Source organism: Helianthus annuus, chromosome 16 (assembly GCF_002127325.2).
Source record: "Helianthus annuus cultivar XRQ/B chromosome 16, HanXRQr2.0-SUNRISE, whole genome shotgun sequence".
Lineage (NCBI taxonomy): Eukaryota > Viridiplantae > Streptophyta > Magnoliopsida > Asterales > Asteraceae > Helianthus > Helianthus annuus.
The window spans coordinates 204202829-204274917 of NC_035448.2; the positions used below are offsets into that span (position 1 = coordinate 204202829).

General features: G+C 36.4%; 4 protein-coding genes across 9 annotated transcripts; 3 read left to right on the forward strand and 1 right to left on the reverse strand.

Moving 5' to 3' along the window:
• The first annotated feature begins 25077 nt into the window (after positions 1–25077).
• On the forward strand, positions 25078–33069 carry LOC110915659 (probable metal-nicotianamine transporter YSL7). The gene is made up of 7 exons (XM_022160389.2): positions 25078–25601; positions 25685–25768; positions 29293–29456; positions 29545–29642; positions 30505–30639; positions 30724–30913; positions 31845–33069. Exons 1-7 carry the CDS (start codon positions 25274–25276, stop codon positions 32949–32951), a joined length of 2106 nt encoding a protein of 701 aa, XP_022016081.1. The 5' UTR covers positions 25078–25273; the 3' UTR covers positions 32952–33069.
• A 2492-nt stretch (positions 33070–35561) lies between these two features.
• LOC110918336 lies at positions 35562–37199 on the forward strand. The gene is made up of 2 exons (XM_022162673.2): positions 35562–35831; positions 36866–37199. The coding sequence occupies exons 1-2, from the start codon at positions 35669–35671 to the stop codon at positions 37042–37044; spliced, it is 342 nt and encodes a 113-aa protein (XP_022018365.1). The 5' UTR covers positions 35562–35668; the 3' UTR covers positions 37045–37199.
• Positions 37200–39505: 2306 nt separating this feature from the next.
• On the reverse strand, positions 39506–54837 carry LOC110915660 (general transcription and DNA repair factor IIH subunit TFB4). Of its 3 annotated transcripts, XM_035985118.1 has the most exons (13): positions 54674–54836; positions 52982–53063; positions 52779–52873; positions 52454–52700; positions 52316–52362; positions 52196–52233; positions 41840–41885; positions 41712–41765; positions 41559–41627; positions 41405–41481; positions 41235–41330; positions 41051–41158; positions 39506–40908 (listed from the first exon to the last, which is right to left on the reverse strand). In XM_035985118.1, exons 2-12 carry the CDS (start codon positions 53010–53012, stop codon positions 41095–41097), a joined length of 864 nt encoding a protein of 287 aa, XP_035841011.1. In that variant the 5' UTR covers positions 53013–53063; positions 54674–54836; the 3' UTR covers positions 39506–40908; positions 41051–41094. The 3 variants fall into 3 exon arrangements, with proteins under 3 accessions (XP_035841011.1, XP_022016083.1, XP_022016082.1); XM_022160391.2 differs by lacking the exon at positions 39506–40908 and having other exon boundaries at positions 40955–41173; positions 54674–54837; XM_022160390.2 differs by lacking the exon at positions 39506–40908 and having other exon boundaries at positions 40955–41158; positions 54674–54835.
• A 4607-nt stretch (positions 54838–59444) lies between these two features.
• Positions 59445–66734, forward strand: LOC110915662 (nijmegen breakage syndrome 1 protein). 4 transcript variants are annotated; one of them, XM_022160393.2, is made up of 13 exons: positions 59445–59598; positions 60108–60161; positions 61048–61300; positions 61398–61483; positions 61991–62121; positions 62362–62408; positions 62704–62812; positions 63563–63649; positions 64197–64359; positions 64460–64869; positions 65579–65640; positions 66204–66306; positions 66537–66734. In XM_022160393.2, exons 1-13 carry the CDS (start codon positions 59562–59564, stop codon positions 66588–66590), a joined length of 1596 nt encoding a protein of 531 aa, XP_022016085.1. In that variant the 5' UTR covers positions 59445–59561; the 3' UTR covers positions 66591–66734. The 4 variants fall into 4 exon arrangements, 3 of the variants coding, with proteins under 3 accessions (XP_022016085.1, XP_022016086.1, XP_022016087.1); XM_022160394.2 differs by having other exon boundaries at positions 64463–64869; XM_022160395.2 differs by lacking the exon at positions 59445–59598 and adding an exon at positions 59628–59735.
• The last annotated feature ends 5355 nt before the right edge of the window (positions 66735–72089 follow it).

Below are 72089 nucleotides of genomic sequence, written 5' to 3' on the forward strand. Positions count from 1 at the left end.
GCTTTGCATATTTCTATGCAATTCCTGCACTTGTTCTCTTTTTCATCAACCATTTCAATGTTTGATAGATCAGAAGATTTTCTTACCTCAGTCTCATTCAGCACCGGTTCTTCTGTCTCAGCTTTCTGATCTTCCTCTTTTTCTTCTTTCTGAACTTCTTCAGCTCTCTGTTCCTCTCCAGCAGCAAGCTTTGCAACATTCTTCACTTCTTCAATCATCTTCTTCAATTCTTCTTCTTTTCTCTTCTTCATTTCTACCACCTTTGGTAGACTTGCTTCAAAAACTTCTTTTAACTTGTTCATCAAATTCGGCAAATAGCTTTTATCAGAAAGCCTTCTTGTGTTGAAAGTGCCCTCACTTGGAAACACATTGGTTACAACATCAAAATCCACTTTTGATGGATCAACCACTAGATTACCCTGTGGATCCATGTAACACTCTAGTTCTTCATTCCATCTCTTGGCTCTTTGTGCTTCCTGAAATGGTTCATACAACTTGCCAATCTCCCATCTCGCATTGTCTCTTCTCCACCAAGCATCATGATCGTCATTGGCAACAAATGCATATCCAACAGCATCTTCTTCAGGGCAAACTTGACTCCAGTCGTAACCTTCATCGTCATATATAACTGCAAGAGCCCTTGATCTTTCTTCAGGCTGTTTCAATCTTGGCGGTTCTGACTTATTCTAATGGTAAATCGCTTTCTTGTAATAATCTTATTTGAACGGGTTTTCAGAATCATCATCAGCATACGCATTTCTGCACTCGCGCTTAAAGTGACCTTTTTGTTTGCATTTGAAGCATGTCACCTTAGATTTGTCAAATCCCAGTTTGCTAGATGGTCCACCAATTGACTTTCTCCCCGTGATCTCCATGAACCGCTGTGCTCGACGAACCGCACTGGCCATGCACCATCTTATATCCATTAGTTCCATCTCCTCGGGGTCTAATTGATCATAATCTTCTTTTGTCAAGTTGGTGTTTCCTATCTTCCCCGCAACGAGGCTTTCATACGATTCAAGTACAGATGCCAAGAAAACCATCTGTTGTTTTGCTGACTCTTCGCTGAAATTCTACCCATTTTTCAAATCTACTGCGATATTACACTGGAATAAATTCTTTGAAGCAGATTGATCAGAAGTTGTTGAAGAAGATCCACTGTGAAAACCACTGTGAAGACTTTCATTGTTTACTGATCTTGAACTTTCTACGGAAAATGTTGTTTTTGGAGACCCAGCCTGTGGTGCATTTCCTCGGTAGTAAAGCTCTACATTCTGCTGATAGGCTAGATTGTTGACTTTAGATCTTTTTATCTCCAACTCATGGCTTTCAAGCCTTTCAATCAGCAAATCCACGTTCAAATCTTCAGGCTTGATTGTATTTTTCAACATTAGAGCGAAGTATTGCCAATCTTGATCATTTGGCAATGAATCAAACAATTTATCCACTAGCTCCTCTTCATTATATGTGATTTCATGTCTGGCCAGCTCCATTTTCAGATGTCCAAATCTCTCGATCATTTTACAAACAGATTCATTTTTCATGCAACTAAAAAGATCAAATTCTTTACGCAACAATTTCTTTTTGTTTTTAACAATTTCATTACTTCCTACACATTTTCTCTCTAATGCTTCCCACAAACTCTTTGAAGTTTTTTCGTGTTCAAGTAACGAGATAATATCTTCTCTCACTGACTGTTTGATCAAAGTAATCATTTTATATTCAGCCACAACATTTTTATATCTTTTTCTGTGAAATCTTTTTCATTTATTAACTCTCCTCCTTCTTTCACTGGTGCTATATATTCATTTTTCAGTTTCAACCAACTTTCAGGAGCGAAAGCTCTTACCCAACCCTCAAATCTGTTTTTCCACCAGTTAAAATCTTCAACCTTTATAAGCTTCGGTGGTTTTTGTTGGCTTCCATACATGTTCTCAAATTTCAAGTTCTCCGAAATTTCTCTCATCTCAGATCTTCTATCTGTCGATTCGGAAGTGAACGCGTTGTAGAATGTGTTGTAGAACTCTTCACCGTTGCTTGACATCTTCAATCACCTGAGAGCAATCAAACAAACTCAATCAGTTTAAACAATATCCAATAATCTGAAATATACTGACACTTGGTTGTCGTGAAATGATATTGACGCGAAAAAGTTCACTTTCGAGTGAAATATGAATTGCAGCTATGAGCGAAATACTAGACAGTCTTTAAAAGCAAAATCACTTGTAGGTCTTATGAGTGAAATCTGATTGGACTTATGAGCGAAATCATATTGGACTTATGAGCGAAATCTGATTGGACTTATGAGCGAAATCTGATTGGACTTATGAGCGAAATCTCAAGGAACCCTAGATGTCATTGGAGCGAAATTAGGGTTTTGGTTCACAAAAGCGAAATCAGGTTCACGTATTAGCGAAATCACATGTATCTTGGAGCGAAATCCCAAGAAATATGTCCACTGGAGCGAAATCAGGTGTCTCAAAAGCGAAATTAGATGATCATTGAAGCGAAATCACATAATGTCCGTAAAAGAGAAATCTACTCGAAGTCCAATTTTGGTCATTTTTAGTCCGAATTTGGATGTGAAACTTTCAAGGGTTTATCTATGACCAATTATCTATTATCTGTGAAATTTTGATCAGGTTTTGTCCGGTAAAACTTTCTGAAATGATGAAAGAAGGTGTAGAAGTCAGAAAAATGATCCAATTGAGCTAAACTTTTCCTCATGTGCTCTGATACCACTTGTAGGACCGTTGTTGAACCCGAATGAGTCAATCAGAAGAGTCGTTTATCCGATTCAAAGGCGGAATCAATGAAACGGACGCTCAAACTAATTATAATGCCTCTTATATTGATTTTACAGAGATTACAACCTGAGAGCAATTTGGCAGCACTTCGTTACAATTTCTGAATCCGTGCCAAATGAATGAACAGTGCACCTATTTATACTTGACCAGGTTTCGCTTATATGACCATGCCATATGAGCGAAATCTGATGTTTCTGATTTCTCTTATATGACATGTACATATGAGCGAAATCACTTCCTTAACACCTAAACATCGAATCTCGAACCTCGTGCACTGTTTATTCTAACCTATCCTATTCTATTACATGATACAAGACGAAGTCAATAGACGTAATGCACCAACACTTATATACTTTATTTTTTTATATATGAATTTTTGTATTTGTTGTTTTTGCTCTTTGAAAAACTTTTATTTATGTTTAAGAAGTAGCTGATAAGTAAGTTGTATCTTTTGATGATGACAGAGGACGTGTGTCACACTCCCAAAATCCACCATGCGGAGTATCACCGCTTGGAGATGTGACATGACCTAGGATCGAGCCACCAATCATATTGAACGACGTAATTAAGTAAATAAACCAACCACAATACAATTGGTGACCAAAAGAAAGTAACCGACTTTAAGTTAACAGCGAAAGCATAAAACGTAAGTCCAAAACATAAGTTCCATAGTTCATAAGTTTAAAGTCCAAAACGTAAGTTTAATAAGTTCACAAGGATTAAATGTTTAGCACGGGACATAACAGTCCTTATCCCACAACGACCTCCTCCTCGTGCGAGCTCCATAAGCATCTAACGACCTGTAAGGCATGTAACAACGAGTCAACAACAAAGTTGAGTGAGTTCACGGTCGGTTGTTTAGTTTTAAGTTGTTTCCGAAAGCATGGTTTGTCTTTTTGCTGGCTTACTTGCCGTAGGGGTTACCCCATAGTTGAAAATATGATTAACTAGTTCCTTCTTTATTACCCAAACCATATCCATGATTAGTGGGGGCTTCCCCATGTGAACCACTAGACCGTTACCATATCGACAACTGACGAACAATAGTTGTGCCCTACGTCAGTGTCTATCATCATTGACAGTTTGCCATAGTCCATTAGTACACGCCCGTCCGACTGGCACGGTGTGAGGTTTGTTAAACCTAATAGCACTATTAACTAATGACCCGCTCGCCATTGGCCTCGGCGATTAAGTCGATATAAAATGAGGGACTTAATGATAGAGTTTTGTCTAGTAAGTTTTAAGGTTGTTGTCCTACCCAAGGAGGACGAACGTACGTATTCTACCCAAGGAGAATACGCAGGATTAATGTTGGCATCCTACCCATGGAGGATGGCGGTACATATCCTACCCAAGGAGGATATGTAGGTTCCGTTTTAATTCTTTAACCCATTCCCAACCACCGGGAATCCCATGCCTTAGAAAGTGTGTGAACTCACCTTGGTTTGCTCGGTTAGATTAGTTACTCTAATAATCAGAAATCAAGCACGTCCTGATAAGGTACGGATAACAATCAGTTTCTCATGCATAACACGTATCCTACGTACGCTTTATTTACTCATTACTTCTATCACATACCACACAATTCAAATGTCAAGTTATATTGTTAAGTTACATTATTTTACCCTTAAATAATATAACTATCTCACAAAATAAACAAGTATCCACACAAGTTTCCTAATATTAAATATATATTCTAAATATATATTTATTCATTTTACTTGTAAAAATCAATCTCCGATACTTTGTATTTTTGTAATAAAACTCATGGCGAAGTTTATTTTAAAAGACAAAGTTAAAACATATTTGTAAACACTTGTTTAGAAGAATAATTTCTAAGTGTTGGAATTTTTAGAAAATTTCGCCAGAGTTTCCTTTGTAAATGGAGGTGTCCATGCTATTAAGCATATCATTTTCTTTTCCAAAAATCATTCAACAATCAACAACAATTTAACAAGAGCAAACTATTCTATTTTCAAACCAACATGAACTTGATGTTTCATAAAAACGCGTAGTAACTTGGTATGGCGTTTAGTGGGTTTAGTTACCCTCCAAAGTGTGTTTACTTTTGTTAAAATCTCATTCTCGGGATTTTTAGATGTTCACAACTTGTAAATATAATTTACAAAACTGTTTACTTATAACATCTTCTTGTGTTAAAAGTATTTCTACACTTATGTTGTTATTTAAAATACTGTTGGTTTAATAAAAACCATGTTCTTCTAAAAATCATCCTTTTAAACTTGGTTCTCTTTGAAAATCGTTCACAAGTTTTAGATCTACAAGATCACTAGTTCAGTTGGTTTATTATTTTTCAAGAAAAATCATTTTTCTTTCAAGTTCATGTGTAGACTAGAAGATGATTATTTCATACAAGCACATAATCACCTCTAACTTGTTAAACCATGTTTTTAATCATGCTTTAACAAGTTCCATATGATGATCAATCATCATATTACTAGTAATCACCAAGTAACATCATACATGCTCAAAATAACATCATTCTAGCATTATTTAATCTTATGTAAAGCTTATGTGCAAGTTTTATGTTTATGATCTTTAGTGTTCATATGCTTACATCAAGATATAACTATTAACCACTAAAAATATGAAGTATATAAGGATTAACAAGTGTCACACCCCAACCGATGGCGGAATCATCGGGGCATGGCACTGAGCGAAACATATTGTCCAGAAGTTTCCATAACAACTATTTATATAATCCAGTTAATGATACGTCCCATACCGTATCCCGAATAAACAAATACATTATTACAGATAACATCCAAACAAGAAATTCTATTCCGACAACCCAGATTTAAATAAAATGAATATTGTTCAAAATGCTTCTAGAGACTCGATCTACAAGATCTACAGACAACTATGCTCTAGACGCTTATTCCTAGCTCGCCTTCCTAGCAGGTAAGCATCCTAATTGCCTGTCACATACGTTAAAATAAAGTCAATACATATAATGTAAAGGTGAGCATACAAGTTTAATAATAGCATATAGAGTTCAAAATAGTTTACGCATAACCAGCACGTACACAGAGGAAAACGAAGCATGTTAATTATCGACATGGACCTATCAATACCAGTGACTGCGGGTTGAGTGTCCGAGACAGTTCGCAATACATGATTACTACGGTAATCCATGCAAGTAATTGTCCTTAACAACCCCCGTGTGAACGGGTGCTGGGTCCAAACTATAGTACTACGTCGTTAAGGCAGGTAGACAGTATTCCACGTTTAAACACAATCAACGAGCATTCATTTAGTCACGTAATACATGCAATTCGGTTAGCGTTCAAACAATTGAGTAGTGTGTTGGATAGTGGTTTTTGATAAGTAACGTATGTAACACCCAAAAGTGCTAAAAGCAAAAAGGGATCGAGTATACTCACAGCGGTTGATTGATGGATTGAAGGGAGCGCTTGAGAGTAGGGTTAGCCTGAACAGTTCGATAGTATAACGATGAATACACGTAGAATGGAAACAAGTGTAAGTGGGTCGAACAACCTGGTCGATCGAACGGCAGATTCGATCGAGTGGGTTGTTCGTTCGGCTGGACAATTCGTTCGGACAGCCTGCTCGATCGGCCGGTAGGCTCGATCGGTTGGACTGTTCGAGTGGATTGTGTCTTCCTTCTGAGTAGGATGTGTTTATGTATGATGGTTTGAACTTTTGAGGTTTTCGTTGTAGCATTTGAGAACACTGAAGTGTTCTTACCTTTTAGGTCGATCGATCGAATGGTCTGTTCGATCGGTCGGCTTAACCGATCGGTTAGGAACTTCAGTAGTAGTCCTCAGCAGGGTGTCACTCGATCGAGCAACATATTCGATCGAACAGCCTGTTCGTTCTGATAGCATGTTCGATCGGGTGGCACTCCAATGCGTCGAACGAGTTGAAAATCGAGTAAGTGTTGAAGCATAGTATCTCATGATCCGAAGAGTAATGTTTACCAATAGAACAACATGTTCGATCGGGCATCACTTCGTTCAATACCATACTTCATGAAGTTGTGAAATGTGGGACCCTGTGCTAGCCGATCGGCTGGCCCGGTCGATCGACTGGCATGTCCGATGGCTGGGCTGTTCGTTCGGACAGCCTAGCCGTTCGGCCAGCATTCTGACCTGGTCGGCCTTTCGTCTAACACTTGGCTGTTTTGATTATTTGACGTTATATCAAGGTAGTTTGACAACGAGCTGAACCATGGAACTTCCATTCTTACTTGTTTCACCTGTTCGGACAGGAATCACCCAAATCCGGCCAGTGAACGGTTCGGCATGGTAGTTTAAGGTTTAACCCGAAATCGGTGAACCTCGTAAATAGAATTCGAATCTTGAACCACTCATCCACTAGAATATTTGGTGAGTTGGCTCAAGCTCCGTTTCTACCGGTTTGAAGGCATTGAGGGTAAAAGAGTTGAAAGAAAGTTGGAATTCCTTCTTTCAATCCTTCACCTCATGGAATGTTTAGATCTTCGGTAGATCTTAGCTTGTTTATGTGGGAATCGGTTAGATCCAAGCTATTCATGGTGGATTGAAGTCAGGACACGGTGTTCTTGAAGAACACTATGATGACATCACCCAAGAATGCCTAGATCTTGGTGATTTCACAGATAGAAATCAAAAATCGAAAGATAGAAAGGTGTAGAAGCATGTTTTGATTAAGAAAGTACAAGATTTAGGTTGGAAACTTACCGAAATCGGAAGAAATCTGAGGAAAGAATAGGAGCACGAGCTGGTCGGTCAGAACTTTCCAAAAGTGGTAAAGAGTGACAATGACAGCCCTATTTATAGGCTCCAAAAGAGGAAAGGGCTGGCCGAACGGCCAGGCTTCCCCGATCGGACAGCCTGCTCGATCGAACAACCCGTTCGATCCGCTGGGCTGTTCGATCGGCTGTTAGCCTGATCGATCAACAGCCTGGTTCGAGGGTTCGAGCGACGATTTTCGATATTTCGGTTTCGAGCGAAGGCGATAGAGTTTCCTATTCAAATTACTTTCAGTCCCAACTACTATATCTAACATACAATCATCTATAATTCACCTTATCCTAACGTTACCATTTGTCGTAGTTCGATTTCGATTGTATTCGATTTGAGTTTCGAGCTTCGATTCGAGTTTCGATTGATTCGATTGATTAACACACACACAGCATAAAATAAACACGCACAGGTAACACATAAGGCACACACACACACGTATAACAACACCCGCAGTTCGCGTAATTCGAGATTCGAGTTCGATGATAGTTAGATCGGTTTGATTATAGATTAGTTGACTTTATCGCATTGTTACTTCCTACCATTCACAGTCGTAAATCGGTTCGCGTTAAAACATTCGATTACCTCGATTCTTTTTTATTACAACACTTACTCCACATAATACAAATAAAACTGAAAATAGACTATCTACAGCCAAAGAAAGTCAAAGTTGACTTGGACTTTGACTTTGACTTTGACAGTCGAAAACACGGGGTGTTACAGCCTCCCCTTGTTTAGGGAATTTCGTCCCGAAATTTGGCTCGAAGCTGTACAGCACCGTGTATTACCAATTTGACGCTTCAGATCTTCATTTAAACAATTGCGGGTACTTGGCCTTCATGTCGCTTTCGAGTTCCCAAGTGAACTCCGCGCCTCGTTTTCCTTCCCATCGGACTTTCACGATAGGGATGCGTGAGCGTCTGAGTTGCTTGGTTTGGCGATCCAGGATTTCGACAGGCTTTTCCACGAAGTGTAGCGTTTCGTTGACCTGAAGGTCGTTGAGAGGTACAATCAAATCATGGTCAGCTAGGCATTTTCTAAGGTTTGACACATGGAAAGTCGGGTGGACATTACTAAGTTCCTCCGGTAGTTCGAGTTTGTAGGCGACTTTTCCGATCCTTTCCAGAATCTTAAAAGGTCCAACGTATCGAGGCGCTAGTTTCTCTTTCTTGCCGAATCTGACTACCCCCTTCCAAGGTGATACCTTTAGGAGTACGTAGTCGCCAATGTCAAATTCGAGGGGCTTGCGTCTTCTATCGGCGTAACTTTTCTGTCTATCCCTGGCCTTTGCCAAGTTGTCGCGAATCTGGAGGATTTTGTCAGTCGTTTCTTGTAGTAACTCGGGACCGGTTAACTGCGAATGACCGATCTCGTGCCACACAATAGGCGATCGACATCTTCTTCCATATAAAGCCTCGAATGGTGCCATTTGTATGCTGGCATGATAGCTGTTGTTGTACGAGAATTCGACTAGCGGCAGATGTTTGTTCCAACTACCACCGAAATCTATAACACACGCGCGGAGCATGTCTTCAAGAGTATGGATCGTTCTTTCAGTCTGTCCGTCAGTTTGAGGATGGAATGCAGTACTCAAATTAAGCGACGTACCAAGGGGCGCTTGAAACGTTTCCCACAGTCGCGAAGTAAACCGAGCGTCACAGTCTGAAATGATGTCACGAGGCATACCATGATTACGAATGATCTCGTCGGTGTAGATTTGGGCTAGTCGTTCTACCTTGTAGTCTTCCCGTATTGGCAGAAAGTGGACTGATTTGGTCAGACGATCTACTATAACCTAAATGTTGTCGTGACCTGATGGCGTGGGTGGAAGTTTGGTTATGAAATCCATAGCTCTACTCTCCCACTTCCATATGGGAATTGGAGGTTGTTCGAGTAAGCCAGATGGTCGTTGATGTTCAGCCTTAACTCTTGCACAGGTCAGGCAACTTCCAACGTAGAGAGCGATATCCCATTTCATACCCGGCCACCAGTACTTATAACGAAGGTCCCGGTACATTTTGTCGGCACCGGGATGAATAGAGTATCGGGACTTGTGGGCTTCGTTCATGATAATCTTTCGCAAATCGGTCCGCTTAGGGATCCAAATTCGGTCTAGATAGTAGAATATCCCATCGGCTTTGCTTACAAGCTGAGCTCCATCATGGTAGATTCTCTCCTTCTTCAAAGTGCGTTCGTTAAAGCAAGCATGGTGGGCTTCGCGGATGAGAACTTCGAGGTTGTGTTGGGCTTGGGTATTGCGAATACTGAGCAAATAACTCCGTCTGCTGAGTGCGTCGGCAACAACATTTGCCTTGCCTGGGTGATAACGAATCTCGCAGTCGTAATCGTTAAGAAGTTCTACCCATCGGCATTGACGCATGTTAAGTTCTTTCTGATTAAAGATGTGTTGTAAACTCCTGTGATCGGTGAAGATTGTACACTTGGTGCCATACAGGTAGTATCGCCAAATCTTCAAGGCAAAAACAACTGCGCCTAGCTCGAGATCGTGGGTTGTATAGTTCTTCTCGTGGATTTTGAGCTGACGAGATGCGTAAGCTATAACCTTGTCTCGTTGCAAGAGGACACAGCCAAGACCAAGGTTAGAAGCATCACAGTAGACAATGAAATCGTCGTTTCCGTCCAGCAACGTGAGAATGGGAGCATTGCAGAGCTTGCGCTTAAGGGTTTGAAAAGCAGACTCTTGTTCAGTTCCCCAAACAAAAGACCTGTCTTTATGGGTAAGAGCGGTAAGCGGCACAGCGATCTTAGAGAATCCTTCGATAAATCATCGGTAGTAACCCGCTAATCCAAGAAATGATCGGACTTCAGACGGGTTCTTTGGCGTAATCCAGCTTTTAACTGCTTCAATCTTCGCGGGATCGACATGAATACCCTGACTATTCACGATGTGACCCAGAAATTGAACCTCCTCCAACCAGAATTCACACTTGGAGAACTTGGCGTAGAGTTGATTCCCCTAGAGTAACTCGAGAACCAAACGTAGATGTTGCGCGTGTTCGGCTTTCGACTTGGAATTAATCAGGACATCGTCGATGAACACGATGACGAAACGGTCGAGATAAGGCTTACACACGCGATTCATCAGATCCATAAAAACCGCGGGTGCGTTGGTTAGACGAAAAGGCATAACAACGAACTCATAGTGGCCGTATCGAGTGCGAAAGGCTGTTTTGGGTACATCTTCCTCTTGTATGCGCAACTGATGATAGCCTGAACGTAGATCGATCTTCGAGAAACACTTGGCACCTTGCAGCTGATCAAATAAATCGTCGATTCGAGGCAAAGGGTAACGGTTCTTGATGGTCAGCTTATTCAATTCCCGATAGTCGATGCACATCCTGAACGACCCATCCTTCTTTTTGACGAAAAGGACTGGTGCGCCCCAAGGAGAGGTGCTCGGGCGAATAAAGCCTTTTTCAAGTAGCTCCTGGAGTTGGTTTGAGAGTTCCCTCATTTCGGATGGTGCGAGTCGATAAGGGGCTTTGGCAACAGGGTTAGCTCCAGGAATAAGTTCGATACGAAAGTCGATATCACGACTTGGCGGTAGTCCGAGAAGATCATCAGGGAACACCTGAGGAAATTCACGAACCACTGGGACGTCTTTGACTTCGGCCTTCTTTTTCTTTTCCTTCTCCGCTACTATAATGTTGGCCAAGAAAGCGATGTATTCCTTGCGGAGATACTTGCTAGCTTGGACGCATGACATAAGTTTAAGACCTTTCGAAGCTGTTTCACCGTACACACACAATAAATCACCATTCGCGAGCGAGAATCGAATCATCTTCTCGAAGCACACAACTTCAGCATGGTTTTCGCGAAGAAAGTCCATGCCTACTATGACGTCAAAACTTCCAAGTTGCATCGGAATGAGGTCGATTGGAAAGAGGTGATTGTTGAGCTCGAGGGTACAATCACGGAGAACAGAGTTTACAGCGACGGTTCTTCCAGTAGCAACTTCGACTTCGAATGACGAGGGAAGATAAGAACGCTTACGACTAAGGAGCTTCTCGAATTCAAACGACACAAAGCAATTATCGGCTCCAGTATCAAACAAACATGATGCATAAATACCATTCACAAGGAACGTACCATTAACCACGTTGTTTTCAGCCTGGGCTTGACGAGCATTGATATTAAAGGTTCTGGCACGGGCTGCTGGCTGTTGCTGCTGAGGCTGCTGTTGTTGCTGCTGCTGCTGCTAGGGTTCTTGTTTCACTACCCGGTTCGGGCACATGTTTGCAAAGTGGTTAGGGTCACCACATGCAAAGCAGACTCGAGCATTCACCGCGGGCGCTTGAGCTGCTGGTTGGCCTTGAGGGGCTGGAAGTAGAGCTTGATGAGCGGCGACTTGGACTGGGGCTTGACGGGGACCATAGCGGCAGTTTGCCGTGAAATGCCCGTAAAGATTGCAGTGAGCGCAGAAACGACAGGCGATTCCCACCGGATGATGGTATGAGCATGTCGGGCAGAGCGGGTGGGGACCTGTGTAAGCGCGCTTAGCTGGCGGCGCATTGATCACTGGAGCTTGTCGATGGTGAGGCTGTTGCTGAGCCGGTACGGCTTGCAGAGGGGCAGCAGTTGTTGTCACAGCACAGTTCTTGTTGCTGGAGCTGTTGTTGTTGTGTTTCTTCTTTCTTCTTGATGACTTGGAGGGTTGAGCAGTGGTGGTGTCGACGGTTGAGGTGGCGGTGCTTGGTGCAGAGACTTGGTATGCTTATCCCAAAAACCAGACTTTACTCACTTGTCATTGATCTCAGCGGCAAGCAGGTAGGTCTCTTCAATCGATGCTGCCTTGGCGGCATGAACGAAATCGGCAACACAATCGGGTAGAGATCGAATGTACTTCTTGATGGCCATGTCTGACGTCTTGACCTGATCGGGACAGATGATGCTGAGCTGTTTAAAGCGTGCAGTTAAAGCAGCGTTGTCTCCATCCTTCTGCTTGATGTTCCAAAACTCGTCCTCCAGCTTTTGGCGTTCATGGGGAGGGCAAAATTCGTCCATCATAATTGCCTTTAACTCCTCCCAAGTCAGCTCATAAGCTGCATCATTTCCGCGCTTGTTTCGTTCGGCCGTCCACCAGTCTAGAGATCGGGACTGGAAGACGCCTGTAGCATTGAGGGTGCAGAGATTCTCAGGACAACCGCTTTGGCGCAAAGTGACTTCAACTGAATCGAACCGTTGAAACATGGCGGTAGGGCCATCTTCTCCGGTGAATTCCTTGGGTCCGCATGCTTTAAACTGCTTGAAACTGAAACCAGTCTTGCTGGCATCCTTAGGAGCGTCGATTCGCGACTCTTCAGATGACTTGCTGGCATTTTCAAAGACATCACTCACAGCTTTTGCCACGCTCTTGGCGATGATAGTAGCGAGACGTCTATCTCTCTTCTATTGGCGAGTGAGTGGGGTTCGGTGTCCAGATGACGACATGGTCTGCAACAGACATCGTCGTATGTCTCAGACACAACAAATCGAATCTCACCTCACACGTCTACTACTTACTAAAGCTTAGAAACATGTCGAATCACGCATCACATACACACGTGGGCACACAACCACAAATTCACGTAATCACGGAAGCACATTGGCACATAGAGCACAGAGACACATAATCACAGAGGCACATAAGCATGTAGTCACTTAATCACGGATGCAGTCATAATACAGAAACCTATTATTCAAGGCTCGCATGTCGTTCGTACATAGCGATCGCGTATAGTATATCGAATAGTAGCACATATTTGTATAACATGCCGAGTACAGCATAGTATAGTGTATATCCTAACATAGTATCGTCTAGAATTGCAGTGACTTGTTACCGTTTTGAGATAGCAGGGCAATGCGAGTCGTGTGTGTCGATCGAGGTGATAGCAAAAATCGAACGAATCATCAAAGTTAAACATAAAAACAGGCAAATACGCATAAAACACATAAAAATATCGACGAAGCATCAGAGTCGGCAGTTGCGGGCTCAGAATCGAAACACATAAAATCGAGGAAATGGACTATCTGCGGCTACTAGACATTGACTACCCAAAGCGATTCGACTATTCACGATAGACTTGTCGTCACTTTCCGACTTTCGGGATCGCGTTTCTGCCTCGACTCTTGGGTATTCAACACATATTCCCTTGGTCATACTTGTGAGTTCAGGTCGTTGGAGTCCGTCGAGGCTTTGGTGAGATGAGTAAAAGTTGGAAAAAGTTGCCAAGGTTCGGGTTCCACCCCTGGCTTAGCAATTTCTTCCTTGTTTTAGTAAAATTTGAGGAATTGAGCAGATAATTATGTCGAGAGTTTGCGGTTTCACACCTATTCTCGATGAATAATCTCCTCCCAATTGTGAATAAATTGCAGACTGAACAAATAATTTAGTCGAGAGTTCGAGGCTTTCACACCTAATCTAGACCAAATTACTTGTTCGGTGTCAGATGATTAGGCGATAGCAGTGTAGTGCAAAGTAAGAATAATAAGGCATATAAGCTTAGTCTGTTGGTTCCTAACTATTGTCTAGGTCTCTAAGACAGCGACCCGGACTAGGTCGTGTCTAGTCTAATTCCCTATAGTTATGGCTCTGGTACCAATCTGTCACACCCCAACCGATGGCGGAATCATCGGGGCATGGCACTGAGCGAAACAGATTGTCCAGAAGTTTCCATAACAACTATTTATATAATCCAGTTAATGATACGTCCCATACCGTATCCCGAATAAACAAATACATTATTACAGATAACATCAAAACAAGAAATTCTGTTCCGACAACTCAGATTTAAATAAAATGAATATTGTTCAAAATGCTTCTAGAGACTCGATCTGCAAGATCTACAGACAACTATGCTCTAGACGCTTATTCCTAGCTCGCCTTCCTAGCAGGTAAGCATCCTAATTGTCTGTCACATACGTTAAACTAAAGTCAATACATATAATGTAAAGGTGAGCATACAAGTTTAATAATAGCATATAGAGTTCGAAATAGTTTACGCATAACCGACACGTACACAGAGGAAAACGAAGCATGTTAATTATCGACATGGACCTATCAATACCAATGACTGCGGGTTGACTGTCCGAGACAGTTCGCAATACATGATTACCACCGTAATCCATGCAAATAATTGTCTTTAACAACCCCCGTGTGAACGGGTACTGAGTCCAAACTATAGTACTACGTCGTTAAGGCAGGTAGACAGTATTCCACGTGTAAACACAATCAACGAGCATTCATTTAGTAACGTAATACATGCAATTTGGTTAGTGTTCAAACAATTGAGTAGTGTGTTGGATAGTGGGTTTTGATAAGTAACGTATGTAACACCCAAAAGTGCTAAAAGCGAAAAGGGATCGAGTATACTCACAGGGGTTGATTGATGGATTGAAGGGAGCGCTTGAGAGTAGGGTTAGCCTGAACAATTCGATAGTATAACGATGAATACACGTAGAATGGAAACAAGTGTAAGTGGGTCGAACAACCTGGTCGATCGAACGACAGATTCGATCGAGTGGGTTGTTCGTTCGGCTGGACAATTCGTTCGGATAGCCTGCTCGATCGGCCGGTAGGCTCGATCGGTTGGACTGTTCGAGTGGATTGTTTCTTCCTTCTGAGTAGGATGTGTTTGTGTATGATGGTTTGAACTTTTGAGGTTTTCGTTGTAGCATTTGAGAACACTGAAGTGTTCTTACCTTTTAGGTCGATCGATCGAACGGTCTGTTCGATCGGTTGGCTTAACCGATCGGTTAGGAACTTTAGTAGTAGTCCTCAGCAGGGTGTTACTCGATCGAGCAACATATTCGATCGAACAACCTGTTCGTTCTGATAGCATGTTCGATCGGGTGGCACTCCAATGCGTCGAATGAGTTGAAAATCGATTAAGTGTTGAAGCATAGTATCTCATGATCCGAAGAGTAATGTTTACCAATCGAACAACATGCTCGATCGGGCATCACTTCGTTCAATACCATACTTCATGAAGTTGTGAAATGTGGGACCCTGTGCTAGCCGATCGGCTGGCCCGGTCGATCGACTGGCATGTCCGATCGGCTGGGCTGTTCGTTCGGACAGCCTAGCCGTTCGGCCAGCATTCTGACCTGGTCGGCCTTTCGTCTAACACTTGGCTGTTTTGATTATTTGACGTTATATCGAGGTAGTTTGACAACGAGCTGAACCATGGAACTTCCATTCTTACTTGTTTCACCTGTTCGAACAGGAATCACCCAAATCCACCCAGTGAACGGTTCGGAACGGTAGTTTAATGTTTAACCCGAAATCGGTGAACCTCGTAAATAGAATTCGAATCTTAAACCACTCATCCACTAGAATATTTGGTGAGTTGGCTCAAGCTCCGTTTCTACCAGTTTGAAGGCATTGAGGGTAAAAGAGTTGAAAGAAAGTTGGAATTCCTTCTTTCAATCCTTCACCTCATGGAATGTTTAGATCTTCAGTAGATCTTAGCTTGTTTATGTGGGAATCGGTTAGATCCAAGCTATTCATGGTGGATTGAAGTCAGGACACGGTGTTCTTGAAGAACACTATGATGACATCACCCAAGAATGCCTAGATCTTGGTGATTTCATGGTTAGAAATCAAAAATCGAAAGATAGAAAGGTGTAGAAGCATGTTTTGATTAAGAAAGTACAAGATTTATGTTGGAAACTTACCGTAATTGGAAGAAATCTGAGGAAAGAAGAGGAGCACGAGCTGGTCGGTCAGAACTTTCCAAAAGTGGTAAAGAGTGACAATGACAGCCCTATTTATAGGCTCCAAAAGAGGAAAGGGCTGGCCGATCGGCCAGGCTTCCCCGATCGGACAGCCTGCTCGATCGAAAAGCCCGTTCGATCGGCTGGGCTGTTCGATCGGCTGTTAGCCTGATCGATCAACAGCCTGGTTCGAGGGTTCGGGCGACGATTTTTGATATTTCGGTTTCGAGCGAAGGCGATAGAGTTTCATATTCAAATTACTTTCAGTCCCAACTACTATATCTAATATACAATCATCTATAATTCACCTTATCCTAACGTTACCATTTGTCGTAGTTCAATTTCGATTGTATTCGATTTGAGTTTCGAACTTCGATTCGAGTTTCGATTGATTCGATTGATTAACACACACACAGCATAAAATAAACACGCACAGGTAACACATAAGGCACACACACACGTATAACAACACCCAAAGTTCGCGTAATTCGAGATTCGAGTTCGATGATAGTTAGATCGGTTTGATTATAGATTAGTTGACTTTATCGCATTGTTACTTCCTACCATTCACAGTCGTAAATCAGTTCGCGTTAAAACATTCGATTACCTCGATTCTTTCTGATTACAACACTTACTCCACATAATACAAATAAAACTGAAAATAGACTATCTACAGTCAAAGAAAGTCAAAGTTGACTTGGAATTTGACTTTGACTTTGACTTTGACATTCGAAAACACGGGGTGTTACAACAAGGAGCTTATTACTAGCTTAAAGCTAGAGAAGAACAAGATGAAAAAGTTGAGGATAATAGCAAACGAGAGAGGTCCTTCAAGTTCCGAGAACACCGAGCTTCGTTATTCACCTTCTTACACCTTGTAGTACACTTGGAATTGCTTGAACTTGGAACAAAAATATGGTGGTGTGTGTGGGTAAGGTCGGCCGAGAGAGGGGGAAGGAAAGGAGTGAATGTTGTGAGTTGAAGATGGTGAAGAGCTCTAGTGTTCTTATATCCGATTTAGAGTTTTATCCAAAAGTTAGTGTGTCTCCACAAGTACAAGCATCATCACATCATATCTTTAAGAAGATTATGGAAGATTTAGAAGGGATTTAGAAATCTAAAAGTGGGGCCATGCTTGAGTCGTGAATAAGAGAATGTGGGGGGGGGGGGGGTTAAGTGTAATTTGTTGTGGGTAAATGGTAACTAGTAGGGTGTTAGATGTAAAAATCTAATGTTTAGTGTGTTACATGTATCATGTAGTGTGTTTAAGTGTTCGGGGACCAAGACTAGCTCAGAAAAATAAAAACAATGTTTCTTGCAATATTTTAGTGTTCCGGGTAATGTCCGGTTGTTTGGTTAGATACCGTTCCGTTAAAGTGCTAAGTTATTCCATATAGTGTCCTATATATATCTTTTTGTAACACTTTTAATTCCCATCACTTAGGAAAGCATACAGGACCATTTAGTCAATTTTCTGCACAAGACTAGTATGTTAAAAGCACATGTAAGTATGACACAGTAATCAGAAAGCAGTTAAGTCAGCACAGACATCAAGCACTTTAATTAACATTAATGAATCGTACGGATACATGAAATTATGAGGGTTGTCACAACGTGACACCAATTCCAACAGATAGCACTCGTCAAAAGAATGGGGGAAGAGGAAGGAGGCTGTGATATGTTTTTTTGTCTACAATATGTTTTTAAAGTATCTGCAATTCGGATTATGGTTTTCTTCAACTTTTGTAGGTTATTTTTATGTTCTGGTTGACATTTGGGGGTGACATTCATTTTTGTTGAACTGCTTTATATTTCTGTTTAATGATATTCTAATATTTACTTCATATATGGGTTTTTATGCTTTATTTTTGCTTAATCAGAAGTATTCTATGTGTAGTTGAGGTCAATATCAATTCGATGGTTATCAGTGTGCTTGAGATCTGAACCTTATTTCTCGAATCAATTTGAGAGTTTCAGAGTGTGTTAAAGTGTTGAAACATTTTGAGGATCTTGTCAAATCTGTCTGTTTATTTTTTATCTTAGTAGACTTCAGTTGACTTTCAATGTAAGTTGATATAGTAGAGATTTAGAATTTTACGATGAAAATGGATGTATAAAAGATCAAATTCTTTTATCTTCCTTTGATACCGTTGTTGAGGTACACAATACAAAATATACGAAACTTACATAAATTCATGTATTGAATATCAGTTGTGGTTTGTAATAGACATAATTGAATCTGATATTAGTCGGGACACCCGCTGCAACGCACGGGCCTTCCCACTAGTATTATTATAAGTGTGGATTTCTATTGCTCGCCTCGGAACGTAAACAAGACGGTCCTCCTCTTGATTTCAAAAACTCTTTTTACCTATACTTGGTTTTGGGTCAGTTTGGCTCGATGAACTATGAATAGTTGGGCTTAAAAGATAATATATATTTTAGAGTTAATTGCTCGGATGGTCCCTGTGGTTTCACGTTTTTTCACGTTTAGTCCCCACCTTTTGAAAATAGCAGGTATGCTCCCTATGGTTTGTCATTTTGTTACTCGGATAGTCACTGAGTAGATGTCAGTTAGTTTGGAAATAGCAGGTATGCTCCTTATGGTTTGTCATTTTGTTACTCGGATAGTCCCCAGAGTAAATGTTGGGGGACTATCCGAGTAACAAAATGACAAACCATAGGGAGCATATATGCTATTTTCAAAAGGTGGGGACTAAACGTGAAAAAACATGAAACCACAGGGACCATCCGGGCAATTAACTCTATATTTTATTTAGAATATAAATATAAATGTTAAAACTTGGGGCTAATTTAATGACAAGTTTGGGTCGTTTATAATGAGCCAGATTCAAGTGAACTTTTTCTCGAGCTTTGAATACTTGGTGCTAAATAATTCAAGTGCATGATGAATTCATTTCTGCATAGCATCAATAGGTACTCATCATACATTGATAGGTCAACTGGTTAAGGGGTTAGTTAGACTTAGGGTGGCCGGGTCACTCGCGGGTAAGGGGCTCACGGGTTCGATCTCGTGCCAGAACCCCGTCGCCACCCCTACGGGTTGGCTTGGCGGATAGAAAGTCCGGGTAGAGGAACCCGTTTGCTGGTTGTTGTTTGCGAGTCAAAGAGACCGTTCAACAGTTCTTTTGACCGTTGAAGGGCCTTGAGAACCCTCCCCTGCGCCATGGACAAAGGAATTTAGGGTTAGAATTTTGTGGGCTCTGTCATTCAAATAAAGGAGACGATATCTGCTATTCAATTTTACCTCTTGGGTGGAAAAATCTACTTTTACCTCTTAAAAAATATTATTTACACTAATTTTAGTCCTCAACTTTACACTTCTAAGTTTTTTTTTTTAATTTTTCTTTTGGTTTTATTAATTGTATTTTTATTAACTTTAAGCGGTGAGCAAATAAAAAATTAATAAACAATTTAACGTTGAATTTATTTAAATTAAAAAAAGAGTTTGGGGCATAGGTAGGCGTCACCACCACTTACTAGTTAATGGGTACTTTAAGCAATATTTGAAATGGCGAGTGATGGTTAGTCGGGGCTAGGGTACTTACCCTTTTATGCCCCTTCCTCCCTTAGTAGTGCAAGGGGGAGTCGTCTAGTTCACATTCGTGTGGTTGTGTACCATCTTTTCTCCTTGCATCGTGTTACCATGACGTGACACCTCGAAAATTTGCAAACCATAGGAACTGACCAGGCATTTACCTCTTATATTAACTATTAAGGTTTGATACAAATTTTAAGTGGGCTGGAGACTTAAAAATTGAAAGACTTCAACTGAATATTTCTATGTGGCCCGATCATATTGTGAAATAGATTGGGCCGATGATAATTTTTTTTAAAATAGTGGGCTGAGATTTTAGTTGGGCTTTTTTGTGTTGAAGAAATTAGTGTACTAAAATACAAACTACTAAAATATTTCGTGCGTTGCGGTGGTACGTCACGTCGTATATTTAACTCGAGTAAAACCATAGAAATGTAGATAAAAACTTTCATGACGAAATGTGGATAAAAACATTTATGACATTATATTCTAAAAGTAAATCACGAAAAAGTCACATCCTAAATAAATTAAACTTGATTAAAACAGTGGCATATCCAAATTTATTACAATTAATAAATAAATTTAACTAATAAAAATTGTAATTAGTCTAAAAGTAAAAATAATATAGAAAATATAACACACATTGTTTAACATATTTAATACATAGGAAAAAAAAATCATTTTAGTATAAAATTATTGACTATCTATGTTTCTTAGTTGGTAAAATAAATTATGCCTAAGTTTAAGTTTCATGTGTCTAAACTTAAAAAGGGAAAACTTTTGATTTCTAAAATAATAATAATAATAATAATTAGGGGTGTTACACTATTAAAGTTCCATAGGTGTCTTCTTGAGAAGGGTCGAGAGTCCTGTTCGATTTCTCAGTAGGTTTAACACTTAACGACCCAGTTCCATAATAGTTCATGCCCGGTAAAAAGATAATTGATAGCATATATGATTCCAGCCTAGGTTGTCGTTTTATCATTATCTGAGTGAAACCCAAGTTCCAAGTTGTGCCTTAGTTCGTTTGTTTTAGTTAGTATTTAATTAATTGCAATTGTAGGGTATTAGAAAACCCCCTCTCAAAATATAATAACAATTAGTCGTGTCAGTCATTAAGTCTAGTGAGTCTAGTTTACGAAATCAAAAGAGTCTCGTGGGTTCGATTTCCGGACTTACTTAGCTTTACTAGAATCGATAGATTCATTTGCCGGTTAGTAGTTTAGTCGAGTTTTAAAGAGTGTAGAGTTTAACTTAATTAGTGTCTAGATTAGGGTAATTTAGTTAATAATTAATAAACTACTTTTTGCACATCAACACTACTAACAACTAACAAACAAACTTGTAAGCTAAAAGAACTTACCTTGACCTTGCGTCTCTTGTTGCTTCGGGTCACTTGATATTTCCTCCTTCACTCCTACACTTAATGAATTCTTGTTTAGATTCATGAATTTCATTCCATTAGATAATTACAAAATCAACGTGACTCCAAAGTCACCACATACAAGGTTTTTTAATATTCTAAACATTAACGTCACAAATAGTTATCACAAATCCACATAATTAACATTACAAGGCATTTCATCAAACACTTGATGGCATTCTAAATTCGCCTTCATTCAAGTTGCGTATTTACTAGTAATTGGCCATGTTTACACTAGATATTATGTATCATATTAACATTTCACCATCATATCCTCTTATTGCTTGATTTATACCCACTATTAAACCTACAAGCTCAAATTTAAACCTACAAGCTCTAATTTCATGTTCATTCTACCCTTTTCCCTTAGATATTATTTTGTCCTACTTGGTTTTCTTAGCAATGTTTATAACGAAACAACATCACTAAGTCAATTAAGTTGATACCAAAGCAGGGGCGGATTTAAGAGTAAGCCAAGGTAGGCGGACGCACCCCGGGAAAAAAAAATTTAGTGCTAAGTTCCGTCGAAAATCCCGTCCGCACCCCTTGGAATTTTCCGTCCGCACCTCTTGGAATTTTTCGTCTGCACCCCTTAGGTAAAAAGTGTTATCAATTTATATTTTAATTTTTTTAGTAAACTCTTATTTTTTTAAATACATCTAACTTATATAACTTTTAATACCTAAATAACTAAACCCAAATACCCAATACCTTTAACTAGCCCACTACTAAGTCTTAGCTCAATAAACAAACCCAAAAAATCAACAATATTTCAAAATAAAATAAAATAAACAAGCCCAAAACCCTTACATATTTGTTAGTGATGATATTTTGCCTTTTTTTTATAGCCGCATACATCACACAGTAGATCTGATGGGTTATATTTGTTAGTGAATAATGTTTGGCTTTTTCTTTTTATGGTGTATTTGTTGTTTCGATGATTTTTAGGGTTATTTACATTATGATTTCTAGGGTTGAATAGTTGATATATTATGTAATATGTTAGAGTGAATTGCAAGCTTTGTCCTTTATATTTAGGCCATTTTGCAAGTTTTGTCCTTTATGTTTAAATTTGACGAGTTTTGTCCTTTATGTTTGAAAATCAAGCACGTTTTACCCTTTGGGGCAAAACGTGCTTGATTTTTAAGGACAAAACGTGCTTGATTTTTTAAACATAAAGGACAAAACGTGCTTGATTTTTAAACATAAAGGACAAAACGTGCTTGATTTTTAAGGCCCAAAGGGTAAAACGTGCTTGATTTTTAAAAATAAAGGACAAAACTCGTCAAATTTAAACATAAAGGACAAAACTTGCAAAATGGCCTAAAGATAAAGGACAAAACTTGCAATTCACTCAATATGTTATGGAGCCATGTTTTGGATAGATTTCAAAAAATGAAAACCCGTAGGGTGACGTTTTAATTATGTTTGTAACATGGTTTGACATATTTTTGATGATTATATAAATTTAGTTTGATGTTCTTTTGTTTTACATGACCTGACCCGACCCGATACGAACCGATTTTTTACTTATATACCTTGGGGCCTAAAATTTTTAAAAATGGTTCGCACCCCCATGGATAAAAATCCTAGGTCCGCCACTGTACCAAAGGTGTAGCATTACAAAATTAGTTAGTATGGTTGTCAATATCCTTGTACCAAATGTATAAATAGACTTTGTCACACACACACATATATATGGGTAAGGTTTAGCTACAAACTTTAACTTTCCTAAAAAGTGTAAAAAGTCATAAAACACTATAATTTCAGCCATAAAACACACCTAAACCCACATAAGAAGATTACTAAAACACTATATTCAAACCATAATAATTCATAAAAACTTCAAACATACTATTGTAGAACTATGAATATAAAACACAACATGCTAATCATCACAAAACACAATAATGCTGAATTTTTTGCATAAATAGGTGGTTTGAACCACAAAAGAGTGTTAGTAGGTGGGTAAACATTTTGTTTTCACATTTAGGTAGGTTGTGGTTCCATACAGCGACTTTCATGAAGTATTTCTGCCAAATATCAGAGTTTCTGCAAAAGCTGCACAAAATGTTGAAGGTTGCTGTTTGATACAGCGACCTTCTGAAAGTCGCTGTATCAACTTGCAATGTTATAGAAAGTCGCAGTTTCATCTTACAACCTTATTGAAGGTTGCTGTTTCATACTACAAGCTTATTGAAGGTTGCTGTTTCATACTACAAGCTTATTGAAGGTTGTTGTTTCATACTACAAGCTTATTCAAGCCTAAAATAAACAAAAAAATAGATTATCAAAGTTGCATTACTAATGTTACTCAACCTTAATTACATGAAAATAACGTGGTCAATGATTTCTGCTTTAGAATTATGTTATTTTTCTAAACGTTCTACTCATGTTATTCTACTAAAATGATTACAAAAGGATAATACTGATCAATGACTATGTTCGTTGATCCTATACTCATTGTTGGGGAGATATGATCCTTTTATCGTCATTGTTAAAAACATATTTTTACACCTCATGACCCGACCCCCACACTGAAAATAAATTTGGTCAATATTTTACGAGGCACATGCCACTATACAATCTTCAATACATAAATATAATGTCAATCAACGACTTCTATGTTAAAAATGTGGCGAGATTGCCTAGCTCATGCCTTTGTAAAGAAAAAAAAAAGATTTACCATTACCAATTGATACACAATCAATATGGACGATACACGAGTCAGTAGTCACAATCATCATGTAGATATAAAATATAAAATTCTAACTCTAATTCCTAAATTTGTGATTAAGCCTTAAAACGGTTTGTTAGTTGTAGCTAGACCTGGCAAAACAAGCCTTAAATAAACGGTTTCTTCTTCCAAAATCTAATTCATATTTATATTCATAATCTATTTTTTGTTTATTTAAGGCTTCATATTTTATTAATTTTGCAAATCCATGTAAATTAATAAAGTTGTTCCATATTCTATTTTTAAATTAGTTATATAATTATATTTGGTAAGGTTGCTGTTTCAAACAGCGACCTTTGGTAAGATTGCTGTTTCAAACAACGACCTTTGGTAAGGTTGCTGTTTCAAACAGCGACCTTTGGTAAGGTTGCTGTTTCAAACAGCGATCTTATGAAGGTTGTAAGATGAAACTGCGACTTTCTATAACATTGCAAGTTCAAACAGCGACTTTCAGAAGGTCGCTGTATCAATCTGCAACCTTCAACATCTTTGGCAGCTTTTGCAGAACTTGCCAGATTTTGCAGAAAAATTCATTGAAGGTCGCTGTATCAACTTACAACTTACCTAAAAGTGTAAACAATATGCATGAGCACCTAATAACACTCTTTTCTTGTTCAAACCACCTATTATTGCAAAAAATTCCAATAATGCTTGTCATTCAATAATCAGAGCCTTATTATCCAAAACACAAAACACGACCCACATATGTGATGTTTTAGTAATCTTCATTTTGTTATTTGTGGATTTTGGGTGTGTTTTATGGTTAACATTTTGATGTTCTATAACTTTTTATAAAGTCCAAATTTCATTAAAAGTGTAAAAAGTTTAAATTAGAGCTATAATTTGAATAGTTTCCATCCTACATATATTGCTCATTTTAATTTCATATATGATACACACTTATAAATAAAATAAACACATTCACTTCTCTTCCTATACCTCTTTCTCGTGATACTTTACATCTAAACTAGTTTAGAAAACTAAAATAAGAAAACCAATAAACAATTCTTAACCCATTTTTACATTAAATTAGATTAATCCAATATTGCATTATTAATTAAGATCTATATAGAAAGAAAAGTGTACACACAACCATGCATAATATACCACAAACAATGCAAAGATCTCCAACTCCATCTATCAATCACTCACTTCACATCACCCCCCAAACCATTTCAACACTCACATCTTCTTCTTCTTCTTCATCTCTTCTCATTCTCACTCTCCTCTCATTTCGTGCATGTAAATCACCACACAAACAACCACATGGATCGATCCTCTTCACGCAGGGACGCCGGATCAGGCCGTGCTTACGACGACATGCAGACCAGCGAAAGCGACGGCAAAGGAAACAAGACGGACACCGGAGAAATCGAAACAATCGAGCGGATCTTCGAGTGCAAAGAGGTTCCCACATGGCAGAAACAGCTGACTGTTCGAGCGTTCGTCGTTAGTTTCATTCTGGGAATCTTGTTCACGTTCATTGTCATGAAGCTTAACCTAACCACCGGAATTATTCCGTCGCTTAACGTCTCTGCTGGACTGCTAGGGTTTTTTTTCGTCAAGACGTGGACCAAGTTCTTGAATAAATCCGGTATTGTTCGATATCTGTTTTGACAGTACAATCCCTATATTACTATACAAACTGCTATAGATTTGTGAATATTAATGTAACAGGTATGTTGAAGCAGCCGTTTACGCGGCAGGAGAATACGGTCATTCAGACGTGCGTCGTTGCAACCTCCGGGATTGCGTTTTCCGGTATCTTTTCTCTCTATAATTTTCTTACTTTACGCACTTCTGTTTGACACGTCAGCTGTTGTTCGCTTACTTTTCGCAAAGGAGATCACGAGAAAATATGAAATTGGGTTGTGGAACTAACTATAATACGTATAAGGTGGTGTATTTTATCATATCATATACTAGGTTATAACCCCGTGTATTACACGGGTTAAGAAAATAAAATATCAAATCGTTAGTAACGAAGATTTAACAATTATAAAACGATATTTTAAGACACTTTTTTGATATCCGAACAAAATTTTATTTTATGTATGATCAAAACTTGTGATGTTTGTCAAGTTTATAAATATAAAAACATTTAACCATCGATTAGAAGATAAACTGTATCATCGACTTTCTCACGACGTGAACCCAAGTTTTATTTAAATAACAGTGGTCTTAATTTATTAGTTCTAAAAATATTGTTGAAATGTTTAGATTAGGCATATAGCAATTAGCCAATTAGATAAACTTATAGCTACAAAATAATATTTAAATTAATTAGATAAGTATAAATTATCGGTAATTATTAAGTTATATAACTTTAAAATTTAAACATATAGACTTGAGTTGCATCTTAAAAAGATGGTTGTTTTTAGATAAATTTATTAGTATGATAAATGTACTTATTATTCATCTTGTATTTTAAATATATTAAATAAATAAATTATTTGGTAAGCAAGTAAATCATTCCCTCCCCTCTCGTTATGAAAATGCTCGATATTTGTTTCAATTATTAAGATATAATTTCTAATATAGTAATTAATATAAAGAAGAAAATCGTTCCCCCCACCCTCGTTATGAAAATGCAATATATTTGTTTTAATTATTAAGATATTTCTAACCTAGTAATTAATATAAATAAATAATAAGATAATTTATGAAACTTTATTCGTAATTTCTTAACATCTGAGCCCCCAACGTCTTTTTTTCTAACCGTTTTAGCCCCTAACACTAACCTCATCCATTAAATGTTAGGGGCTAAAAGGGTTAGAAAAAAGACGTTATGGGGCAAAAAATTAGAAAAAAAGACGTTGGAGGCTCAGATGTTAAAAATTCTTTTTGGGTTAAAAAAGTAAAAGTGCTATAACCACAAGGGCCAAAATCATAATTTACTCTATTAGTTAAATAAATAATATTATAAATGAGAAGGAGATTATACTAAATAATAATTATCCATAAAAAATTAAACTAAATAATATTTAGTATGAAAATTATCTATAATTAATTAGAAAAGATTAAACTAAAATAATACTTATCTATAAAACATGGCCTAATATAATAACAAGTGTTCTCAAAATGGTTTTTTTATTATATAGTATAGAATAGATTTTATTATATAGGAAAGAAGTATAGATTTTATAAAATGTATAAAATATGTTTAATAAACATATATTAATTTTTAGAATTTTGCTTTGGTAATTATTTGTATTAGTATTCGTGTATTATAATTCATAACTTAATTTTTATTTATAGTGATAATGATATATTATTTTTTTATTAAATGCAATTATCTCTTGAAAAAGATAACAAAAAATAAATGAAAAGCAAAATCATCTTTTATTATTAGATGCAATTATCTCTTGAAAAAAGTAACAAAAACATCTAATATAAATGGATATGACGTAAATTTATTTTACTTAAAAACAGATTCTAAGATAATCCTTTTAAAATTTAAACAAACACATAAGTTTCTTGTTTTATATATTTAGTTAATTAATATAAGATACCTTCAATGAATGACATGTGTCCACTTGTTAGTTTCTTTTATATTATATAGTATAGATATAGATATAGATTGTTACTTAATTAATTAAGTTTCTAAATTGAGAAAATATGAAATTGGGGTGTGAAAATTAATTGATGTACGGCAAATCGGCAAATATTAACACAACTACCGTATATGGGATTTCCAAGTAACTATAAAAAAACTATAAGGCTATAGGGTGTGGTCATGACCCTCATGGTCACCATGATCCTTCACATTGGCGCCATGTCACTCACTTCTAATCCATCATTCAAAACCATTAACCTAAGGGTGTGGTCATGACCCAAACCACTATTTCCTTATTTTAGTTTACTTTTGTGGAAAAGGAAAATGAAATATTGAAAAAGGAAAGTAGGCTTATGGTTGCCATGGTTTAATCCATGCCAACCATGGTGGATGAAGCAAGGGGGTGGTGTAGCAATCCATTGATGGTCCTATGTGGCATTAATGACCCAACTCATGCTCCCCACACCCTTTAGCCTAAGAAAACAGGTAACTAACGTAACTAAGAAAAGGTCGAACAAATTTAGACGAAAGTCATTTACAAACGTTCATAACACATTTCTAATTTACATATGATGCAACTTAACCTTTACAACTACATTAAAATTGCTCAGAGTTACAAATACATGTCATTAACTACTCAATATCAAAATTTAGGATTAATGTATAGTGCAAAATTACATTATATTGTTATACATAGTCCATAGAAATATTTTTTTTAAATAATATATGCATTGGATTTATTTTAGTTTTACTTTTAATTTATGCCTCACTTTATGGCATCTCTCTTTTTTTTAGCTAATTATGTTCACACGTTATTTTGTTTCAATTAAGTGTATAATATTTGAAATAATATAAAAACTAATAAATTTATATTTACATTAGTTTAAAAAATAAATATTTAAACTAATACCCATTTCAAAGGTCTTAATTATACTGTTTTAAGAATCCATATTTGGGAACTAATTTTTACTTTTAATATGCTTAACCGTTTATAAACATGTGAATTAAAAATTTATATTATCTGAATAATATACTTAATATTAATAATTAATAATTAATAATTAAGAAATAAATAACTTTACATCATGTTTGACGCCAGATTTTCTAAAACTGCCAACCAACGGTTGCCAGTCGCTTTTCGATGGATTTGGCCCCCCACAATCTGTACGAGGTTAATTTCCTTGTCGTGCTTGACCGTCTTTTGCCTTATATATGTCGTCTTCCTAACAGTGGATTTTGCATCATGATATAAGATACTAAGAATTTTAAAACTTACATGTCATAGAATATCTTATTTTGGACGTTACAATTTCCCAACTTGCAATCTCTTCGTTCAATGCAAGTTGGTATATACCAAATATGCTAGATTCATTAGATAATTGCATTCGACATATATTAACTTACACTATCAACACAATACATATAGATAAATATCACAAGTATATAAATTTGGAATTTTATCTAACATGCTTGTAGCCCAACGGTATTAAGGAGTGTGTAGTAAAGGTGTTCATCTCTAATTAGTCCTATGATGAACTTTGGTGTAAATTTAGGAGTATATTTAATGGATGTGTGAGTCAGGCGTTAAATTATTTTTTCTAACATACGTTTAGTTTCATCAACTTTTTCTTCAAGTTCATTGAAAAAATGATCTCTAGGTTTATAAATGATTTGTTTCGAAACTCAATATCATCTAGCATTGATATTGTAACAACTGAATAACTTACAGGAGGGTTTGGTAGTTACCTCTTTGGCATGAGTGAAGTCATTGCCAAACAGTCAAACGAAGATAACGCGGCCGAGAATATAAAGAACCCTTCTTTGGGTTGGTTGATTGGTTTTCTGTTTGTTGTTAGCTTCCTTGGACTATTTTCGGTTGTACCTCTTCGGAAGGTAAAGTACGAGGAAACTACATTAATTGCTCACACGAACGCACATCTAGCATAAATCAGTATGTCATAACGAATTATACGCTTTGCAGATAATGATCATCGACTTCAAACTAATTTATCCCAGTGGTACTGCGACCGCACACCTTATCAACAGCTTCCATACTCCTCAAGGAGCCAAGTTAGCTAAGTAAGGCTTATGACCAACTAACTTAACCCGCCATTTGAACATATAAATGTTACCTTTCTTAAGAAGTTTACAAGTCATGCGAACAACTGTAAAAAGGTTTTTTCCAAGTCTTATAAAAGGAGAGTGTAGAATTAAGGGTTTATATGCAATGGCGGAGCTTGAACGAAAAGTCAGTGGGGCCGGACTCTCAAAATCCAAATCAGTGTGTCGGACTCTCAAAATCCAAATTAGTGGGGATCGGACTCTAAAAAATTCACTACTTTACTCTAAAAAACTCGGAAATTTTCAATAAAATTAACACTATGAGCGAAAAATCAGTGAGAGCCGGAGCACCCTGAGACACAGGAAAGTTGCGCCCTTGTTTATATGTATATTGGAACTTTTTTTTGTTTTTTGTTTTTTTTTTATAGAAATGGGTTGTTTTAAAATGTGATGAAAATGAGCCATGTTTTCGTTAAAGCTTGTAAAATGGGTTATTTTATTTGTTGAGTTTAAAAAATGGATTAGTTGTTATTTTAGATAATGACTATGATATCTTGAATTTAGCAATATGTGATAAGTGGTGTTTCAGGTATTTTGTCATTTAGTTGTTGATGTCGCATCTCATGATAGCGACATTATTAGACGTCATTGGTTAAAGATAGTGACTTTAACAACAAAATGCCAAAAAACCAAAAAACGCTTACGAATTGCGAAATTCAAGAGAGTAAAGTCATTATCTAAGATGGAAACTAACCATGATTCAAACTCTACCACAAAAAGCCACTTCTATTATTGGTTTTAAAAAAGCCCCATTTCTTAAAAAATATCCATATGATATATGGGTTCAATAATCTCACAATTCTTGCTATCTCAATTGTAGGAGACAAGTGAGAACTCTTGGGAAATTCTTCACTTTCAGCTTCCTATGGGGTTTATTTCAATGGTTCTTTACTGCAGGAGAAGGCTGTGGTTTCTCAAGCTTCCCTTCACTTGGCCTTAAAGCATATGAACACAAGTCAGACCATCTAATATCTCACTCAACTTCTTAACAATCTTTAAGTTCTTTCTTGATATGATTCTTTAACTTATGTCAAACCAGGTTTTACTTTGACTTCTCAGCGACTTACGTGGGCGTTGGCATGATCTGTCCCTATCTGATCAACATATCTTTGTTAGTCGGAGCAATAATTTCATGGGGTTTGATGTGGCCGCTCATTGACCTAAAAAAGGGTGACTGGTACCCTGCAGACCTTGGACCGGGCAGCCTCCATGGCATACAAGGTTACCGGGTAAAGTCCCTTTTTAATAAAACAGTAATCACCAAAATGACTATCTTGACCGATAAGTTTGAAAAAACTTGAATGTTAAAAAGTTCCATTAACAAGTGCCTGGCATGTGTCATGACGCAACATATTTCAATCTTGGTGTAGCAAATCCATTCACCTGTGCCAGATTCTTTACCATTTTTTTAAATTGGCGCAACAAATCCATGTTGCTTTGCTAGGGGCCCCGTCAAACTGCATAGGAAATGAATATGTTGTGCCAAAAAGAAATCTACTCCATTAAGAATGAAATATGTTGCGCTCGCGCGACAAAGTGTGTCACGTGGAAACTTTTGGTTGCTGAAACAATTTCTTAACTAAAACAAGGAAAGAAAAAAAATATTAAGAAAAATGTAAGGCTATTATGTCAAACTCACTGTTCAAGTTGTCAATTTTAGTGTTTTATGCGTAAGAAAAATCACCAAAATAGACATATTGACTTAGAAAATTAGTGTAAGGGACATGTATATTTAGCCCTTAGCTGGCGGATCTTATGTGTATTTTCCAACGTTTTCAGAACCGGACCGGACGTCGAACCGGTCTTCTTACCGGTTCAATGGTCCGACCGGTCGGACCGGACATAAGAACCGGAAGGTATCGTAAATATTATAAAAATTAATAAGGTTAAATCTGAAAAATATATAAAAAACTGGTCCCTCCGGCCCGATACCATGACCCGGACCGGCTCAACCTCCGTCCGGTCCAGATTTGAAAACACTGGTATTTTCTGATTGCCACATTTTAGATTTGGCTATTTTAGTAACAACTAAATATAGATGTCCATTTTATTAATTTTTTCGGAAAACATGTATATTATGATTTTTTTTTCGTTCGCATATAGGATTCATGTATAAACCTTAATTAAGACATAAGTTGATAACCTATTTCACAATCACAGGTGTTCATCGGCATAGCAATGATCCTAGGTGACGGTCTCTACAACTTCTTCAAAGTCCTCGGCCACACATTCCATGGTCTATACCGCCAAATGAAAGGAAAAAAATCCGAATCCGAAATACCCGTTAGCCGAAACTCCTCACCGGAACTCGCTTCCCTCTCCTTCGACGACCAGCGACGCACCCAACTCTTCCTGAAAGACCAAATCCCCATGTGGATCGCCATTGCAGGCTACCTTATCATTGCAGCAATCTCCATCTTCATCCTCCCACACATTTTCCACCAACTCAAACGCTACCACATTGCAGTTATCTACTTACTAGCTCCCACATTAGCATTTTGTAACGCCTACGGTTGCGGGTTAACAGACTGGTCTCTTGCCTCAACGTACGGGAAGCTCGCCATCTTCATAATCGGAGCGTGGGCTGGAGGTGAAAACGGGGGTGTTCTAGCGGGTTTAGCCGCGTGTGGAGTCATGATGAACATTGTATCAACTGCTTCAGACCTTATGCAGGATTTTAAAACTGGGTACATGACGTTAGCTAGCCCGCGGTCCATGTTCGTAAGCCAGATGATCGGTACCGGTATGGGTTGTATCATTTCGCCTTGTGTGTTTTGGCTTTTTTACAATGCGTTTAACAACTTTGGTGTCCCGGGTTCGACTTACCCGGCTCCTTACGCGCTTATTTATCGCAACATGGCGATTTTGGGCGTGGAGGGGTTCGCGGCATTGCCTAAACATTGTCTGGCGTTATGCTACGCGTTTTTCGCGCTCGCAATTGTTATAAATGGGATTCGGGATTTGGTTGGGAAGGCGAAGGCGAAGTATATACCGATACCGATGGCGATGGCGATCCCGTTTTATATTGGAGGGTACTTTGCTATTGATATGTGTGTTGGGAGTTTGATATTGTTTGTTTGGTCAAAGGTGAATAAGCCGAAGGCGGCCGCGTTTGGGCCCGCGGTCGCCTCGGGTTTGATTTGTGGTGATGGGATATGGACGCTGCCGAGCTCGATACTGGCTTTGGTGGGAGTGAGACCTCCTATTTGCATGAAGTTTCTTTCTAGGGGGGTTAACATGAAGGTTGATGAGTTTTTAGGTTCTTGAGAATGATTTTATGGTTTTGGTTTGATTTGGTTAATTTAACGTTTATGTTTATGTTTCTATGCATGCAGTTAAGGAATAGGTAAACAATTGACGATGCTACATTAGTTGGTATTAGCTATAAATAAGTATTGTCTTTGCTGCACAATTTTTTAAGTATTGTTATTGTTTGTAGTATTATGATTGTTTATGAGTAGGCGTGTATAAAAAGCTCGTAACAAAGACTGGTAAAAACTTACTCGAATTCGGCTTATTTGTAAATGAGACAAGCTTGAACCAAGGTAAACTCACTCAATTGACTGGTAAAAACTTACTCGAATTTGGCTAATATTATTGTATTGTTCTTAGGGGGTGGGGTGGTCATCACTCATCACTCACAACACCCAATCAAGTTCCGCCATGTTATCAACCATTTTTCATCACTCACAACCTTTTTTAGTGGCAATGGTCATCACTCACAACACCCAACAATAAACCCTCACACCCCTTACATCCATTTATCACTCAACTTCCATCACTCATTGAATTTATCACGGACTCAATCCCATCACTCGTGGAATTTATAGGTGGCGGTGGAATTTGTGTTTGTTCCACGCGTGGAACATGGCTATCACAGGGGAAAACGAAACCACCCTCAGTCCCCTTATTATATAGATCCATGTTAAAGTTTTAATCAATTTAATTATCCTAGTTAAATACAACATTTACCTGTTAATTGTATAAAATTATTCAAACTCTGAAAGAAAATGTTTAAGCGGCTAAACTTTAATTTGTTTGAACATCACTTTTCACATGAAACGTCTTTGAATCCGGGGTTTCAGTCGTTGAATTTACACATCGATTAATTATTCATAACCCAATGGGAGATCTAGACCAAAATTTGAGAGGTAATGTTTAAAACTTTATTTATCGTACTTCATACAATATAAATGATAAAATAAAAATAAAAACACGATAACAAATAAAGTTAAACACATATATAAAATATTTCTCCTCTACGGTTTTTTAAAGCTTAAAATCGAGCCATTACATCTGCTTCTTTTACTTTATAAAGCCCGAGCCGAGTTTGAGCCTAAAATAATGCTCATTCATTTATCGAGCCACTTTTGGTCCCTCTATATGGGATTTTTAGTTAAGTATAACCAACCCCACAACTTTCATCTATGTTTAACCCTTATGATCACACTATGTGACAACAAACTCATTTCAACATAAATTTGTAGGAGTTTAACTAACTTAGACATAATTACAACTTTAGTCCTCGTAGTTGGGTATTCTCCACTATTAGGAGAGGAGGGGTGGTCACTAGTGATAGATTTCTATCACTCCCACTATCCAATCAAATCATGCCATGTCATCAACCAAAATTCTATCACTAGTGATAGAAATGTAAGAGTGGTATCACTAGTGATGGAATTCTATCACTCCCAAATTTTTTAAATTTTCATTTTAAAATTAAATTTCACTAATTTTTTTAATTTTTTTAATTTTCATTTTAAAATTAAATTTCACTAGTCAAAACTTTCATTTTTCTTTCAACTTGCTAGCGTTATTAGTTTCCACTAACTGTATTACGAGTTTACCCTCGTGTTCACGTAAGCAAAGAGGCCAAAGTGTACAACGATCATTATTGTTTGGTCTTTGACATTATGGACCAAACTACAACTTTCCTTTTACTATCTAAATGTAAATCCAAAATGGGATGTTACAACAATGACGATAAATAAAATTTAAAGATAAACACTATTTAAAGTTGGCTTGTTTTTAAAATAAATAATGTTGTCATATGGTCTATATATGGCTTTTCCAGAGTTAAAAGTAGAGATGGGCTTAAATTGTTAATGTTGATAAAAATTGTAGTATTCCGAGTGGGACATCTAATATTTTCTATAAATAAGTTTTTAAAGATTTATAATTTGCATTTATAAATTATATATTTAACATTTATTTGTATTTTTATTGTTACATGTATTGTAATATGTAATTATCTATTATAGATATTTTTTTTATTGTATTAGTACCTAATTCCTTGTAGTAGAGGAGTTATAACCAATATATAAAAAGGATACTTTTATAATTTTTTTTGAACGATGACTTTCTTTTCTAGTGATCCAATGTCATATTGTTAAAACGGCAGTCCTAGGCAAGATCTGCTCATACTACGTTGTCTTAACCGGGTCCATGTTGGGTTAGTCAGACTTGATTATTGCGTTCCCCCGGAAACCGTACTGCCTCCACACGAGAAGTAACAGCCGGATGAAAACCGGTGTGCGGCTCAGAATCAAACCCCGCTCGATGGGTTTGTTACCATCATTGTCCAGTATCCATCCAATATAAGTATATGACATAAGTGGGAATTAAACTTGTGTCTCTATTGAAAAACTAAAGTATTCTACCGCTAGACCAGAAGGGGGATTATACTTTTATAATTGACTTTACATAAAGTGTAAAAGGTTGAAAATAAAGTATAGAGAAGCATAAAATTCCAACTTCGTATTGTCCAACTTTGTATTTTTGTATGATTTGGATTTTGTGGTGAATAAATAAGAAAAAGGACAGTAAATAAAAAATAAATATCGGGATATGTAGCACTTGGTACAGTGAAACTACAACGGCAGGCAGGCAGGCATGGCTCCTAAGAAACTGTGTCCGCCATCACTATTAATTTTATTTTATTTTATTTAAACCACACAAAATCCACCATTAAGAAGTAGAAGAAAATGAAGGAGCTTGCTAAGCAAGAGTTGAAGCTTCTCGAAGCTCAGCACCCGACCCGATTCAACTTCCTGAAGCTCCAACTCAAGGAATTCATACACCTTCTCGACCAAGAAGAAGAGGAAGACCAACAGCAGCAGCAGTTTTATCACTCTCCCATCACTCAAGGTTCCCTCTGTTTGTTTTCCACATTCTAATCGAATTTTTACTAAATGACTATATTATAACTAAAATTTTGTTTCAACCTTCACATGTATTTTGTTACATAACTTTTTATTTAGTTTAAATTGACACGTTTTTGTTTGTTTACATATTTTTTTAAAGTTTTATTCCTATTATGGATTTCTAATAAGAAATCTTTTATTAAGTATTTGAAATGTAGTCTTTATTTGAAATTTAATTTTGATTTATTTATTTTTTTGCACGTGACCCGAACCGACACAAATCGGACCGAATTTTTAATAGCATTCGTAGAAAAGGCTTAGGGCGTGTTTCGGATTCCTTTTGCCTTTTGACTTCTCAAAAGTCCTTTCCAAAAAGGAATAAGCAAGAAATTCTTACTTCTCAGTTTCTCCTTTGGAAGGCATAAAAGGCCTTTTCAAGAGGTGTTCGGGATTTCTTTTGCCTTCAAAAGTCAAAAGTCTGTGATTCTCAGAAGATGTTTGGCTAAGCTTATTAGAGTTAAAAAGGACTTTTGGGAAACTGGACTTTTGGGAAAAGTACTTTTTGAAAAGGACTTTTTAAAAAAAGTGTTTGGATTAACTTATGGGGTGGAAAAAGCCAAATATAAGGGGTAATTTAGAAAATTCATTTTTGAAAAGTCATTTCTGGATATAAGAAAACAAATATAAGGGGTAATTTAGTAATTTCATTTTTGAAAAGTCATTTCTGGATCCAAAAGTCACGAAATCTTGGCTTTTCAAAACCTCATGTTTCCTTCTTTGCAATAAGCTATTTTGAAAAGGACTTCTTGGTTATCCAAACATAAAAACAGCTTATTGACTTATCCATAAGTCAATAAGCTAATAAGCTGGTTTGAGAAGCCAATCCAAACATGCCCTAAGAAGTTAATAAGTCAAAATTAACTCGGAAAACGCCTTTTCAAAAGGAATCCCAAACACCCACTTATAATCTTAACGGGGTTTAAAAAAAGTTGTCCTAGCTTCCTTGTATATACTACTGATAATGAATTTGGTTAACAGAATCATCATCAAGCAGGAAGAGGGGGAGAGAGGAGGAAATGGATGACGGCTACAAAAAACGCGAAAACAAAATCCCAAGACGAACAAGACAAGGGATACGTGATGCCATTCACAAGGCTGAAGCTTGTCTTCATAAGATTCAGACGTTGAAGTCTTTCTTTTGCTCTTCTGATCACTAATCAATCTGGATTTTCATGTACCCATTTTGGTGCTCTTTTTTGTGGGTATGCCACTTTTGGTGTTTGAAATAGAAAACGACACCCAACCATGTATGGTTTTTTTTGGACAGCAAAGAATTTTATTCATCTCCAAAAGATTATACATTGTAGCTTTCTAGCCTAAGCATAGTAAATTACGATTTTGGCCTCTATGGTTATATCATTTTTACCCTTTTAGCTTAAAAAGGAATCTTTTAACATTTGAGATTTTGAGCCTCCAACGTCTTTTTTTCTAACATTTTTAGTCCCTAACGTCTTTTTTTCTAACCCTTTTGGCCCCTAAAATAAATGGATGGGGTTAGTGTTAGGGGCCAAAATGGTTAGAAAAAAAAGGACTTTGATGGCTTAGATGTTAAAAGATTCTTTTTTGAGCTAAAAAAGTAAAAGTGATATAACCACATGGGCCAAAATCGTAATTTACTCTTTCTAGCCTGTGACTAAATTTTCATTTTCAACATCTACAAAATCAAGATGCGGTAATAGTGATTCTCAACGATTGGGTGAAATGGGCGGTAAAGGGAATAGTGCCAGGCATCTGCCTGCACTCCCTTATTGACCCAACAAATTTACGATTTTATCCCGCTTTAAAATTATGATTTTATCATCACTTTAAAATTATGTTTTTACCCCACTTAAAAATAAATTAACGCTTTTGCTCCCAGCTAAAAATGTCAGTTTTGCCCCGTTTAGATTCACACTTTTGACATTAGTTTTTTTTCTTAAAATTACGATTTTGCCATCAGTTCAAAATTATGTTTTTACCCCCACTTAAAAATAAATTTACGCTTTTACTCCCAGCTAAAAATTTCAATTTTCCGCTCGGTTCAAAATTATGATTTTGTCCCTTTTAAATTTGCAGTTTTGCCATTAGTTTTTTTCTCACAATCAAGTTACGATTTTGCCCTCAAATTAAATTTACATTTTCTCCATCGTTTTTGTTTGTTTTCCTGGTTAAATTACAATTTTGCCCCCAGTATAAAATTACAGTCATACCGGCAGCTGCTTGGAACTCCTTCATTGGTCAATTTAATTTACGATTTTATCGCTGAATTAAAATTATGATTTTGCCATCAGTTCAAAATTACGATTTTCCCATCGTTTTAGTTTTTTTTAGCAAAACAATAAAAAAAATTTTTAATTGGTTGGCTCCATTTAATTTTTTTCGTGTCAAGACCTATTCTGGAGGTGCCCTTTTGAGGGATTAATACCTACCTTATTACGATCACGTAGCCATGTTCGATTCGAACAATGGCTAGACCATAATGGTCTAAACCGAAAGTCAAAGCGAATGTCAATTTGCTTGATTTTCGGCTAAATAATAGCCTATAAAACGAAATGAGCAGAGTAGGAACACTTACTTGTGTTCCTAGATAATGTTAGAACTCGGGGGATGCCTCTTGGAAGAGGCAAACTACAGAATAGAGTGATGGAGGAAATATTGAAGAAATGAGCAAGTTGCCCATGAACACAAGGGCTCTATTTATACTTGGAGATGGATTACTAAATTGATCCAGGTGTTTAGAACTGATCTAAGATCATTCCAGGTGCCCCTTGACGTGTTATGGACTGAGGATGGGTGGCAATTTGCGTGAAAGGTGGCAAGAAGGCAGAATACTTGGGTAGCAAACAAAAATCTGCCAAGATACGCACCTTACGGACCGTATGAGCTTCTGGCTTACGGTCCGTAAGCTAATTAAGCGCCCTTGGTTTTTGAACTTCATACGGACCGTAAGCTATAAAGCCTTGCAGTCCGTAACCAAGTGCCAACGACAATAAAATTCCCTGCTTACGGTCTGTAAGCACATAAGGCTTACGACCCGTAAGCGTCACTCAGATGCTATAAAAATGGTATGTTGACACATATGGTCCCTCCACAACATTCTTCCATTATCTTGCACAAAAATAGTCCCTCTCGCCAAACAAATGGGCATAATATGAGAGTTTAGTGGACACGTGTCATCAAATAATTCGACACAAATTTACGAGGTGTTACAGAAACGCCATGGGGACGTTCCCCAAACGTTTCCGGGAAAATGGGGACGGCGACTAAACGCTTCCAGGAAAGTGGGGACGTTCGTATGACGTTTCGGGGACACAATACTTTAGATTCGGTGCTTCGAACCTGGTACGGAAATAAAACCCTGGAATTTGTAAGACGAACCTGGTTCGAATTGGTGGGGGTGTTGCGGTAGTTCCAATCGAGGGAGATGCGTTGGTGGTTCAAATCGGTGTAGGTGTGTCGGTGATGGTGTGCTACGATGGTTGGATTCGGTGGTGGTGGCGGCGGCTGGAGATGAAGAGGAAAGGGATAGAGCGGGAGATGAAAATAAGTTTGGAGAAAAGGAAAACAAAAGATTGATTTGCCAAATATAATGTTTTGATAACCCAATTCACATTAATAGAGAAAAAAGGAAGACAAATATAGAATTTAAAATTGATTTATATGTAATAGAGAAAAAAGGAGTTTACAATTTACATCAATATATATATCTATTTTGAACTTTGTTAAATATATATTTTTTTTTGTATTTTTTTGCCGTACCGGTATCTTGAAATTTTGAATTTTGTCGTTCCCCGTACCCGTATCGTCCTCGTACCCCAATCCCGTACCCATACCCGTTCCCGTGCGACATAGTTCCGAAGATCCTCGATCCTCAAACTTTGGTTGACTTTAGACCCATCTCCTTGATAGGAGTTGTGTATAAAGTTATCGCTAAAACCCTCACAACCCGCCTAAAAGCGGTCATAGGCTCGGTTTCCTCCCAAACCCAATCGGCCTTCGTGGATAAGAGGAATATCCTTGATGGGCTCCTAATCCTGAATGAGGTTATTTCTTGGGCCAAGAAGAAAAAAAGGAAATGTTGCTTTTTAAAGTAGACTTCGATAAAGCATAGGAATCGGTAATTGTAACTTCTTAATAATCTTAAGATGATGGCTTTCCCAAAGAGATGGAGAGGGTGGATTGATTTGTGTCTTACACCAAGCAAAGCTTTGGTTATCATCAACGGGTCGCCGACAAAAGAATTCACTTTGGAAAGGGGTCTTTGCCAAGGTGATCCGCTTTCATCGTTCCTTTTTGTCTTAGTCTTGGAAGTGCTTGAAGTCTTCATGAGGAGAGCCACTAGAATCAGTTTGTTTGAAGGCATTTCCATTCCAAATTGTGAGTATACCCTTACCCACCTTTGTAATTTTCTTGGGGTCGTGGTCCTGAAAGAATGTGCAAAACCTTAAAAGAATTATGTGGGTCTTACAATTAGTGACGGGGCTGAAAGTAAACCTTAAAAAAAGCTCTCTTATGGGAGTGGGGGGGTGATGAAGGTGCGGTGGAAGAAATGGGTCAAACATGATGTGGTGCAAAGCGGGTTCGATCCCTTTCAATTTCCTCGGGCTTCCCATTGGGAAAATATGAAACGGGTCAAACCTTGGAGAAGTGTCATCCGAAAATTCACTAAGAAACTCTCAAGTTGGAAGGCGAAACTCCTCTCTATGGGCGGAAGAATTACCCTTGCAAAATCAGTACTCAGAAACCTTCCTTCTTACTACCTCTCTATTTTCAAAGCCCCGACTAAGGTTATAAACACTTTGGAAGGAATTCGTATAGTTTTTATTTGGGGAAAAGCGGATTCAAATAGTCTAGTAAACAACAATATAACTGGGATATTAATATGCTGGATAAAGATTTATCTAAAGCTGGGGTTCGGGAGGTGGAGCGCTTGGGGCTGGAGAACGGGGATCAAACGGGTATTTCCTTCTCAGCGGCAAAGTTTCACTCGCAAACTGGCTGTAAAATTGACGTGGGCCGGTTCGGATGGAATCCTTGGATCCCTAAAAAAGTGGTGTATTTTGTTTAGCATAAATCTTCTACATCTACTGAACTTTAAAAACTTTGCAGAAGTAGTAGAGTGCACAATCAACCTTATTGTGTGAATAATAAAACAATATATCATTCTATGAAACATTCGCTTACATCTCTGCATTATCAAACTAAAGATTCGACTCGTAACATACGATTTAAGGAGCTTTCGTCTTCTGATTCGATGCCGATATGTTTGTTTGGGGTTGACCGAAAGCCGACCTGCGTTACAATATACTACGGGCCATCAACATAACATACAGCAACTGCAAACCAATATGAAGATACCACAACTCACCCACAAGTCGAACATTTCTTGTGATGCTTACAGAAAATAGACAGACAAACAGAGCAAATGTATCCCATGTCGATTGTGTTTTTGTGACAAAAACACCTGTCGCATAATTCAACCTTCAATCACAAGTTGAAAATATTCATGTGGTAAAAAATGTATATGAAGCAACTTACGAAGCACGGAAATCTACACCCACGGGCTTAGGGAGCTGTAAGTAGCTACGGGAATGTAAATCTGTTGCAAATACCGTCTGCATAAAAGAAATAAAACTTTGACAAGCGTGGCAAACTGGGCGGGTATGGGTCATCAAAACAGCTACGGTCATACCGTTAGATACTGAAACAATCCATCAGGCTGTTGTGGCTTCAGATATACACCTCCGGTTATATAAGAAGCCTGGCGAGTTACAAAAAATTATTTATACTTGAAACAGGTTATAGCTACGGTCAAGGTTCCAATATGAATGAATGTATGTAGTACCTGTTGTAAAAATGCCGAATGTTGTGATCCGATAACACAAGAATCTATAGGTACCTGTTGAAATATGCCCGTTCAGAAATGTCGATTAAATAAAACATAGCACTAACAAAATATATAAAAAGCAATACCATTGATCTTTGAGCAGAGAAAATTGAATTCATGATGGCAACGTATCTGTGAAATATAATATGTTTTTGAGTAAAAAGAAAAATTAAAATTTATATATAGATATAGAGGGCGGTAATCGCACAATAGCCCCTTAACGTGCGATGCGTACGCGATCATCTGATTCAATCTAGGGCTCAATTTAACGTGGTGGCATAATACGTAATTAACTTTGAATTCAATTACAAAATCAAGTGGGAAGGGCATAAGAGTCAATTACAATTCAATCGAATCTTGCTATTGAAGAACAGAGACATATTCAACCAATTCGATCGATTAGACGTTGGAGGTTGTTTTAAAAAAGCATGTTCTGTATTACTACACATAACTAAAGAAACGCATGCAGTGTTTTCAAAATGCATGTTATGTTTTAAGAAACGCATGTTATGTTATAAGAAACGCATGTTATGTTTTCAGAAAACGCATGTTATTATACTTTATCTGACTTGCCTAATTTACCCTTCCCTCTGAAAATATAGAATTCCACACGGCGCAATTTGGTTGTTGCGTACCTTCGCACACAGTGGCGGAGTTTGAGCAAAAGTTTCGAGGGGGCGTAAAGTCATGGACCCAAATTTTTTTTCATATCGTTATGTTCCGGGTCGGGTCGGGTCAAATAATAATAGTTCCAAATAAAACTAAAAAAAAATCATTTATTCAAAGGACCCGTTCTTACATATAAAAAACTAAATATTGTTTAACAAACAAAAGACCAATATATATATAGGTAAAGGATCAACTAAAAATAATATTAACGTACGAAACGTACGCATTGAGGGAAAAAGCAAAAGTGGCGGTGTCATTTTGGTAATTATCAGCAACTTCAAAATTACTACTTCAAAATTACTGGGGAAAAAGCAAAAAGTGTCTTGTAGAGTAATTTTGAGCATCTGTAGAGTAATTTTGGAAAATGTCTTGTAGAGTAATTTTGTTAGCATTTAGTTATAGGGTTTAGCTTTATGATTTAGTTTTTAGCTTTTAGTTGTGTGTGTGTGTGGGCGTGGGGGGGGGGGGTGTTAGTGTAATTTTGATAATTACCCTACACGACCAAAATTACTCTACAGAAGCTCAAAATTACTCTACTAGAGTAATTTTGAAGTTGCTGATAATTACCAAAATGCCACCGCCACTTTTTTTTACTTTCTTTCAATTCGTACGTTTATTTTATTTTCACGGGAACTTAACTCTATATATATATAATGGTACGAGATAAATGAAAGCTGGACGAAAAAATACAACTCAGCCCGACGACCTTTAAGATTTAAATTGGTAACAAACTTTACTTTGATTTATATATTGTATAAATATTTAGGCAAAATAATTGGAGGGGCGATCCTATATAATTTTAAAATTTTCGGACGAAAAATCGGAAATTATACACTTCTAACCGAAACATTGGAGGGGGCGGGTGCACCCCCGGGCACTTAATAAGCTACGCCCCTGTTCGCACAATAAAATCCCATTTGTATTTTAAACTCTCTCTATATATATATACGTAGGGATCCTAAGATAAGAGTATCCTATTTGAGAAACTTGAGAAGCATTCTGGACCACACATTTTCCTCAAGCCAAAAAAAAAATTGTTACTTCTAATCGCACGTTTTTAAGATTTTTTTTTTTTTTTGCATATATACATATATGTATATTGTGAATTTTGAATTATACACATATGTATATAGTCAATTTTTAAACTATACATATGTGTATATTATGAAAAATATATATCCTTGACCTAAGAAGTTTAGGAAACCGGGTCAAATGGAAGCCGATTGAGCTCATTCCAACGGCATTGGGACTAGCCCGTCGAACAATAACCCAAAACTCTAAACCATAAATCCAAATCCTAAACCCGAAGGCTAAACCCTATGCTAAAACCATAGTTATCAAAAGTCGCTCTTTCCGCCTAGGCGAAAATTTTGGGCGAATCGACCTACCTGCGCTTCTTCCTCCTAGGTAAAAATGCCACGTGATTTTTTTTGAAATCCTATCTTATATATATATACACACCATATTATAGTTACAGATATTTATCTAATTTTTGGAAATTATATCTCAATCAAATTTGAATTTAAAAAAAGTTAGATATATCTTCTGGAAAAACATATTGTTACCTATGCTGTAAACAAACGTACATATTTTTGGCCGGCAAAACATACAATACTACAATTATTTTTCGACCTTATGAGGATTCTGCAGTATATTTTTCGACCTTACGAGGATTCATGGTGATTTTGGTTTTATTATAAGGATTATGGTATTCAAATACTTTTGGAATTTGAAGAAAGTGTTTTTTTTTTCAATACATAATATTATTTTCTTATGTTTTTATTTGCTTGTGCTTTTTTCTCAGGCACACGTTTTTTTGCGCTTCTCGCCTAGGCGACAGGGGAGGCCTATGCGCCTAGAGTGCGCCTAGCGCATTTGATAACTATGGCTAAAAATTAAAAGCTAAACCCTAATGCTAAACACTGAACCCTAAAATACTAATGCTAAACATTAAAACTAAACCCTAAATACTAATGCTAAATGATGGCGAGTGTGAAACACGAGTGCTAAAGTGATTATTTTGTGTGATTTAGTGAGTTTTACATGTTTATATGTGTGGAATACGTTTATTGCGAGTTTTCGTGTCATTGCAGGTAAAGCACATAATTCGGTGATGTTAAGCAAGTTAAAGATGATGCGGAGGGTTCGAGAATGAGGAACAAGGCATTCATGGTGATCGGGCATTGTTTCGGGTTGAAATTGAGATTGGAGATACAAGAGATGTGATGCTACAAAGTTGAGGGGCTTTCTGGTAATTAACTGAAAGTTAATAGTAGTTAATATGTGAAGGGAATGAAGAAACATTAAAGTTTGAGGGCCTTCTGGTTATTAAATGGAAGATGGGAGAGTTTGTTTGTGAGAATAAGTAAAGTCGAGGGACCAAAAATGACATATGCTTAAAGTGTATGTGTATTGTGATTGAGTTGTTGCTTTGTCCGCTCCCACCTACGGTATGGGTGTGCAAAGATATGAAACCAACAGAAGCTTTAGGTCTTCACCCACATTCTAGACCTTCACCTACGGTGGAGGTCAAATTGTCAAATGGGTGTGCAAAGATATGAAACCAACAGAAGAAGCTTGGGCACTGTTTGGGTTGGACTAATATCAGAAATGGGGGAGGAACGGTTAATCAAGGATAATTTGGCTCTCGAGAAGTTAGCGTATAGGCCCGATTTCAGGGCCTTGGGTTTTTACAAGATGTTGGATGGCGGGCGGTGATAGAATTTCGGGGTAACGACAAAGGAGATATCTATTTGAAAAGTATCCTAGAGTGGATGACCACGTTAACCAAGGATGATGGACCAACCCCGCCGAAGACCACTACTTTGACCGGCATGGTAAATGGTAAGCCGGCTACGATGTCGTTTGCAACTCTAAGGCAGTTGGCCCCATTTGATTCGAAGCCAGATAAGTTCTACAATTATGTCAAGGAGAACGACTTGTTTTTGCATCAGAAGAAGTTGGCTAGCGAAAGCGTAATGCATAGAGAGTTGTTTATGTTGAAGAAGGGAGAAATTACGATGAAGCGAGATCATCTTAAACCGTTGGTACGGTTAAGTTTTGTAACATCAAATGTGAGTCCGAGGACGGGAGATAAATTTTTTAAATTTTTGAAATTTTTGAAATTTTAAAAATTTTCATCGCCTTAAGTGAGCTAAAATGGACACGAAAACTTAAGTTTCAATCGCTTATGAGTTCCTTACCGGTTGTAAACTAAATACTAATGCTGACCCCCAAACCCTAAAAGCTAAAACTAAATCATTCCCCTCAATCATAGATGTACAATACTTATTTTTCAATTTTAAACATCTAAAAAATCCTAACAGAAAAAAGCTCAGATTTTCCAAAAATTGCTTTTTTTTTTTTTTTTTTGCAATTTTGCTTAAGGGAAAATGTGTGGTCCAGAATATATATATAGTGAAAGTGTAAAATACAATATACCTTAACGTAAATACGTACGATATTGTGAAATCGCATGTTATAAAAAAACATGTTGGAAATCGCATGTTGGTATTGTTGATGAAATCGCATGTTGGTTTTTTTGTAGCAATTTCGCATTTTGGTAAATATGATGAAATCGCATGTTGGTATATAAAGCAATTTCGCATGTTGGTTTTTCAGCACATATCGCATGTTCAAAAGTAAATTCGCACCGGATCGGACGGGTGAGATGATCGCGTATATATTGTACGATAAGAGCTATTGTACGTTAACCTAACCCTATACATATATATATATATATACACATAAAATGAGAACCACATTGAGTTGTGAGAACCATGAGAGCAAGGCATTCCTAAAGGTTTTTTCAGAAACAAAAAAAATCTCAAAAATCTTTAAAAAAAAATCACTTGTTCCAACAGCAAAAATAAAAAAATGTCGCATGCAAAAATTTACATCAGATGGTTTAGTTTTTAGCATTTAGCTTTTTTTTTTTTTTTTTTTTTTTGGGGGGGGGGGGGGTTAGGTTTTTTTAGGTTTTTGGGGGGTGGGGGGTTAGTTTTTTTTTAGGTTTTGGGTAGTGTAGTGGGTTTATTTTGTTGTGTTCACATTGGTTCTCGCAATAAAGGTGGTACTCGCACGAACCCTACCCTATATATAAATATATATAGAAAAAGTGTAACGTACAATTAGGGCTTATCGTACGCTATTGTGAAATCGCATGTTATAAAAAAGCATGTTGGAAATCGCATGTTGGTATCTTTGATGAAATCGCATGTTGGTTTTTTTGTAGCAATTTCGCATGTTGGTAAATATGATGAAAAATCGCATGTTGGTATATAAAACAATTTCGCATGTTGGTTTTTCAGCACAAATCGCATGTTCAAGAGTGAATTCGCACCAGATCGTACGGCTGAGATGATCGCGTACATAATGTACGATAAGAGCCATTGTACGTTAACCTAACCCTATATACTAGGCAGTTAATATCGTGCTATCTCGGTGATATAGCGGTGTTATATCGGTTATCGGTCTTGGCACATAATATCGGTTCAGAATATCGGTAGAAATCTCGGTAGTGAGAATATCGGCGAGATTTACCGAGATATCGCCGATATTTTAAAATTCTTATCTCGATCATATCGATGAGAAAATCGGTAGGCCAGATTTTTATGTTTTTCTTTATGGGCTGCCAACAAAATACTATACAAAGCCCAGTTCTTTTATGCTTTTTTGGCCCATATATTATAACCTTTATCACACTTCGAACGCTTAACACGACAACTGATGATGTCTGCTGAACCCTAATCGTCCCTCCCAAGCTCCTGTGCTTCAATCGGATTTTAGTGTTTTAAGTTATGATGAACAAATGAAGAATCGGGTGCCTTGGTTGATCTTGATGAACACTTCTTTATTTTGCTATTAATATTATATAGGTTCTAGACTTCTAGATATGAATATATATATATATAGAATAAGTATAATGTACAAAAAGCCTTATCCTACATTATCGTACGCGACAAACCATAGAACTTGCGTAATTATGTTCCATGCGTTATTATCAGCAAGGTTTGACAAAATGAACATGCGTAATAATGTTCCAATGCGTGATTAGGTCAAAAAAAAGGATCCCATGCGTTATTTTGTGTCCCATGCGTGATTAGTGCCTGATCGGACGGTTACGCCCTTCGCGTACATGATGTACGATAAGGGTTTTTGTATGATAACCTTTCCCTATATATATATATATATATATATATATATATATATATAGGGCCAGGATCATTTCAGAACCATAAATATTTACAGAACTCCTAATAAACAATCTTTTTATTTATATATTTTTATGTTTAGGATAATTTTATCGTTTATTATGTGTATTTTTACGATTACATACATGTTAAGAGTAATTTTATCATTTTTTATATGTAATATTATAATTACACATATGTAAACTAGTTTTTTTACATATATGTAATTAGTTATGACACATATATATATAATTTTGGCAATTAAACATATGTAAACTACTTTTAACATGTATGTAATCAAAGAAATACATATAATAGATGATAAAAAGATCCTAAATACAAAAACTTATATATAAAATGATTGTTTATTAGGAGTTCTGAAAGTTCTGTAGTTATTTAGAGTTATGAAATGAACTCAACCCTATATATATAGGGAAATTGGCCTTTAATAATCCGACCTAGACCTTATTGGCCATTAATAATCCCACCTCAGAATATTCCCCCCACCAGTCCCACCTTTCACCTATTTTTCCTACAATGGTCCTCAGTTAAAAAAACTTAACGGAGTTAAGCTTTTTTCCAAATTACAAACAGATTTTTTAGGGTTTTTGATTAGAATGACAATACGAGTCTATTGATGTAAAACTTGCCTCGAAACAGTGTTCCAAACAATGAAAATGGCGCTTCAATTCGGGTGTTTAAATTTCCAATTAACCAAAATCAAGTCACTTGGAGCACCATTTCGAAGTAAGTTTTACATCAACGGACTCGTATCATCATTCTGATCAAAAGCCCTAAAAATTTGTTTGTAATTTGGAAAAAAGCTTAACTCCGTTAAGTTTTTTTAACGGGGGACCATTGTAGGAAAAATAGGTGAAAGGTGGGACTGGTGGGGGGAATATTCTGAGGTGGGATTATTAATGGCCAATAAGGTCTAGGTGGGATTATTACAGGCCAATTCCCCTATATATATATATATATATATAGGGAGGGGCTCATGCGAGAACTCCATTTATTGCGAGAACCGCGAGAACCAATGTGAACACAACCTAAAATAGCTTAAAAAACCTAAAAAAACCTAACCCCCACCACCCCCCCCCCCCAAAAAAAAAACCTAAACCCCCTTCCCCCAACCCCCCCAAGCTAAAATGCTAAAAACTAAACCCCCAAAAAACCTAAAAAAATCTAAAAAAATAAAAAAAAAATCTAAATTTTTTTTTTAATATTTTTTATGCTCAAATCGCTACTTTCAGTGGAAAAAAAATTAAAAAAAAAAACAATTTTAAATTTATTTATTTATTTTTTTGCTTCGAAAAGTAGCGATTTTTATATAAAATTATTAAAAAAAAAATTTGTGTGATTTTTAGCTATTTTTAGGCATTTTTGTTTGTGCTCACATTGGTTCTCGCAATAAGAGGTGGTTCTCGCATGATCTTCTCCCTATATATATATATATATATATATATATATATATATATATATATATATATATATATATATATTATATATATATAGGGTAGGGATCCTAAGAGAAGTCCACCCTATTTGAGAAACTTGAGAAGCAATCTGGACCACACATTTTTCCTAAGCAAAAAATGCAAAAAAAAGGTGAAAAAAATGCAAAATTTTTTTTTTTTTTTTTTTTGGAAAAATCGCAGCTTTTTCTTTAAGGATTAAATTTTTTATTTATTTATTTTTTTAAAAAAAAAAATTTTTTTGGGATTTATACACATGTGTATATTGTTAATCTTTTAACTATACATAATATATGTATATTGACAATTATACATATATGTATATACATGTATAAAATTGAAAAAATATGTGTTATAAATCCTAAACCTTATACCATAAACACTAAAGATAAACCTTAATGCTAAACCTTAATCCTAAACCCTAAAGCTAAACCCTAATTCTAAACCCTAATGCTAAACCCTAAAGCTAAACCCTAATTCTAAACCCTAAAGCTAAACCCTAATGCTAAACCCTAAAGCTAAAACTAAACCCTAAAGCTAAACCCTGATGCAAACCCTAAAGATAAAGCTAAACCCAAAAGTTAAAGCTAAACCCTAATGCTAAACCCTAAATACTATTATTAAACCCTAATGCTAAACCCTAATGCTAAACCCTAAACCCTAATGCTAAACCCTAAATACTAATGCTAAACCCTAAATAACACTTATTTTTCAATTTTAAACATGTATATACATATATGTATAATTGACAATATACATATATGTATAGTTAAAAAGATTAACAATATACACATGTGTTTAAATCCCAAAAAAAAAATTAAAAAAAAAATAAATAAAAAATTAAATTCTTAAAGAAAAACCTGCGATTTTTCAAAAAAAAAAAAATTGCATTTTTTTTTACATTTTTTTTTCATTTTTTTGTATAAGGAAAATGTGTGGTCCAGAATGCTTCTCAAGTTTCTCAAATAGCCTACTACTTCTCACATGATCCTTATCCTATATATATATATATATATAGAGGCCGGTTAACGTACAATACCTCTTATCCTACATTATGTACGCGATGCCCTCAGCCGTACGATCTTCAATCGATCAAACGCGGGCAAAACTAATTTAAATGATTAAATTAATCATTTTAATATATCTAAATCATACGAAGGTTAAAAACGTCATTCCGAGGTCATAAATCTCTGTAATTGACCGATGATAGTTCAAAATCAAACCCTAAATCAAATTCAAAAACCTGAAATTCTTCTTCCCCAACCTCCCTTTGTTACTTTTGGTGCGATATCGATAATAAGAACTACTAATTTGGGAGTTGTAAGGGTCAAACGGAAGAAGACTGACAATGGTCGACCAACAATCGAAGAAGATGAACAGTAAGTCAGTAACACACACACAGATTATACACATGCAATTTCATCAAATACCACATGCGAAATTGTTACAAAAAAACAACATGCTATTTCATCAAAATTATCACATGCGAAATTGAATTACCACATGCGAAATTGTTACAAAAAAAAAACAACCTGCTATTTCATCAAAATTATCACATGCGAAATTGAATCTGTGTAGTTAACTCGGCCGATATATCGGTGCTATATCGGTGATATAGCGGTTATCGGTCCTTCAGTCAAATATCGGTTTCATATCTCGGTCCTTATATCGGTCGGCGATAATATCGGTGGTTATCGCCGATATATCGCCGATATTATGTCTAATTTATCTCGGTCGAATCGCCGAGATTATCGGTTGGGCCAGTTTTGACAGAGAAGAAATGGTGGCTAATCGAAGTTGTTGAATCGAAGCTTACCTGCTGATCGAACCTTACCTTCCGAATCGTAGAATGAAAGATCTGTAGGCTGTTTTTTAGGTTTAGAAGATGGAGGAGCGAACAGGGGAGATAGAGGACGGCTGCTGAGATAGAGGACGGCTGCTTTAGTTGTTTAGGGTTTTTTTAGTTTAAAGGGATTAGTAATAGTAGGGTTATAAAAGTTAAATCATTCAGTTTACCTCCTTTTCTTTTAACTTGAATTACAATTTCATCCTCCAGTTATAGATTTATCAAAATTAATCTTAGACTTTTACAAGTTAGTGCATAAAGATGTTGTATACATATATTATATAGGTTCTAGATATTAATATACATATATTATATAGGTTCTATATATATATATGCATGATATTATAAATTACCGATATCTCACCGATATCTCACCGCGATAAACGATATCTCAAATATCGGTCCTTGACCGATAACCGATATTTTTCCGCATTAACTGCTTAGAATTGAATTACCACATGCGAAATTGTTACAAAAAAACAACCTTCTATTTCATCAAAATTATCACATGCGAAATTGAATTAACACATGCGAAATTATCTTGGTTTAAAAAAGCGGGAAGCGCACAAAAGCGATGAGGTCTAAAAAAGATTTTTTTTAAGCGAAGCGCAAAAGCGGTGAGCTTTTCGTACGCAAAGCGCAAAGTGATTATAAAATTTATTTTATATATCCCATAAGTGTTTAGCCTCCAATACCTATGATTTAGCTATAATTAAGCTTTATATATGTTTTAAAATGAAAAAAAACATAAATGTACAACATAAAAAGCCTGTTGTACAACACTTAGAAGCATAGAAACACCCCATGTACAAAAAGCGTGCGCCTCAGCCTGCGCCTTAGGTCGATTTTCCCCTAAAAAGCGCGCGTCAGCTGCGCTTCTTGTACACCCTGCCCGCTTTGAAGCGCAAAAGCGATGGAGTTTGCGCCTAGATGCGCTTCGCGCTTAAGCGTGCATAAGGCGCGCTTTTTAAAACCAAGGAAATTATTACAAAAAAAAAAAAAAACATGCGATTTTCATTGCGGGAAGATGATCGGACGGCTGAGATTGTAGCGTACGTAATGTACGATAAGGGAATTTGTACAGTACCATTTACCTATATATATATATATATATATATGCATGATATTATAAATTACCGATATCCGACCGATATCTCACCGCGATAAACGAAGATATCAGTCCTTGACCGATAACCGATATTTTTTCGCATTGACTGCATAGCCTATATATATATAGAGAATAAGAGAAAAGAGGCATACTGTCCAGATCCATCTTGTGATCCATGCATACACAAAATCTGCAATGATTCGTGATGTAAGAGATCTATCCCGATCATAACAAGATTAACAATTTAATTTTAACAAATGCACAACGATTACCCGAGGTTGTGGATGAAGTGACCCAGAACGAAATACGCGTTGTATATCTGATCATATTATTGTTACATTAAACAATCCACTCAGATACTAAACCGTACATATAAAAACACAAAATGGCGTAAATAATCGAAAGGATACAACAGAGCGCCATTGAAAGAGATCCAGAAAGCAAGGATGACCCGATCCCGTCAACCGAGTCATCTTTATTAAGCTCTTCATCTTTAACCACAAAATCCTCCAATTTCTGCAACAGGGTATCGAATCTCGGGGTTGTGGGCCCCGATGAAGAATCGTAAATGTAATCACAGGAGTTTAAGCCAGTCGCTATCACCATAACTTGATTCAGTTGATTTAGTAGAAGTATTGAATTTACGAAAGAAAGAACCTGCGATAAACCATAATATTTAAAAACATTTTATATATTTAATACAGATAATGAGAAAGCATATGAAATAAACTATACTTGAGATAGGAACTTCGAGAACGATAAAGGGGCAGCAGTTGAGCTCCAGAACAACGGATTTGTGTCGATTAACACCATTAGCAGGCTTACATCATCTGTGATTAAGTTGAAAGTTAAAATTAAAACAAAAAATAGAAACCGATTGATGAATGAAGATAATAGTAATAACTAATTAAGTGTATATAGATTGACGACGAATTTACCTGCATACTGCTTTGATGTAACAGGGGTCATACTTGGTTTGTTTGTTTGTTTGTTTAAGGACAGATTACCTGGTTGATCCAACTGGAAAAAAAAAAAAAAAAAAAAAAAAAAAAAAAAAAACTAGATAAAGAAACTCAATTATCAGGTTGTAATCGGTATATGTATTTGGTATCTCATATTCTAAACTAGAAAAGGCGTTGTTCGCCTCTCAAAATCGCATCTCTATATACATCACAAAAAAGAATCGGAAAGCAGGGAGCATTAGGTTTAACAGAGAAAGTTTTAATTATAAAAATATAATGTAGATATTTTTAAGTCATGATTCAAGCCATTCGGTTATGTAGATATCCTTGCCAGTTTGAATATTTAGAGTCATGACTCATGAATCAGAACAGTAGGGATCCAGGACTTTTCGTTAGTGGAGGCCAAAAATAGATGAGATCAAAACAGGTCACGTCAGAACGGTTCGGGTCGGGCCAAAAAATAAGCATGTGATCGTACAAGAATGGGAAGAAACTAAACATACAAAGTAAACCGTAAGTTATTTTGATTAGTTAGCACATTATTTGTGAATCCTTACAGGTTTAACTTAATCAGATAGAAATAAAAAATTCATGAACAGAATTGTAATAATATGAATATCTGAACCAACGAACATTAAATAATGCCGAGTTTGTAGAAAGACTGAAAAAAACAGAGGTAGATAATGAGGCAGTGGTTGGGGAAAGACTTGGTGTTCCTTGAGACCCAGGTTCAACTCCCACTCCCCATTATTTTCTGCGGCATCCAAGTGAAGGGTGAATACGGGTGGCGCTGGTTCGTCTTGGATGGGAGGTGAGGTTTTACCGATTATTCCACTGCCGTGCCTGGGGGGGGGGGGGGGGGGTTTCCGCGCATCTGGGAGAGCCAAGGGGCTGGCGGCGGTCGAGTAGTCGACCTTGGCCACAGCGCCCGGTGTCACGGTGGTTGGCACGTCGTTCCTTGCCGTTCAAAAAAAAAGATAACCTTCTGTTGGGTGGTGTGGCAATGATCCGGTACCAACAAACACGATCAACTGCCGTGACACCTCCCTTCAAAGTTTGGAGAATGATCAGTAAGTATTAGTAGCAACGAGAGACGAATGAACGAACGATCAGTACAGGTTGAAGAAGACGCTGTACTTTAATCTGGTAAAGTGGAAACTTGAGTCGACAAAAAAAGAAGACAATGAACTAGAGTGTCGAGAAACCTTTGTATACCCGCTCAAATAATTAGTGCTGCCCATTCTGACCCCCCCGCCTTATATTTAATCCTCTTTAGATTATCTTGGTCAACTGATGAAAGATTTTCTTTACCCAATAATATCATAATTTTGTGAATAAAGAAAGATTAACAATCAATAACCTACGCAACAAAATAATCATTCTATTTAACCTGAATTTATTTATGAATAAAATCAATAACCTACGCAACAAAATTCTAGAGAAATATGAATCTTGGATGAATGCAATGTTTCCTTAACCCAAATCTATATTCCACACAAAGAGTCAAAGAACATAACTTGATGACATTGCCTCAAAAACATGGAAACAAGGTAATGGTATATCAATATCAGACTATTTATTCATTCAGGACTTTCATCGAACAGGTGGTATGCATATATATTAGGTTAAGGAAACTTTACACCAAAACAACAATTTCTTTAAAATTACCTCGTTAATTGTGGAAGAAACCCCAAAAAGACTAGAAGAAACTTTGTTGCTGCTTGTTTCTCTTCAAGAATTCGGCTATGGAGGTTAATCAGGAAGGTTAATGATCTGGGAAATAGGATATAATGTTTTTACTTTTCTGGTACTTTAACTTTGACATAGTACACACTTTGACCCCAAATTAGCTAATTGTTGATTCAAGGCCTAGATAGTTATCAAAAGAGAAAAATGTAACTTAGGAGTGACAATTCATGATGGCAAACACTATACGAGAATAATCATCATATCATATTTTAGTATGTCATGTATAACTAACTGTTTATTAACCGGGTAATGTTGCGATTGACTTGTTTAACACGTTTTATTAAACGGGTTGTGTTCAGGTTGACCTCTTTAATTAAACAGGTCAACCCGTCAACAGGTATAAGATTAAAATAGATAACATGTTTATAAGGTCAGCCAGGCAATCAGATGAAGCTTTTTCTGCTCATGGCCAGACCAATTGACCTTAATAGATCTATGATTATGTATTTTCAAGGTTATATAATTTCATTCCTGTGTGTTTATACTAGCATCATTAGTGACTAATTAGTGTGTTTTGCGTAGAAAAGGTGAAAAAATAAATAAAGAGCTTAAATCAACTAATTATACCTTCCTCTATTACCTCTACAAAGCTAATTCAAGGTCTTTTAGAACTATTGGCGTTTAAAGGTTCATCTATAACACCTGATTAGCTAACGCCAAATCTAAGTACCCAACCACATTACTAACCCATCAACACACATCTTGTAGACTCAACATCAAGATACTCCATCATCATCATCATCATCATACACAGTAAATCCTACTAATAGCAAAGCTAAGGTAGGCTCAATCGTAGTTTTGTATCAAGCCTTGGACCCAAGACACATAACACTCAAACAATCGGGATTGAGACTGATTGGTGCATGTACCCCCGTGTCTTTCAGCTATCAACGTCACCACATGATGCATGATTAACCATCCGCCGCTTTTAACGTTATTTTCACGAAATTAATAAAAATAACGTTAAAGCAAGTACCATTTCACTTCCGCCCACACATATATTACATTATATGTGCCACCAACTGGGGTGTCCCAGTTGGCCAGTCCCACCTCTACTCTTCACAGAGACCCGGGTTCGAGTCCAGGCAGGGGGTATTCTGCCACCTTCTTCCCAGAGGGAAACGGACTCAGCTCGGGATGGGGTATTCACCGCCAGGCAGCATTGGGACGTTGCTAGCTTGTGGAGTGGGATCACTCCAGCGGCCGGGAGGTCCGTGCAATAACCCCCCCTATTACATTATATGTGCACACCGTAAGCGAGGCATTATACCCCATTACTTGCAATGATCTGATTTCAAAAGCTTAGGAATTTAGGTTAAAAGGTTGTTGATCAAAAGATTTAATCCAATCCAAATATTAATATTAATATGAAAAGTATAATAGTATGCTTGCTTTGGTGATGATAGTGTAGAAGAATCTAATGTACTGAGGTCAAGAAAAGACACATTGTATGCGATGAATGATACCATGCACACGGGTCGCCTGCTGCATGGCACGTGGTCTGTAAAGGGGTTATTAAGGTAGTTAATTACTTAATTTCCTTAATTGCAAGCGGTGCATATTGAGGTAGTAGTGGAGTATTGGTTTCGCCTTTTTGTGACGCTGGAGTGAGGAAGGTGGAGTCCGGTAAGAACCTGTTGTTGGCAGTGGCGGAGTGCGTGCCTTTTATTTAAGACAATGTTTTAAAAACCGGTTTTTTATTCATACCGGATTAGGCTCTGAAATGGTTCAACCGGTTGAACCGGGTTGTACCGGGCGGTTCAACCGGGTCACTAGTTAATAATATAATTCCATAAAATACAAATTAATCTAAAAAAACAATCCAATCTTAATTAAGATTTATATAACTGATTATGGTTTTATTTAAAAACAATTATTTTCTTGTAAAATGTTATGCATTTTTAAGAGCATTTTTATTACTTATAAATAATATTACATGGTTGATGGGAGTAACAGTTTCAATAGCGATTAAATATTGTAATGGAAGACACTAAGTTAATTACCAACAATGGAACGTCGGTATTACCTTAATATCATACTTTTTTTAATTAAAAAAAATCAAATTTTAAGATAATGCAAACCGGTTCTATGGTTTGAACCGATAGAACCGGATTTACCGGCGGTACATAAGACATATCGTATTTGGATTTTACCGGCCTTTATTGTATCGGGCACGTGTCCGATATCCGGTTTAACCGGTATAACCAGCCGGTTCATACCGGTATTTAAAACATTGATTTAAGAGATGAGCGACCCTCAATCTTGGGTCGATAACCTCACCCAAACCCGTTTTTGTGCCCCAAATTGACCCTACTCGCCGTCGTCCTTTGCAATTGGTTTATGACCTAACTCGGTTTGAAAAACATGTTAAAACGCGACCCAACCCGGTTTCAACCTGACCAAAATCAAATATTTTCCCATTAAAATCGGTTTATAACCCGACTCGGTTTCGTCACAAACTGATTTTGAACAAGCTAGGCAATCCGGTTTGGTTTATAACCCGAACCTGTTTTTCAAAAAACCATAACTTTTGTAGTCTCGCTTCGCGGCGAGACTTTGATCGTTTTCCTCACGCTACGCAGCTTGACTTTGGTCGTTATGGTTCAAATCGTCTTAAAACATAAAAGCTAGTACATATACCAGTTTCAATAATACAATACCAGCAACAACGAAGATCTTTGTTCATAATCGATTTGGTTCGTCACAGCACCACAATGATAACTACACTTGAAATATACTCACAACTGGTATATACTCAGTGTTTGAATATAACTTTGGTTCGTTACAGCACCACAACTGTAACTACACTTGAAATAGCCTACCATACAAGAAATATGTTCAGTGTTTGAATATAACTTTGTTTTCAAAAGTAATTATATTAGAAGGTTGACAAAAAAACCTAAAGTCGGACGCGCATTTCACTTTAAAAAAGTGAACGAACAAAAGTTATTCGCTCACATGACGCCGTGGGAGTTTGTTCCTGTTTCCCGGTACTAAGGTGTTCAAAACACAAACTTAAAAACTTTTGTGGCAAAAATCAGAACTTTACAAACTTTACAATCATAATGTTGGCAAACTCAAAACTTTACAAAGTATTGTATCTAAGGTGTTCATAACATAAACTTAAACACTTATGTGGCGAAAATCAAAACTATACAAACTTTACAATCATAAAGACATATGTGACCAAAATCAAAACTTTACAAAAAGAGCCAAAGTACAAAATTTATAAACTTTCTTGTGCCAGTTGAAAAACCTATAACTTTCATGCACTAACCAAACTCTAAAAAGTTCCTCATTTAAAAAAGAGTAAATTGCCATTTTAGTCTATATGGTTTGACCAAAATTGCCACTTTAGTTCAAATAGTTTTTTTCTTGCCATTTAAGTTTAAATAGTTTTGTTTTCTGTTATTTTAGTCCCTGACTTTTGTCATTTTTTGCCATTTTCATCGACCACCACTACCTCCCACCACCCACCCCATCACAACCTTCTATCATCGCCACCACCTGCCTGCACCGTCATCAACCCCCACCCACCCCACCACCATCACCACCCACCAATTCCACCACCACCGACCACTTTTCCACCACCCACGTCATCAACCAACACCACCGCCATCATCGTAAAACCAACAGTCTGAATGATTAAGTGAACCATTAGGTGTTGAACCAGTAAGTAAGAGGACTGAACCATTAAGAGTCAGTATAATGCTTAACTGTTCAGAGGCAAATGTCTGACCAATTCAGATTAGAGATCTTAACCATCCAGTATAACACTTAATCATTCAGAGGCAATGTCTAAACCATTTAGACATCTGCTCGCGAAACAAACAGTCTGAATGATTAAGTGTTGAACAAGTAAGTGCATGTTTGGCTAAGCTTTTGCAACCAACTTATTGACTTAATCAAAAAGCCAATAAGGAGTTTTAGTGTTTGGCAAACACAAAAATGCTTTTTAAAATGACTTTTTGAATAGAAGGAAAAAGAGTTTTTGAGAAGTTAACATGTTGTGACTTCTTGATCAGCTTATGACTTTTCAAACATCAAATTACCAAATTACCCCTTATAACACCCCTTTTAGTCATTTTACATCAATATGCTAAGCCAAACACTTTTTAAAAAACAACTTATTGACTTATTGGCTTTTCCCACCCATAAGCTAATCCAAACACTTTTTTTAAAAACTCCTTTTCAAAAAGTCTTTTTCCCAAAAGTCCTTTTCTCAAAAATCACTTTTAAGTCAAATAAGCTTAGCCAAACATGCCCTAAGTGGTCTAAACCGTTAAGAGATTCACTAAAAGGTAAACAAATAACCATTTTTCTAACTCGTTCGAACCCTACAATTAAACCAAACCCCCAACTCCCCAAGTTGGGTAGGGGTGAGCAAGTTTAGGTCCGGACCGAAAATAACCGAGAACCGAACCGAAAATATACCCAACCCGACCCGAACCTAAGTACCTAGGTATTTAGATCGGTTCCAATTTTTCATATAAAATAGGGTCGGGTCGGGTCGGTTCTCGGTTCTTTTCATGGTGAAACCCGATTTGGACCTATGGACCGGAACCGACCCTATATTTAGGGTAGTGAATCGGTTCTGTATTTTATGTTTAATCGGTTCTCGGATCGGGTCGGGTAATGGTCGGGTAGGGTCGGGTTTTTGCTTTTGCTCACCCCTAAAGTTGGGTCATCTTTCAAACACAAGAGCGAGAGCCGATAAAAAATCTGGCCATAGCCCATAAAAGTGCATATTATTCTCCCAAAACCACTGTCAACGGTGCCAACAATCTCCAAACGAACTACCGTAAACATGGTCTGGGGCCTCTTTCCGGTCGATCCCATCCCAGGTTAATCTTACATTCTTCAAATTTCCCATTCAATATTACCCGTTCATCAAAATCATAACCACCCACCAATCTAATTTCTTCTGTCATTTCGTCGAACAACTTATGCGCACTTCGTAGAACACAAGATTATTCAAGTTGTAAGCAACCATAGTGGATTAGGACTATTGGGTATCTTGCATAATCCACTAGATGATTTCTGGTTGTCGCAAGTCGCTGCCTTTTGTTCTTGATGATTGAATTGTTGGAACTATTTATGTCGTTTGTTTGTGGCATATTACTCGACTAGACTTGAATTAATCATAGTTTTGTGAGTTTGTTTTTATCGATTAACGATACCCGGATTCATAAGCATCATTGTTTTTGAATCACACATTTTAAAATGTTCCGGCTTTAGTGAACATGACCATGGTAAACTTACAAAGCGGTTTATGCATCTATACGTGCGTTATCGTTATATGATATTTAAAAATGAGTGGCATGATTTGTACTAAGGTTATGTTCATTTGCAGGGGAAGAAAGTTATTATTTCTTTAGCAAAGGGACCTATAAAGTGGGACGAAAAGGTAATCCGAATAGTTGATTCGTATCTTTCATATAGCTTCATCTTTGTCATCTTTAAACTATGCAGAGTAAAGAACATTAGTTCTTATGTTTCTGTTGTATTCCCTGCATAAGGGGAAAGTAGGATATTAGAAATCGGTCTCATATCTAGCATGGTTTTGACATAGTTGTTAAAAGCCATCGCCTCTTGCGCCTAGGCCCATTTTTCAGGCAAGGCGAGGTAGTTGCGCTTTAAGTCGAGGAAATTGCGCTTTAATTCTCTAAATGATGGTTCAGGCGTAGATTCCAGCGAGATTCCTAGATTCCGGAGAGTTTCCGGCCAAATTCTCTAAATTCCGACAAGATTCTAGCCAAATTTCTATTTTTATCCAAGGAAAACTACTTTTCTACACTAATACAGTAATATTTTTTGAACTTTTGGTTCTAAATAGATGATATATAGTTTTATATAATAGATTTTGTTTATTTTATTTGAAGAATAGTATTCTTTTTCTAATACATAATATAGTTTAACTTTTTTTCATTATGCGCTTAATTTTTCTCAGGCACTCGCTTTTTTTGCGCTTTGCGCCTAGGCCCCAGGCGAGGCCTATGCGCCTTAAGTGCGCTTAGCGCCTTTAATTACTATGGGTTTTGAAAGTAGGATATAGCAACAGTTAAGGGGGAGTCTGTTGGTGCAAAACCAAGGCTTGTAATCGTCGCTATTTATGATACGCGTACGATTTCAAAATGTAGACTACAATGCTTAAACTTATGTGATTTCAAAGTTAAATGTCATGAACATGTACGTGCTTTGGATGCATATATCGATAGCCTATTTGTGATAACTTATGAACTTGCTTGAAGAGTTGCAACAAGATTGCTAATCTTGCATTGTTTGTTGCATAGGATGTGATGTCATTGTTAATAAAGATAAAGGCGTCTCGCGGGTCCATGCGGAAATAGTCATTGATGAAATGATTTCCAAGGACAATACAACAAAGAAATCATCCGAAATTCGGATCAGAGATTGCTCAAAGTACGGAACATATATTAAGAGGCCCGTTGGATCAAAAGAAAAGGTTCATGAATTTCCAAATAAAGAGACAACATTGGATGATGCGGACCTTGTTTCGTTTGGAACTGGTAATGCTACTTACAGGTATACTATGTGTATTTTTTAAACTATTTATTTCCATTATTTAAAGATTGTATTTTTTTTAAACTATTTTTTTTAAAACTTTTTTCTCACATTACAGGTTTAGTTATGTTCCTCTTGTGTTTTTTCTTTGTGGGTTGGAGCCGGGTCGATCGAAAGAACATAACGAGAAGATTTCATCCGTAGGTAGGTTTATATGTTAGATACGAAACCTCTTAAATGATTATATTATATTTAAGAGTAAACTGCCATTTTGGTCCCTATGGTTTGGTCACTTTTGCCAATTTAGTCCAAAACTCAAACTTTTTGCATCTGGGTCCCTGTGGTTTCAGTTTTATTGCCATTTTGGTCCAAAAATGAAATAAGGTTATATTTGTCTTATAAAATCCTGCTATTTTGTCATTTTCCGCAGATGCAAAATGATCATTTCTTTTTTATAAATAAATATCATATTTTATAAAACAAATATGACCTGATTTGCCCCTGAGGAAAATGACAAAATTGCAGGATTTTATAAGACAAATATGATCTGGTTTCATTTTTGGACTAAAATGGCAATAAAACTGAAACCACAGGGACCCAGATGCAAAAAGTTTGAGTTTTGGACTAAAGTGGCAAAAGTGACCAAACCACAAGGACTAAAATGACAGTTTACTCTATATTTAATGAACAACATTACAAAATGGCGTGCAGGTGCTTCTATGACTAATAAATGGAACGCAAAGTGCACACATGTTCTTGTTGATGATAATGCATTGCTGAATGCTGATATAGTTGATGCCGTAATGTCTAAACGGCATTTTGTTAGTTATAAATGGATAGAGGTATCTTACTTTCTTTTTTGTTAATTATTTGTATCTAATTGTACTGCATGCATATGCACATTGACCTCATGTCACATGTTTCGTTGCTGATTTAATTTTACCAGTTTTTTTTTTTTTTTTTTTTTTTTTTTTTTTTTTTTTTTTAATGGAAGTTGTTCGTTTATAGATCAAAGTTTTAAAAAGTTGTATGAAGTCGTAGTACTAGTTGCTTATATTTAAACTTTTTCTGTTGTTTTTTAGTTACTTGCAGATAAACGTATTGACACTACGATCCCGGATTGCAATACGTAAGTATCAACTTATGCTATCGTGACTATTTTTGCTTCAAACTAGAGGTGGCAATTCAACCCGTTTACTTATGAATAAGTTGATCTGGTTGTGTTTTATCTCAAAACGGGTCGAATGTGTCGAATTAAACAATTTATCTAAAAGGGGAACATATCCAATATGTTGAAAGTCGGTCAAAGTCTATTTTGGATGCAAACAACCTTGTAAATTGTTTTATTCAAAGATCTTGATGATTATAGTAATAATATTGTTGTTTCAGCCGAAAACCGTTTTGACCCGTCAGTAAACCTGCAGCTATGCTCCAACGTTGAAGTTGCAAGGGGTCTCTATTAAAGTTGTTGAGCCCGAGTCTCGAGAAAATTGTTTAAGTGGATACACTTTTCTGCTGGAGTCATCAGACAAGGTAAGCTTTTATAACACACATACAAGCACACACATATATATATATATACATACGCATGTGCATTTATTCTGTAAGATAATAACACAGTTTGGCCAAATACTTTTGATTTCTTCGTTATCTAAGGCTTTTTAAATCTGAGGTTCTCTCTTTTTTTTAAGGCAAATTGGAAAATAATAATCCCATCTTTCTGAAATTGGCCGATAATAATCCCAAGTCAGTTATTAGCCAATAATAATCCGACCTCGTCCAATTTTTTTGTAAAATAGTCCGCCATTAAAATAGCTTAACGGAGTTAAGTTTTTTTCCGAATTACAAACCGATGTTTTAGGGCTTTTGATCAGAACGAGGATACGAGTCGATTGATGTAAAACTTACCTCAAAATACTGCACCCCAACCCACGAAAACGGTGCTTCAATTCTGGTGTTTAACTTCCAATTAACAAAATTCAAGCCATTTCGAACACAATTTCGAGGTAAGTTTTACATCAATCGACTCGTATCCTCGTTCTGATCAAAAGCCCTAAAACATCGGTTTGTAATTCGGAGAAAAACTTAACTCCGTTAACCTTATTTTAACGGCGGTCTATTTTACAAAAAAATTGGACGAGGTCGGATTATTATTGGCTAATAACTGACTTGGGATTATTATCAGCCAATTTCAGAAAGATGGGATTATTATTTTCCAATTTGCCTTTTTTTAATCTTTTATTTTTAGTTCAATGATTTCTTTTGTTGTATCATGCCTTACAGTATAAAGTTAAGAAAAAGTTGCAGTCATTACTTGAAGCCTTTGGTGCAAAAGTTATTCCCGTTGGTGAATTCGTTCCACATAGTCAGGTTCCCATCTCTTCATAATAATCCCCGTAATTATATATTTTAGAAATACTTCATCGCGTCATAGATTAATTATAGAGTAAACTGCCAAAATGGTCCCTGAGGTTTGGTCACTTTTGTCACTTTAGTCCAAAACTCAAACCTTTTGAACCTGGGTCCATGTGGTTTCAATTTTGTTGTCATTTTCATCCAAAAACAAAACCTGGTCAGATTTTTCAATTAACATCCAGCTTTTTTGTCTTTTTCCTCCCTTTTAATGAAGGGCAAAATGGTCAGATTTTTTTAATTTGTTATAATAAAACCTTAAAAGAACATTTTGCCCTTCATTAAAAGGGAGGAAAAAGACAGAAAAGTTGGATGTTAACTGAAAAATCTGACCAGATTTTGATTTTGGATGAATATGGCAACAAAATTGAAACCACAGGGACCTAGATTTAAAAGGTTTTGAGTTTTGGACTAATATAACAAAAGTGACCAAACCTCAGGGACCATTTTGGCAGTTTACTCTTAATTATAATTATTTGTGTTTCTTGGAAAAATTATTTCTTAGGGTGTGGAGGATGATGAGAAGAATCGTTTTGTACATGTAATATCTGAAGATAATTCTGTGTGCTCCAATGATATTAATCATCTACCGAAAGTTAGTGAAATTAACTTAGTATCCGCTATTTTATCCGGTCACCTGGATGCCGTTATCCTTGTATCACCACCTGGTAATATTTCTTATTTATGTATTAAAAAAATTAATTTACTTTTTTTTTTATATTTAACGGTTCATCAATTTATCACATGTAATTTAATTTCCAATTGCAGTAGTTGTCACATCTACGTGCTCCACCGATGAGACAATAGTAGCGGATTCCGAACCCGAAGTTGAAATCACATCGGTTTATACATCGGGAATCAGGAAAGTAGAATCTGTTGCAGATGAAAAGGAAATAACATTTGTTCATAGTGTAGATTCTGTTACCGTAATGGAAATCGATCCAACGAAATTCATTGTTGACAAAGATACAAGCGTAGATGATGTTAGTGCAAAGTCAAAAGATGGTCAAAACGATGATGGAATGTTGCCTCGAGAACGTAAGATTGATGTTGATGAAGGTAGTGAAATGGGGACTTCGGATGTAATTTTCAGCCAAGATTTGATCGTTCGAAATTCAAATTCACAACCTTCTTATCAGACAAATCATCAAGTTTTGAACTTTAAACGATTCAAAAAGGTAACTTGGTTTCATTATAGTTATCTAGGGGTGCAACGAGCAGAGCGGAGCCCAAGCTCGGCTCGTTTATTTTCTATTAATCAATATATTAAATATAAATAATATAAATAATAGAATCGTTTAGGCTCACGAACTCGATAACTGAAGCTCGGGCTCGGCTAGTAAACAAGTTTAAATAAGCCTGGCTTGGCTCGTTTACCAGACAACTTTAAATAAGGGGCAAATGTTATTAAATATTAATAAAAAACTAATATTACACTAAGGCTCGACGAGTCTGGCGAGCTTCACATACCAAGCTCGAGCTCGGGCTTGATAAATAAATTATCTTTATTTTAGGCTCAAGCTCGGCTCGTTTTGAGCTTTTTCTCGAGCCGGTCTCGAGCAGCTCGTGAGGCGATCGGCTCGTTTGCACCCCTAGTCATCTTCATGCATGAACAGTCCAGTTGCATGATTTGAAACGGCTGGTCCGAGTCGTTTTTGTTCTTTATAAACAGTTAATGTGTTAAATTATGATCACAAAAATCATATTGTCCAAACCTTTGAATAGAAACGATTTAAGAGGTTACATGTATTAAAAAGACTTTAAACGACCTTCAACATGTTTTAACCCATTAACCGTTTATAACTAAACGAACCAAAATTTTAACCTCGAATGACCCTTTTACGACATTTTGGGTTTGTTAACAACGATGGTATTATTAACTTGCAGACGGCGACCGAATCAGGAATTGGTTTCCATAATCTTGTACCTTTTTCAAAGCATCCTTACAAGTATGATGGATGACATATCTTTGATTTTGTTTTCGTTCTTTATGTTATTATTGTTGTTAATTGTTACTAATAAAAATAAGAGTAAACTGCCATTTTGGTCCCTGAGGTTTGGTCACTTTTGCCACTTTAGTCCAAAACTCAAATCTTTTGCATCTGGGTCCTGTGGTTTCAGTTTTATTGCCATTTTGGTCCAAAAATGAAATCATGTCATATTTGTCTTATAAAATCCTGCAATTTTGTCATTTTCCTCAGCGGCAAATCAGGTCATATTTGTCTTATAAAATATGGTATTTATTTATAAAAAAAAGAAATGATCATCTTGCCCCTGCGAAAAATGACAAAATAGCAGGATTTTATAAGACAAATATGACCTGATTTCATTTTTGGACCAAAATGGCAATAAAACTGAAACCACAGGGACCCAAATGCAAAAAGTTTGAGTTTTGGACTAAAGTGGCAAAAGTGACCAAATCACAGGGACCAAAATGGCAGTTTACTCTAAAAATAAAAATAAAAATAAAAACTGGAAATGTTTTTTGTAATTATATTTGAATTTGTGGCAGAGGGTCTGAATACGAGAACGAGGAAGTAGCAGAGTCTTTGAAAGAAGAAAAGAAACGTAAACAGCGAGAGGCTGTTGCAGAAGATCTATTCAACAATGCAAAGGTACAGTTATATTTGTGCCAATCCTATTTTTATTTTATAAGTAATTAACTAAAATATTCACTATTAAGCCAAAAATCTTTTAAAATAAACTGGTTTGCGAGGTTGTTATCAGTGTAGTTTTTAACGTTTGACCCGTTGGAGATAAATGTAACAGTAACTTAAACGGATTAAATTAGCCTGTTAAAAGGTAAATATTTTTAATAGTGACTGATTTTGAAATAATGTTTTAGGCGAAGCAACGTGGAGCCGCAGGTTTCATATCGGGCCTTTTTAAGGGAAGATGATGTACTTGTATGACAAATTTTCGTTTATTATGTGTAATTAGCATCTTGAATTGTTGCTAAACTAAACATACTTACTTGCAAACATCAACCAGTTTAGGGAATATAATGTTCCTTCTTTGTGGGTAAAATTTGTTTTTTGTTTTTTATTATCTTATTTATTTGTATATTAATTTGTTATATTTTATGTAGGTGTGGTATGATGCATCATGCATTACAGTCATTACAAATTAAGTTATACTAGTAATAATAATTACACTTGGTTAGTCTGGTTAATATTACGTGATTATACAATTGAGGCGGCTTAAACCAAGTCAGCTTCTAGATTTCTTATAAACAATAATAATAAAGATATAATTTATAGTTGGAGTTAAACGACTATAAATATAAATTTATTTGAACACATATATATTTTTAGATGCAATTTATTATTCTTTCGGTACAAATGATATAATAATATTTTTAATCAATTGATGAGAAAAAAGTTATGTTAAAGAAAATATGTATAAAATATTATCACCATGCTACATTGGTGATGGAATAAAATGATGTAAAATAAAATGCTTCTTTTTTGCAAGAGGCTTTCAACCCTTTAATATTTAATGGCTAAACCTTGTATTTTTATTACATAATCATCGGTTTGGTTGTAACGAGCGCTTTTAAGTGTTTGGGAGATACATATACGATTCAAGTAACTTTATAAAGATTTATGAATAAACATCTATCGAAAGGTTGAACCAAACCGATTAAAAGGTTAAATCCGGATAACCCAACCAGTCCACAACAAATAATCGCCTATCACGTTGAAGGTAAATTAAAAGTGAGACCCCTCGAAGGATGGGGCCAACCAAACCGATCCCAATGGCATACAAAGAATTATGATAAATCAAGTTGTTCTTGAGTGTGCTAGAGATTGTAAGCCAAGTTACTTTTTAAATACATAAGTTAGATAATATAGTAATTGTTGCTACAACAAATACAAGACCAAGGATAGTAACGAGACCTACGAGGTAAAAGGGGTCAAGGGTTTCAATTAGCCTAACGCAGGTCGTGGGGTCTCTCCATGTTTGCAGTACGTGGAGTTGGATCGAGTTGTTATTATTGTTTTGAATCCTGGATTGAAGGATCTTCAACCCAGAATGTTTATGTTTTATTGTTGTTTAATGCTTAAAGTCAAGAATAGATTAAGCAAGGTGCAAGATCCAGAGGGAGGGAGAGAGGAGAATATGGTGTGTTTGTTTAAGTCAAATGTATCTGCTATTTATAGAAGAAATGATCTTCTATAAGATGAAACACTTACTCTCGATCCAAGACTTCAGTGGAGGACTTGCCTTTTTTGATTAGTGAAAGGCTTTTGACCTACGGATAATAGAGTTCACTCTCCCACATGCGCCTGTTGCTACTAAATGGGAGAGTTCACATGTAAAGTACGATGTGACTGGACACTGACTCGTTCCTTTTCCTGCTTATAACAACTGCTTACTTTTAAACCCTTTAGGCTTTCAACCTTTTAAGCTATTTTGAGTTGTGATCAGTTTATTAAGCTTTAAGCTACCCATGACATGAGTAATCAAAACAAAATCCTACAACAGATGGATGTGATCTTTATAAATACTTGATGCAAAATCCTATCGTATGTGGACATGTTTCTTTTTTTTTTTCCTTGGATTTTGCGTGGACTTTTTGCAAGTAAATAAAAGTTATAGTGTAAGAGATAACACTTTAATGTTTAATGGTCAGGTAAATACTAGAGATTATCATTGCAACACCTTGGTAAGATCTCTTATTTTCTCAATAACTTTCGTATTGATCACTAATCACGACTGTTATTGGCAATGCTCACCAAGTTATCTTTTCACTAATGTTGGTGGTAAATTGGTAATCGCCATTTTATCTTCTCATTAATGTTGCTAGTGATCACCACTTTTTTCTTTCTTACATGCATATCACTACATATAACTAAGGGGCTGTTTGACAACTTCTGAACCAGTAAGAGGTCTAAATGAGTTAGAGGTAACTTTTTAATGGAATCATAGGTAACCTTTTATTTTAATGAACCAAACGCTCTTACCTTTGACCGAATCAGAGGTAACCTCTTAATGGAATCTTTAATAGGTTACCAAACAACCCTAAGTAGTGTTTACAAAATATACAATTAAACACAAGAATTTTTTTTTAGTTTTTTTTTGTTTTTTTGTTTGTTTTTTTTTTTTTTTTTTTTTTTTTGTGGTCTCTTGGATATTTTGATCTTGATATGAAAGATAAAGATGGAGAGAGTTTAAAATCACGTTTGAAAAAAAATCATTTTTTTATGTGGCAATTTGTTGGCTTAAATGTGAGAAAGGTGTTTGCTTAGATACAACGAAAAATCAACATTTGAAAAAAATGTCCACTCTCTACGGTTGATCCACGACATGACAGTGCGCCCTAGCAAACGCTACACTTTTTCAAATGTGTGATCGTTTTTTTTTAAGTTTTTCAAATCATTCGACTGAACATTGCTATCCTAAAATGTATTAAAGTCGACCATTTTTTTGTACGTGATTTCAATCACTTGGTGCATATTTCTAAGATGACATGTGAAACTTCTGGCAAAATCTAAATGGTTGAGTCTTTAATCAAAATGGAGATTTTAAGTTTTTAAGACTCTAAAATACGTCAAGTTTTTAATCAAAATGGATATTTTAAGTTTTTAAGACTCAAGCATGTCAACTTCCTCCCTCTTATGTAAGGTACTTCCGTCCTATTCTTTTTTTTTACGTTCAATGCTCCCAAGTATTTTATAAAACCTAAAGACATCTATACACTTTTTATGAGATAGATCAAACAAACGTTAACTGGTACCTTTCGCACGAAAGGCAATACCCTTCGTGCGAATGGGCATCCCTTTCGCACGCAAGGAGATTGTTTTATGTGTTTTCGTTTACGATTTCATTTTTGTTTGATGTCAGTTCATCAGTATCATGGATGAACACCAAGCAGTTTTCTAGTCACAAAGTAAGTTAACCCCGCCCAGCCTCCAACACTTGGTTTACACCTTCTATGTTGAATTGGCACACCTGGGTTGTCCTTACTTGACTGTTTGGCCATTTTACTTACTGTTTTCATTTTGTATAACAATTTTTAATAATGTATTATGTCAAATCAGTTTACAATTAAATTTTACGCACGAATCCGCGTTCAAACAGACCAGTCGCACGAATGGCTACTGTCATTCGCACGAAAGGGCTCCCTTTCGCACGAAGGATCTGTTACTTGTTTTTTTCGTACTTTTTCTTATTTTAAAGTCTGATCCGAACCTTCTCACATCAGAATACTCACACCTTCGTTTACCCATTTCAGGGTGACTTCAGCGTACCAGCTCCCGTCTAATCCACTCTCAATTTTCATGGAAATCTACGCAAAACTGTGAGTATACTTGATCCTTTTTTTTATTTTACACACTTTGGGCACAACATGTACACTTATACAAAAACACGCAAAACTATTAAACATGTTTACGAATCACACTCTATCCACTATTAAACATGAGACTTGTTTATACTTGTTAATCTCGCATGCTATGTTTACACGTGTCTATATGCTCATTAACTTTGCAAGCTTACGTTAACAATTATAGCGCTATAGGACTAACGCCCCGCCCGCATTCTTGTGGTATTGTTAAGTAAAACATCATTACACCCTCTTCGTTTCGACGATGTTGGGTAATCACGATTGCGTTAAACTCTGGTTTGACATATAGCTTACACTTGTGTAGTATGTTAGTAACACGGTATACAATTATCATGTTGGATATGAGCACCATGAAACATTTTCACTATCATGCTATGTATTCAAACTTGTATGCTCGCCAACATTTTGTTGATCATATTTTAATATATATTGCAGGTTGATAGATGATGATCGAAGAAACACAGTTAGGGTAGACATAGATACTCACTTTAATGAAATAAACCATCATTTATGTTTTGTGATGTTGCTACAATTCGATGTATTTGTTTTGTTGACAATGTATGCAATTTAGTATTCATGAAATTTTGATTAATTAAATATTGTCACAATTAGCGTTATGATGCTACGAGCAATCTTGTTTTCGTCTCACTCTGATGTTTCCGTCATCGGTTGGGGTGTGACAGATTGGTATCAGAATTATAACTATAGAGAATTAGGATTAATTGCTTTGCTTTTGACCTAGTCTATAGTTTAAAAACATTTTCTTGTTTGTGATTTAAACTAATTGCATTCTATCTTAATTACTTCTATCTATTTCTTTGGTCTCAAATATACATGTCTTTTCTAAGATAAACACAATACACACTTGAAGACTTGAGGAAGACACTCTTATTTCACAATTGAAACGACTCACCAAAATAGGGGCGATTCCCACATATGGTGACGACTTTCAATCCGCTATACTTGTTATTTTGCACAAAATTTACCATCAAGTTAGGAGTGATATCCATATTTTGATGAGAGTTTCCATTTAATAATAATAATAATAATAATAATAATAATAATAATAATAATAATAATAATAATAATAATAATATAAATGAATAAAAAAATGTAAAAAGAGTTTTGGATCAAAATGGCAACAAAACAAAAGATATGTGTAATCTGACCAAAATACCCTTGAGTTAACTGACAGTTTTTGACAGAGTTACTAGGTTGGATGAAAATGGCAAGAAAATGAAAAACTCAGGGACCTAGAGGAGAAAAAAACTACTTGAACTAAAATAACAATTTTGAACAAACATCAAAGACTAAAATGGTAATTTACTAACTTAAATACAACACGATTATAACATCTGTGAAGTTGGTCGTAACATTGAGGAATTTAGCACTTTAAGATACTCTATAACTATAGTTGTTGAACAAAATTTACACTTTAACATGGTCAACACATATTATAAAAAAACAATGATTATAAATATCTATTTATAGCTCTAAATAATGAAAAAAAAAAAAAACTCCAAAACCAAAATAATGTTATTAACTTTAAATATTTATTTCTAAGTAGTAAAACACAGGATTGAAAAGTTCGAATTAATATGATGATGATGATGATAAATTCATTGGATGAAGTATATAATAACTTAAATATTCAAAAAGTTACTTAAATTAATATAAAAAAATATCCTTAATTTAAGACTAAGTCAATAGTTCCCCACACGTCATTATTTAAATTAAAAGTGTAAAAATAACACCAAGTCTTCAAAGGTAGATAACCCAAATAAGCCTCCATATCCTTCAAGGTTGTACCTATAACCCTTGACGCATTACCATGTTGTACAGTACAACCACACAATGCAGTATTTAAATGGCGGAAAGGATCAGGCAACAGAAGAAGAAGTTTAAATGTAAACACAATGCAAAACCGTGTATAAAAAACATATACCAAGAAAATGACTGCTCAACCAATTCACAAACAAAGTCAAATAAGTAAGCTTTCAGCCCTTGCACTTTCACCAAACTACAAAATTCATCCATGTATTTTGCATT

Excerpts from the sequence above, each read along its gene's own strand:
- LOC110915659 (XM_022160389.2), top strand. The coding sequence starts at position 25,274 with ATGGATCGATCCTCTTCACGCAGGGACGCCGGATCAGGCCGTGCTTAC. Across the intron at positions 30,640-30,723 it reads CTTAAAGCATATGAACACAA|GTTTTACTTTGACTTCTCAG; the intron begins GTCAGACCATCT and ends ATGTCAAACCAG. Across the intron at positions 30,914-31,844 it reads ATGGCATACAAGGTTACCGG|GTGTTCATCGGCATAGCAAT; the intron begins GTAAAGTCCCTT and ends TCACAATCACAG.
- LOC110918336 (XM_022162673.2), top strand. The coding sequence starts at position 35,669 with ATGAAGGAGCTTGCTAAGCAAGAGTTGAAGCTTCTCGAAGCTCAGCAC. Across the intron at positions 35,832-36,865 it reads TCACTCTCCCATCACTCAAG|AATCATCATCAAGCAGGAAG; the intron begins GTTCCCTCTGTT and ends TTTGGTTAACAG.
- LOC110915660 (XM_035985118.1), bottom strand. The coding sequence starts at position 53,012 with ATGACCCCTGTTACATCAAAGCAGTATGCAG. Across the intron at positions 41,628-41,711 it reads ATTCGGCATTTTTACAACAG|GCTTCTTATATAACCGGAGG; the intron begins GTACTACATACA and ends GTAACTCGCCAG. Across the intron at positions 41,331-41,404 it reads GGTGTAGATTTCCGTGCTTC|GTGTTTTTGTCACAAAAACA; the intron begins GTAAGTTGCTTC and ends ATTATGCGACAG.
- LOC110915662 (XM_022160393.2), top strand. The coding sequence starts at position 59,562 with ATGGTCTGGGGCCTCTTTCCGGTCGATCCCATCCCAG. Across the intron at positions 64,870-65,578 it reads ACTTTAAACGATTCAAAAAG|ACGGCGACCGAATCAGGAAT; the intron begins GTAACTTGGTTT and ends ATTAACTTGCAG. Across the intron at positions 66,307-66,536 it reads ATCTATTCAACAATGCAAAG|GCGAAGCAACGTGGAGCCGC; the intron begins GTACAGTTATAT and ends ATAATGTTTTAG.